Source organism: Triticum aestivum, chromosome 2D, assembly GCF_018294505.1.
Source record: "Triticum aestivum cultivar Chinese Spring chromosome 2D, IWGSC CS RefSeq v2.1, whole genome shotgun sequence".
NCBI classification, from domain to species: domain Eukaryota; kingdom Viridiplantae; phylum Streptophyta; class Magnoliopsida; order Poales; family Poaceae; genus Triticum; species Triticum aestivum.
This window is the reverse complement of record NC_057799.1, coordinates 241,742,680-241,811,075: the sequence shown is the minus strand read 5'-3', so window position 1 is coordinate 241,811,075 and position 68,396 is coordinate 241,742,680. Positions and strand designations below refer to the sequence as shown.

The 68,396-nt window shown below is 46.4% G+C and overlaps 1 protein-coding gene across 3 annotated transcripts; it reads right to left on the bottom strand.

Moving 5' to 3' along the window:
- Nucleotides 1–7,809: 7,809 nt before the first annotated feature.
- LOC123052664 (ATP-dependent DNA helicase SRS2-like protein At4g25120) lies at nucleotides 7,810–38,196 on the bottom strand. 3 transcript variants are annotated; one of them, XR_006424897.1, is made up of 32 exons: nucleotides 37,688–38,196; nucleotides 37,264–37,440; nucleotides 36,761–36,958; nucleotides 36,363–36,599; nucleotides 35,445–35,486; nucleotides 35,186–35,349; nucleotides 30,472–30,658; nucleotides 27,066–27,122; nucleotides 26,876–26,981; nucleotides 26,668–26,801; nucleotides 26,472–26,546; nucleotides 26,249–26,374; nucleotides 26,040–26,168; nucleotides 25,881–25,964; nucleotides 25,250–25,363; nucleotides 25,051–25,151; nucleotides 24,666–24,732; nucleotides 23,899–23,949; nucleotides 22,804–22,881; nucleotides 14,394–14,597; nucleotides 14,255–14,293; nucleotides 13,615–13,686; nucleotides 13,459–13,545; nucleotides 13,329–13,385; nucleotides 12,936–13,099; nucleotides 12,632–12,725; nucleotides 12,032–12,082; nucleotides 11,791–11,853; nucleotides 11,649–11,708; nucleotides 11,470–11,532; nucleotides 11,203–11,382; nucleotides 7,810–8,671 (listed from the first exon to the last, which is right to left on the bottom strand). XR_006424897.1 is itself a non-coding variant. In XM_044475968.1 (31 exons), the coding sequence occupies exons 1-31, from the start codon at nucleotides 38,096–38,098 to the stop codon at nucleotides 11,293–11,295; spliced, it is 3,582 nt and encodes a 1,193-aa protein (XP_044331903.1). In that variant the 5' UTR covers nucleotides 38,099–38,196; the 3' UTR covers nucleotides 10,936–11,292. The 3 variants fall into 3 exon arrangements, 1 of the variants encoding a protein (XP_044331903.1); XR_006424898.1 differs by lacking the exon at nucleotides 7,810–8,671 and adding an exon at nucleotides 10,936–11,080; XM_044475968.1 differs by lacking the exon at nucleotides 7,810–8,671 and having other exon boundaries at nucleotides 10,936–11,382.
- Between the last annotated feature and the right edge of the window lie 30,200 nt (nucleotides 38,197–68,396).

Below are 68,396 nucleotides of genomic sequence, written 5' to 3'. Positions count from 1 at the left end.
ATGTAGAGGTAGCGTGCCGACAGCGATCACATCGACCTTGGAACCATTCCCGACGCGCATCGTCACCTCGTCCTTAGCCAATCTTCGTTTAATCCGTAGCCCCTGTTTCGAGTTGCAAATATGAGCAATAGAACCAGTATCAAATACCTAGGTGCTACTACGAGCATTAGTAAGGTACACATCAATAACATGTATATCGAATATACCTTTGTTCACTTTGCCATCCTTCTTATCCGCCAAATACTTGGGGCAGTTCCGTTTCCAGTGACCAGTCCCTTTGCAGTAGAAGCACTCAGTTTCAGGCTTGGGTCCAGACTTGGGCTTCTTCCCGGGAGTGACAACTTGCTTGCCATTCTTCTTGAAGTTCCCCTTCTTTCCCTTGCCCTTTTTCTTGAAACTAGTGGTCTTGTTAACCATCAACACTTGATGCTCTTTCTTGATTTCTACCTCCGCAGCTTTGAGCATAGCGAAGAGCTCGGGAATTGTCTTATCCATCCCTTGCATATTATAGTTGATCACGAAGCCTTTTTAACTTGGTGGCAGTGATTGAAGAACTCTGTCAATAACACTATCACCCGGAAGATTAACTCCCAGCTGAGTTAAGTGGTTATGGTACCCAGACATTCTAAGTATGTGTTCACTGACAGAACTGTTCTCCTCCATCTTGCAGCTATAGAACTTGTTGGAGACTTCATATCACTCAACTTGGGCATTTGCTTGAAATATTAACTTCAACTCCTGGAACATCTCATATGGTCCATGACGTTCAAAACGTCTTTGAAGTCCCGATTCTAAGCCGTAAAGCATGGCACACTGAACTATAGAGTAGTCATCAGACCGCGTCTGCCAGACGTTCAAAGCGTCTACATTAGCAGGAGGGGGCTTTTCACCTAGCGGTGCATCAAGGACATAATTCTTCTGTGCATCAATGATGATACTCCTCAAGTTACGGACCCAGTCCGTGTAGTTGCTACCATCATATTTCAACTTAGATTTCTCTAGGAATGCATTAAAATTCAAGGGAACGGTAGCACGGGCCATTGATCTACAACATAGATATGCAAAAACTATCAGGACTAAGTTCATGATAAATTAAGTTCAATTAATCATATTACTTAAGAACTCCAACTTAGATAGACATCCCTCGAGTCATCTAAATGTTCACGTGATCCATATCAACTAAACCATGTTCGATCATCACATGAGATGGAGTAGTTTTCAATGGTGAAACATCTCTATGTTGATCATATCTACTATATGATTCACGTTCGACCTTTCGGTCTCCAGTGTTCCGAGGCCATGTCTGTACATGCTAGGCTCGCCAAGTTTAACCCGAGTATTCCGCACGTGCAAAACTGTCTTACACCCGTTGTATGTGAACGTAGAGCTTATCACACCCCATCATCACGTGGTGTCTCGGCACGACGAACTGTCGCAATGGTGCATACTCAGGGAGAACACTTATACCTTGAAATTTTAGTGAGGGATCATCTTATAATGCTACCGTCATAGTAAGCAAAATAAGATGCATAAAAGATAAATATCACATGCAATCAAAATATGTGACATGATATGGCCATCATCATCTTGTGCCTTTGATCTCCATCAAAGCACCGTCACGATTTCCATCGTCACCGGCTTGACACCTTGATCTCCATCGCGGCATCGTTGTCATCTCGCCAACTATTGCTTCTACAACTATCGCTAACGCATAGTGATAAAGTAAAGCAATTACATGGCGATTGCATTTCATACCATAAAGCGACAACCATAAGGCTCCTTATAGTTGCCGATAACTTTTACAAAACATGATCATCTCATACAACGTATATCACATCATGTCTTGACCATATCACTTCACAACATGCCCTACCAAAACAAGTTAGACGTCCTCTACTTTGTTGTTGCAAGTTTTACCTGGCTGCTACGGGCTTCTAGTAAGAACCGTTCTTACCTACGCATCAAAACCACAACGATGCTTCGTCAAGTTTGTTGTTTTAAACTTCAACAAGGACCGGCCATAGTCAAATTCGATTCAACTAAAGTTGGAGAAACAGACATCCGCCAGCCAGCTTTATGCAAAACAAGTTGCATGTCAGTCGGTGGAACCGATCTCATGAACGTGATCATGTAAGGTTGGTCCGGGCCGCTTCATCCAATAATACCACCGAATCAAAATAAGACGTTGGTGGTAAGCAGTATGACTATCATCGCCCACAACTCTTTGTGTTCTACTCGTGCACATCTACGCATAAACCTGGCTCTGATACCACCGTTGGGGAACGTAGCATGCAATTTCAAAAAAAATCCTACGCTCACGCAAGATCTATCTAGGAGATGCATAGCAACGAGAGGGGGAGAGTGCGTCCGCGTACCCTCGTAGACCGAAAGCATAAGCATTAACTTAACGCATTTGATGTAGTCGAACGTCTTCTCGATTCAACCGATCAAGCACCGAACACACGACACCTCCGAGTTCTGCACACGTTCAGCTCGATGACGTCCCTTGAACTCTTGATCCAGCAAAGTGTCGAGGGAGAGTTCCGTCAGCACGATGACGTGGTGACAGTGATGGTGATGTGATCCGTACAGGGCTTCGCCTAAGCATTACGTGAATATGACTGGAGGCGTAAACTGTGGAGGGGGCGCCGCACACGGCTTGGAACAATTGATGTGTGTTAGAGGCGCCCCCATCCCCGTATATAAAGGAGGGAGAGGGGAGGAGGCCGGCCCTAGGCGCGCCCCAAGTAGGAGGAGTCCTACTTGGGCTCCTAGTAGGATTCGCCCCCCCCCCTCCTCTTACCGAAGGGGGAAAGGGCGAAGGAGAGAGAGGGAGAAGGAAAGGGGGGCGCCGCCCCCCTCGCCTAGTCCAATTCGTACTCCTCCCTTGTGGGGGGCGCGCCACCCCTAAGTGGGCTGGTGTGCCTCCCTCCTATGGCCCATATCTTCCCCCGGGGGTGCCGATAACCCCCCCCCCCCCCCCCCCGGTACTCCGATATGTACCCGATACAATCCGAAACACTTTCGGTGTCCGAATACTATCATCCAATATATCAATCTTTACCTCTCAACCATTTCGAGACTCCTCGTCATGTCCGTAATCTCATCCGGGACTCCGAACAACATTCGGTCACCAAATCACATAACTCATATAATACATATCGTCATCGAACGTTAAGCGTGTGGACCCTACGGGTTCGAGAACTATGTAGACATGACCGAGACACCTCTCCGGTCAATAACCAACAGCGGATCCTGGATGCTCATATTGGTTCCTACATATTCTACGAAGATCTTTATCGGTCAAACCGTAATGACAACATATGTAATTCCCTTTGTCACCGGTATGTTACTTGCCCGAGATTCGATCGTCGGTATCTTCATACCTAGTTCAATCTCGTTACCAGTACTCGTTCCGTAATGCATCATCCCACAACTAACTCATTAGTCACATTGCTTGCAAGGCTTATCATGATGTGCATTACCGAGATGCCCAGAGATACCTCTCCGATACTCGGAGTGACAAATCCTAATCTTGATATATGCCAACCCAACAAACACTTTCGGAGATACCTGTAGAGCATCTTTATAATCACCCAGTTACGTTGTGACGTTTGATAGCACATAAGGTATTCCTCCGGTATCCGGGAGTTGCATGATCTCATAGTCAAAGGAATATGTATAAGTCATGAAGAAAGCAATAGCAATAAAACTTAACGATCATTATGCTAAGCTAACGGATGGGTCTTGTCCATCACATCATTCTCCTAATGATGTGATCCCATTCATCAAATGACAACACATGTCTATGGTTAGGAAACTTAACCATCTTTGGTTAACGAGCTAGTCTAGTAGAGGCATACTAGGGACACTGTGTTTTGTCTATGTATCCACACATGTATCAAGTTTCTGGTTAATACAATTCTAGCATGAATAATAAACATTTATCATGATATAAGGAAATATAAATAACAACTTTTTTATTGTCTCTAGGGAATATTTCCTTCACTAATGGCCTTAGGTACACATCAATGTCGTTGTCGGGTTGCTTAGGGCCTTGGATGAGCACTTGCATCATAATGAACTTCCGCTTCATGCACAACCAAGGAGGAAGGTTATACATACATAGAGTCACAGGCCAGGTGCTATGATTGCTGCTCTGCTCCCCAAAAGGATTAATGCCATCTGCACTTAGACCAAGCCATACATTCCTTGCGTCATCTGCAAAGTCCTCCCACTTTCTCTCGATTCTTCTCCACTGCGACCCGTCAACAAGTACTCTCAACTTCCCGTCTTTCTTACGGTCTTCTTTGTGCCATCGCATCAATTTGGCATGCTCTTTGTTTTGGAACAAATGTTTCAACCGTGCTATTATAGGAGCATACCACATCACCTTGGCAGGAATCTTCTTCCTGGGGCGCTCGCCCTCAACATCACCAGGGTCATCACGGCTGATCTTATAGCGCATTGCACCGCATACCAGGCATTCATTCAAATCCTACTCACCGCGGTAGAGGATGCAGTCGTTAGGGCATGCATGTATCTTCTGCACCTCTAATCATAGAGGGCAGACAGCATTCTTTGCTTCGTACGTACTGTCGGGCAATTCGTTGTCCTTTGGAAGCATCTTCTTTAACATTAGCAGCAACTTTTCAAATCCCTTGTGAGATACACCATTCTCTGCCTTCCATTGCAGCAATTCCAGTATGGTGCCCAGCTTTTTCTTGTCAGCTTCGCAATTTGGGTACAACAATTTCTTGTGATCTTCTAGCATGCACTGCAACTTCAGCCTCTCCTTTTCACTTGCGCACTTTTTCTTTGCATCGGCAATGGCCCGACCAAGATCATCAGCGGGCTCATCTGATGCCTCTTCTTCAGCTTCTTCCCGCATTGCCGGCTCAGCTTCTTCCCCCATCGCTGTACCATCGTATTCAGGGAACCCATGGCCAGGATAGTTGTCGTCGTCCTCTTCTTCTTCATTGTCTTCCATCATAACCCCTCTTTCTCCGTGCTTGGTCCAAACATTATAGTGGGGCAGAAACCAGACTCAAACAGGTGGACGTGAATGGTTCTTGACTTAGAGTAATTATGATCATTCTTACAGACAGCACATGGACAACACATAAAACTATCCGCCTGCTTGTTTGCCTCAGCCGCAAGCAGAAAAGTATGCACGCCATTAATGAACTGGGGAGAGCATCGGTCATCGTACATCCATTGCTGGCTCATCTTCATTACACAACACAGAAAAGACCAAATTAATACAAGTTCATACACACTTTTTCTCATAAAAACAACATACACACTCTCTAGATAAAGCATTTAAATGCAACAACAAATGCGATCAAGATCACAACTAAGGTAAGAATTGATCCAACGGCATAATGATACCAAGCCTCACTATCAATGGCATATTTTCTAATCTTTCTAATCTTCAAGCGCATTTTCTCCATCTTGATCTTGTGATCATCGACGACATCAGCAACATACAACTCCAGTTTCACCTTCTCTTCTTCAATTCTTTTCAATTTTTCTTTCAAATACTCGTTTTCTTTTTCAACTAAATTTAACCTCTCGACAAGAGGGTCGGTTGGAATTTCCGGTTCACATACCTCCTAGATAAAAATATCTATGTCAACTTGATGGGCATAATTTATCATAAACACGAAATGCAACAAATAGTTATAAAAGAGAATATACCACATCCGAATCATAAACCGGACGAGGGCTGACAGGGATGGATATCAAAACCATGCCACTATGTATAACAAACAACATACGGGTAAGAAAATTATACAAATAACTATGTATCTAAATCACACAAACATGATTTTTTATTAAAAAAAGATAAGACAAGAGGCTCACCAAGGTGGTGCCGGCGACAGGACGGTGCGGGCGATCGACGGTGGTTAGGACGGGGACGGGAAGGCACTAAGTAAACCACACCTACATATGCAAACTAAGAGTTAATTTGAGCTCAAATTGCATATAAATCAAATAAACTACCACATATAATTACTCCCAAACTAAAACCCACAAATCACTATACTTATAGAGCATTGCAAGAGCTAATCTAGCAATGAGAGATGAAAGGACAAAGTTGCTAACCTTTGTGATCACTTGGATGGATGGGGGGCCTTCAAATCTTGACAAATTTTGGGCAAAATGAAGGATGAGATTGAGCTTTAGGGAAGAACAGAAAGGAGAGGAAAGGGGAAGAACAGAGAGCTCGATCGCGGGCTGGACGAAGGGTTTATATAGGAACATCTTTAGTCCCAGTTCATGACACAAACCGGGACTAAAGGTGAGCTTCTAGTACTGGTTCATGCCACGAACCGGGACTAAAGGGACTGGTGGGGCCCCAGCCTGTCACCACCTCTTTAGTCTCGGTTCGTAGCGCGAACCGGTACTAGAGGTTCAACATGAACCGGGACTAATGATGCCCGCCCGCCTAGCCATCGGAACCGGCACTAATGGTCACATTAGTGTCGGTCCGTTTACAAACCGGGACTAATGTATCTCACGTAAAGTAGTTTTTCTACTAGTGTCACCGAGATGGCCTTGCCAACTCTCTGTTACTCGTTGCAGTTATTGGTCTCACCGAGGATTGCAATCGGTCTCACCGAGATGGCTTGCCAACTCTTTGTTGCCTTATTGCTTCACTTCGGCCCCACTGAGTTGATGCAATCGATGCCACCGAGACGAGGTTTGCCCTAAGCCCTAGCACATCGGTCCCACCGAGTTGTTCCAGTCGGTCCCACCGAGATTCCAATGTTCATATTTTTGAATAGATCGGTGCCACCGAGTTTAACTAATTGGTGCCACCGAGATGATTCAAATGTGTATAACGGTTGGATTTTATGTGGAGGCTATATATACCCCTCCACTCCCTTCTCCATTTGTGAGAGAGCCATCAGAACGTGTTTACACTTCCACCATTCATTTTCTGAGAGAGAACCACCTACTCATGTGTTGAGATCAAGAGATTCCACTCCTACCATTTGAACCTTGATTTCTAGCCTTCCCCAAGTTGCTTTCCACTCAAATCCCTCTTCCACCATAGCCAAATCTATGAGAGAGAGTTGAGTGTTGGGAAGACTATCATTTGAAGCACAAGAGCAAGGAGTTCATCACCAACACACCGTCTATTACGTTTTGGAGAGTGGTGTCTCCTAGATTGGTTAGGTGTCGCTTGGGAGCCTCCGTCGTAATGTGGAGTTGAACCAAGAAGTTTGTAAGGGCAAGGAGATCGCCTACTCCGTGAAGATCTACCCGAGTGAGGCAAGTCCTTCATGGACGATGGCTATGGTGGGATAGACAAGGTTGCTTCTTCGTGGACCCTTCGTGGATGGTGCCCTCCGTGGACTCACGCAACCGTTACCCTTCGTGGGTTGAAGTTTTCATCAACGTGGACGTACAATAGCACCACCTATCGGAACCACGCCAAAAATCTCCATGTCTCCATTGTGTTTGCCTTCTCCAGACCCTTCCCTTTACCTTCATATGCAATGTTTGCTGCTATACTCTTAGAATTGCATGTGTAGGTTGATTGCTTGACTTGTTCTAATTGCTAAAATCTGCCCACAACTAAAATTGGGAAAAGGAAAGATTTTATTTGGTCAAGTAGTCTAATCACCCCCCCTCCCCCTCTAGACATACTTCCGATCCTACAAAAACCCTAATCGGTGAGAGTTTTCCCGATGTTCATGAATTGGAGGTGAATTCAAGGAGGAACACGAAGAACATGAGGGGAAAACGTGGAGAAAAGAGAGAGGAAAACACTCTATTGGACAAGATTCCGCCAAGTACTCCTCAAATCACAAGCAATACATGGGATGCATCAAGATCCAAGAACAACAAGGAAAATAAAGATACAAGGGTAGTTCACCCAAATCTCTAGGAACATGGCTCTTGAATTCCATGGAGGAATCTTCCCATTAGGGGCCTTGGCAACCATAGATGGTTCTTCTCACTAGGAGGCCTTGAATCCACTTGTGGATCTTCTCCTAAGAGGAATCGCACACGAGGAGATAGATGAGCTAAGCTCTATGATATGAGATATATTCTTAGCTATCCTACAAATGAGCTGGAGAAGGTCTATATATACTGCTAAGAGAAAAGGGGTAAGTTAGATGGGGATACAAGGCCAAGTGGCCCGTCATGCACACAGGCAAGGCCGGATGATCCCGACATCTTCCGGATGATCCGGCTTCAGGGCAAGCCTTCGAGTGCCTTTGGTCGCCATAGTCGGATGATCCGGGAGGTAACCCGAACGTCCGGTTGATGCCCGGATGATCCGGCTGGTCATCCGGATGTCCGGCTCCATGCCAGGCAACAGCTCCGTCTTCGTCTCCTTTCTTCCAACGCCGTTCACACGCTTCCTTCGCGGATGGTGTAGGCGTACACTTGTGCTTGCACTCCTCGTCATTGTCGATGAAGCTCCAGTAATACATATGCATGCACACGAGAGGAGTGTCAAGTAATATACCATCCTCGAAAGGGTCAAGTGAACACGTGTAAAGGAGATGATTCACCTTTATGTATGTGAAGTAGATGTCGCACGTGTCACTTGCCGAAGGGACTCTTGACATGGTGATGTCTGTAGGATGCTCCGCATCACACAGTCTGAGTACCAAACAGAGTCTTAGCTCATGTCTCAGCACATACACCGCTGCCAAATAACATCAGTTGCTATGTACTCAGTATGTCTCAGAGGGGAACAACCATACTAGAGTGGGGATGCTACCAAATACACTCTTAAACACTGTAGAGGAGCTCTCCGTCTTTTCAGTGTCGAAAACAAAAATTGAAGGAAAATGTATGTGTTTTCCTATCCGAAAAGATAAGAAATGCGCGTAGGTTTGCCTTTGTGTTACGTATGGGTGTACAAGTGCGTGTGTTGATGCTACGTATCTGTATCTCTCTACCGCTACAATCGTTCTCCCTCGATCTCCAAGAGCAAAGCCCTAGTCTTCACGTGAGAAGCAAACCTAGCTCAGAGCTCCTCGATCCAATGAGGGAAATATCGAGTCTTACATATTTTTGGGTATTTGTGAAGCATTTTGAGATGCAATTCATGTGTTCGTCGGAGTGCTAGTCGAATCGAAGTCCAGTGTTCTCGTCTAGGTCTTATATTTAGTCTCCCTTGGCTAAGGTTCAAGGATTATGACTATTTTGTTAGTTAGCTATTCATTAATATGGTGAGTCCGTGCTTAAAGTTTTTTCAAGATTAATAAAGAGCTATGTTTTCTAAGACCGTCAAGGTTTACAAGTTCAATAATGAGTGTATGTTTCATAAGACCATCGCTTGTATGGTTCAGCTTATTTTCTGTAATCTTCGAAATATGAAGATCACTGACATGCATGAACGATTTTGCAGCAATATTAGTAATATTGTTTTGGGTCAAAATCGGCGTGAGCATTTCGCTATATTCTGTTGTAAGGCTTTAGATTTTTTTCCTCTTTTTTTACTGTCGCATTTTGTGTTCACAACATAATAACCCTTGCTAACAGTCATGCTAAGGCTTCCTGCCAATGCCCCACATGTGATATGGGTGTCGAGGATGTCAAAGATCTGCTATTCTTATGTCCAAAGGTGAGAGAAGTATGGACTGAACTGGGAATCATCGACATTATAGAAAAAGCTTATGAGACTACTAGAGCGGGGGAATATCTGCTTGCGTTCCGGCTTCTCCTTCCGGCTAATGAACATATGATACTGGGACTGGGAGACTTCCCAGAAGCTATTGCCATCACAAGTTGGTATTCGTGGTGGGAGCATAGGAAAGAAGTGCATGATGAAACGATGTGTATCGGGTTTAACCGAATTGAGGTTAACTCTGATAATATAGAGATAAATGAAACCATGGGGAATGGTGGACGATCTTTATGTGTGGCTGCTGCAGAGTTCAACGACTGCTATCATTTGGCATGGGAATTCCCACATGTTCTGTTTGAGCATAGTCCGAGAGAAGAAGCAAATGTTGTTGCTCATGAGCATGCAGGTATGGCTACAAGTGTTGAATCTGCTGGTCTGATGCTTGATCCTCCAAATCAGATTGTAACCTCTCTTGTAAACAATGTAATAATGTAACCTCCACACTAGCTTATAACCAATTCACTCAACTACAGCAGCTGGTTCAGCTCCACCACAATGAGCAGATGAAAGATTCTTGATCTTCTAAGGGCCAAAAAAGCAAATATTCTTCTATCACCATCGTTGCCCTCAGCAACAAGAACAGCAGAGTTATAAATGGCTGTGGAAGAGCTCCTGTAGGCTAAGGCACAAATTTTTCTTCTGGCTGGCGCTGCTGCATGATCGAGTTAATACTAGAAACTTACTCAAAAGAAAATCTTTCGCTCTGGAAAGTTTCAATTGTGTGTTTTGCCATGAAGATACTGAAGAAACTGCAAGACACCTCTTTTAGGATTGTGGATTTGTGCAAGATTGCTGGCTCAGTATCATCCCTCAAAAGAGACTTGGCATCTCATGTGTTGATGAGATTTTGTTGCTAAAGGGATTGCTTCCAAAACACATTGCCATGGAGATAATTATCCAAGGTTGTTGGGCCTTCTGGGGCCAAACGAATGGTAAAATCTTCAGAAGAGAAGCCCCTAGCATCAACTGTTGGAAGTTCAAGCTAAAAGAAGATCTAAAACAGCTAGCGCACAGGATTAAAGCAAAGTATCTAACTAGTCTGCAAAGTTGGATCAGTGAGCATCTGGAATGAACACTGTCAGTAACTCCTTCCAATAGGTCAACCATGTTAGAGAAAACAGGAATTGCATAGCTCTTCTCCGCCTGTACTTTCTTTTCTTTTCTTCTCTTTTATAGTTTACTTGTACATATTTCTCTTTACTATTTATTAATATATAGAAAATACCGTAGAACAATTATTCTACCGTTTGGGCTTCAAAAAAAATCTTACCATGGAATAAAGAGGAGAGGTTTTCTTTATGTAAGAAAGAAAGGCATGTATAATCCACAACCAAATGCTTGGGCAGGAAACAGTTAGAGATTATATACACTAGTTCCGACCACTTGCATACCCTGATGTGCACAATCGATTCACAACATTTCCTGCACTTCACATATGTACATGAGCTACCAAGTACTGTATCATCTAGTTTATCCGATCATCTATTATTGATATTTTTCATTATTTTACCCTGATGTGCCGGCTGCACGAATGCTTAACTTACCTTAGCCAATCACAGCTCAGTAACCTGGAAATGCTGAGCCTGCTAGTTTATCCATTGGCTTCCTCTGCGACTTCAACTCGTCAGAACGGGTCACAGCGATTTATACTTCTCAATAAGATTGGACGCGTGGAGACGAGACGTGGGTGTTATGGTGCACCCCAGGCTCCGGAGGTAGGATATCTGCACAGAGGATGTCGCTCCTTAAGATCAACATGGTACACCAACTAGACAATAGCCAAAGGCAGGTAGTGTATGTATCTGACTGACCTGCTTAGGTGTAGGCTCCGAGGAACCCATGGAGTTCTCTATCCTCTGCTTCTGGAAATGTTCCTGAAAGAGAACCATCAAAGTAAGGATCTTCTCAATGTGAAAGTTAACATAACAAGCCTTGCTTGTATAAAAAGAAAATCCCACTTGTTTGCAACAGAGAATGATTTAGGACTTGCCTGTCTCTCTCTCATCAAATGGCTTCGCTTGTCAATAGGAATTTGTTCCCACTTGATAACCTAAGTCGCAGCATTTAGTTAAGAATTTACCAAAGAAAACAAAGAGCTTGCTGCTAATAAACCAAACAGTGACTTAACTCACATATTCTGCATAACCAAGCGCTTCATCGTCGCTTAACAATGACTTCAGCTTGCACAAGACATCCTGGAGAGGAACTTGCAGGTCAACTTCTCAGGGTAAAAGCTCTCGTTAAAAAGAGCATGTAAAAAGCAAATATCATTGATTAATTATGTAGCACAACTATAGGTGATGATCCAACCAACATGAAAATAATGACCGGATGATGGAGCTGCGAGATGGAAGGAGAGAAGGGTGAAGTCACCTTGCGCTTATATCCTTTACCGCGCAGGCGTTCATCAATCACAAATTTGATCTGAAAGGATAAAGATAGTGCCAATGATAAGGTTCAGAATGAGCATGTCACCATTCTCAAATACTCCCTCCATTCCAGAATATAAGGTGTATTGGTTTCCGTACAAGTCAACCATTTGAATGTTTGACCAAGATTATAGAATAAAATAACAACATCTGCAATACCTAATAGATAAAATATGTAACTACTTTTTATGATGGATCAAATGATATAAATTCCGTATTGTGAATGTTGACATATTTTTCTATAAACTCGGTCAAACTTGCACTCGTTTGGCTTTTGGAAAGACGAATACACCTCATAAAGGAACGGAGGGAGTAGCAAAACTGTCATATGAAAAGATATAACATCAATTCGGCCTGCTGACAACACTAACTTCATTCAGTTCCCCCAGAACACCAGCGTATTAACTGTGTGCGTTATATTTTCCTTCTAAAAAAATAAACAAAATGATATATGCAGATGCCGTCACTGCTTCTAGGAAATATAACTTTCCCGACAATTGGCATGTGATGTGACACCTTTCTTATGTACTTAAGAACTCAGTACCTTATCAAGCAGTCTCTTTGGAATTTGAAATGCCTGCCTCTTCGCCCAATGATGAAATATATGTGAGACTACTGCTCTATCATCAATTTCGAACCTGTACAAACAATGAATTCAAAGAAGGAAACAAAATTAAGCAAATATGCAGTAGCATAGCAAAGTATGTTGCAGATATATTAGTATGTTTGCTAATAGAAAATACTACAGAAACTGTGCAGAAAAAATAACATAGCATTCACTATTATTATTAGAAACAAAAAAGAAAATAAACTAAACAGGAAACGGAGAATCGAAATACAAGTTTTACCTCTTCAAGAAATCATTAGCAAGGCATGACTGCATCAGTTCAGGGTAAGGTGAAGTTTCGTTCTGATTTACAATAGGCTTTTCAGTTGATGTCTCTCCTTCAGCGTGATCAAATGAAATGTCTCCAGAAGGCTGCTCGTGATATTTCGTTGCAGCCCCCTCACCCTACAAGTTATCAAAACAAGAGAAACAATAATGCTAAAATTCCACTCACATAATGAATGGGGTATATAATATGACTGCCTATGAAATAACTGAGCAGGACTAATAATAATGATTTTATGTGGCTCTAGCAGATTATATGATTGAACACAGATCAATAGGGGATGGAGCTAATATTTTAGCTTCAGGCAGAGATAAAATAGGTCAAAAATGGTCTGACACTACTGCTCACCTGTATGTCGAGAAGGTGACCTGGAATCTCTCTAAGGAAACGTGAAGGTGGTAGCAGCTAGAAACCAATAGTTTGTCAGAGAAAGCTAGATGGAGTATGAAGATAAGGATAAAAGATAAACATCAGCTACCTGGCGATGAGAGTCAACTGTGACATGCAAGATGTACAATTTCTTCCGAGCTCGTGTCATTGCAACATAGAATAGTCTCCTCTCCTCCTGTAATTATAGCCAAGTTGATGGACACAAAGGAACATATGAGGAACAAATAATAGGTATTGAACAAACCTCCAATGTGCATCCAGCTTCTTTCACAGTGCCATTGTACTCATGCAGTAAGGGGATCTCTGAATCATTTGCCTGAACAAATGCAAGGATTAGCACGAAAATGTCGACTTGAAAAACTTAATAGAATTACTGATTAGCATATATTAAACAGAAACAAGAAAAAGACTATCGAAGCGCGGTATTAAGATTCATCAGTGGTCTACAGAAAAGAGAAACATGTAAGGAGGGAAGTTTCACAAGAAAAAAAAACTTTCTGTGTTATGCCGAAGCTGATATCTTAGGGCATTGCCAATATCCTTTCGACAAAATTGCTCTTGTTCGCCATAAAACCAGCAAAAGTTTCAACAAATAATGATTGATGACATTGGCATATCTCATGACAATACAGTAACGACAAGCACTCAATTATTGGATAGGATTTGGCATGCGTTGAGAGCACTCAACTTAGCAGAAAGGTTGGAAATTATGATCAAGAAATCAAATGTTGGGTTACAGCCTAAACTTCCTACAAAAATACTAACATCATTTCAGTTAGCACTTGCATGATATTTGCCATATACACATGAGTATGTGACTTACATGCCATGAAAGATGTATTTGTGGTTTTATGTAACCGCTTTCTAAAGATTGCAGAAAATACCTGCACGATGAACACAACATCCCACTCTAAACCTTTTGACTGCAAACGAAAGGGGAAATCATCACATTAATTGTATCACACAACTACCAAATGCCACAATAGACGACATTATTTGTGATTTGGATAGAAAAGACAGAACCTGATGAATAGTTGTTAATGTGATGGAGTTCTTATTTTCCTCCTTTCGGGATCGAAAATTTTCTGTTTCCCTCAAAGAAATGTAATCAATGAAGGCTTTAAGTGTAGCAGTGCAGCCTTTCTCCTCAGTCTGGTTTGCATCCCCTGAACTAGAAAAGTGTGTTGACAAGAAGTCAGACACATCATCCATTAAAAACTGAAGTACCTGCAAATTGATACAATGTCAATGTCACCTTTGTATATGAGGAATGAGAGTTAAGACAAATCATTAGCAATAATATAATATGTCTATCGAACAATCAATATACTAAATAAGGAATTAAGTACAGATACAAAGAGATAAAACGGGCCAACCTACGCTGATGGACCTATATGCATATCTACACTTGGTATAGCGCAGCTGGGTATGGGACTCTGGGTGCAGCGTTTAGGCAACGGGTTACCTACACCCTTATAAAACTACAAAAGTGTGTTTGCAATTGAACAAAACACATATACTCCCTCCTTTCAGTTTATAAGGCATATCTATTTTATCTTAAGTCAAACCCTTTATGTTTGACCAAGTTAATAAAAAATAGTGTCAACACTCAACATATATAATACCAAATAATACACGACGGAAACACATTTCATGATGAATCTACTACTATTGATTCAGTATTGTAAATGTTGCTATTTTTCTATAAACTTGATCAAACTTACTAGGGTTTGACTTAAGACAAACTAGATATGCCTTATAAACTGAAAAGGAGGGAGTACATGTTTAGTGCCAAGTGCACTTCCAAATGTTTGTGCAGGAAGACAAGGATCAAGGGAGAAAATAGCAGCTTTATTTGCACATTTTTTCTTTTGCACAGATTTGCTATTAATCGTAGACTGTAGTTCTCTAACATGTCTTTCTGTGAATTTACTCAAAAGAAACTGAAACGCTTTACCCCGCTAATATTATATGAGCTCAGGCTCACTTTTTAGTTTTTTATGTGTCTGGGCTTACAAGATAGAGTACATGAAAAGAAAACACTATAAGAGCTGTCCTGTTTCTAAAAGGCCAAAACTTGCTCCAACAGCAGTTCTAACACCCTGTCACTGCCTAAATGAGGGTTAGCTTTAGGAGGAGGAGACCACAGACAGGGAGGATCACCACCTCTATGGGCCCTAGCGGACTGCATTTCCACTTACCTAATAATCAAACAGTGCGAAGATGGCTCCGCTCCGCTCCCTTCTCGCCACTAGCCTAGCCTGAGCCCGCCCCCCACCAGCCTCGCCGCCGTCGACTCCCTGCCGGTGGCCCTACTCCCAAGCCCCTCCCCACCCCTCATGGCCGCCTCCGACGCCCGCTCCCACTCCGGCGACCGCGTCTCCTCAGGTGATGGACGCTGGTTCGACTCAGAGGGGGAGTCTTCCGCGCACTCCTACAGTGAGGTGGCCCGCACGCCGCCGGCGCCCCGGACCGCCCCCCCCCCCCCCCCCCTGCGCCGCCTGGCCCTGCTGCCGTGCCCGCGCGCGCGGCTACCTGCCTCGGCCCACGCTCCGAGGTGCACCGCATCTCGGGCGGTGCCGTGGTCGATGCCGACGGGTACCAGCAGCCACGCCGCAGGAACCGCCTCTGCTCCCGGGCGCCTAGCCCCGCTATGTCGCGGCAGCGCAGCCCGTCGCCGGAGGAGGTGGCTGGACTCTGCTTCCGCTGTCTTGACCACCGTCACCGGGTTCGCGACTGCACCAACGACATCCGTTGCAGGCGCTGCCTCATCTCCGGCCACGACTCCCGCGGCTGCGCTGATTTCCATCGGCGGGCCGGCCCCCACCAGCCCCCCCAGCAGCCACGCCGCAGGAACCGCCTCTGCTCCGGGGCGCCTAGCCCTGCTATGTCGCGGCAGCGCAGCCCGTCGCCGGAGGAGGTGGCTGGACTCTGCTTCCGCTGTCTTGACCACCGTCACCGGGTTCGCGACTGCACCAACGACATCCGTTGCAGGCGCTGCCTCATCTCCGGCCACGACTCCCGCTGCTGAGCCAGCGCGGGTCACTCTTGCACGCTCCGTCGAGATGGACGAGGCCAAGGCGGTGCTCTCACGCGCGATGGTTGCCACCATCACTGGCAACAGGCCTCAGGTGACGGCCGGCAACGTCTCTGAGCTGCTCTGCTGCACCTTCAAGTTCGAGGAAGGCGACTTCACCGTCCACACGCACCGTCCTGAGGACTTCCTCATCATTTTCGGCTCCAGAACGTCCATGGATCGCATGCGTGGTGACCACTTCATCAGCTGCCCACATTTTGCCCTGTCGCTCCGCCTGTGGTGCAAGCTAGCTCATGCCGGCTGCGGTGGGTTCGAATACTGTGTTGAGCTGGAGCTCCGCGGCATCCCTGCCCAAGCCTAGCACTTGTCGACTGCGAAGCACATATTGGGGCGGAGCGTCTGGGTCGAGCGCCTTCATCCGCAGACACGCTCCCGCGCCGACCTCGGCACGTTTCGGCTCGCTGGACGCACCCACGACGCCGCCGGCATCCGGCGCGCCGCCATGCTCGAAATAGTCGAGCAAATCCCGGCCTGCTCCAATTCCGCCGCTCCGACAGTGCGCACACTCACATACCCCATCTCCATCGCCGTCGTGTGTACTGAGGTTGACCGCGCTCAGGCCCCGGATGCTCATGGCGCAACCCACGACGAAGACGGCTACGACGGCGCGGACCCTAGCCATGCTCCCGGCCCTGGGCCCGGTCCAGACCCTGGCCGCCAGCGACGCCGTGACCGCAAGCGCCGCCGCTACGACGCTCATGCCTCGGGACGCGCAGATGGCATGGCAGTGGACTGCCTTGGCTGGCATGCTGAACGCCACCCTGCCCGGGCCGACGGGGTTTCCATGGCCTCCTCCTGGGTGGGAGCGCCACCGCCCGTACGCCGCCAGGAAAAGGAGATGCTGCCCTAGCCTGGCATGCGTGGGGCGCGCCGACCTCATCATCGGGCCAGAAAAGGAAAAGCGTTAAGGAGAGAAAGCATGCCTTTGGAGGGGGGGCCCTGCCGCCAAAGCTGCATCCGCTGCAGACGTGGGGCCGGATGGGTCTCCTCCTCTGTTGGTTGCGCGCGCTGGCGACACCGCATTGGCGGACATGGCGACAGAACCACCCCGTGGCTTGGGCTCCGCGTCGCCTGGCGCGCGTGAGACCGCTTCTGTGGGACGCAGCCCTGGCATGGCCAACCACAACCCTCCTCGGGATCTGGACGCTTTTGCCTCTGTTAGCGAAGTGCCAGACTCCCAGCCGCCTGGGCCCCCTCCCCCAGACAAGGACGATATCCTGTCGGGACAAAGGGGCGATACCCAACCGTCAGCGCCTGGCATGGGTTTGGAGGCTTCTGCTGACCGGTCCTCCGCGGCTGCGACCACTACGGTTGCCATCGACGCGCAAACTTCAAATCTGCCCCACCCCGAGACCACAACCACCAGCCCCCAGCTGATCTCCGAAGATGGGCCACGACCGCTACCCTCGCAGCCCATCCTGATCCTGCAGCGGCCCACGACACCCATGTCCACCCCGGACCGTACTGCGCCATCGCCAAGGCCCACCCCTCCCATGGCTGAGCCTAGCAGGGACGCACTGGCGACGACGCCCAACCGCGCCTCCCTACTTGCAACTGCTGGCAGGTTTGCCTCCCCGCCAGCAACCCTTCGCCGCTCCACGTCCCGTACCACTGACAGAGCATGGACATTGGGCGACTTCCTTGCTGCTGCAACGAAGCAAATCAGAGCCACGCTGCCTGCATCCGGGAAAAGGCCACGACGAACTCTGAACTTCAACCCTCGCCGAGGACGCTCAGCCACCGCAGCCTGTTCGCCCACGACGGTGCCACTGACTGCTGAACGGCGGGCACATGTTCAGATCCTGCGTACCCTGGGGATCGTGGGCACCAACCAGCGGATTACTGTATCGGAGATGAGGACGTACGATGGCATCTTTGCCGCGCCCATCCCGCTTGCCGTTATCTCGGCCATCGCTGCACTTGTTGACCGCGAGCTCCCCGTCGATGTGACCAAGGTCGTCTCCGCGCGCACTGTCGCTGCTGGCGAGACTTAGCCTTGTCATTTTGCAATCTTTCTACCGTCGATCATGTTGCTTATGGATCACGGCCTTAAGATTGTTATTTGGAATGTACACGGCCTGAACTCCCGCGCCCGGAGATTCGCTGTTCGTTCCCTGCTGGCATCCACTTATGCGGCCATTGTCTGTCTCCAGGAGACAAAAATGGCCCTGATTTGCTCCTCGGTGATCCTGGACACGCTAGGTTCAGAGTTTGACGACTACGTCTACCTACCAGCGATCGGCACGCGAGGCGGCATCCTCCTCGCCTGGAAGAGCAGGGCCGTGAATATCACGGACCCGGAGTTCTCCGTGAACGCGATCACCGCCAATGTTTCCACAACCTCTGCTACCCCATGGTGAATGACGATGGTTTATGGACCGCAAGAAGACACGGAAAAAATCGCCTTCCTCCAAGAGTTGCGTGACATCCGGGACGTTGCCAGGGACCTTGGATGATTTGCGGAGATTTTAATCTAATCTACCGCGACGAAGACAAAAACAATGGCAACCTGCATAGACGCATGATGGGCAGATTTAGGCGGCTGATCAGCGATCTCGCGTTGAAGGAGGTCTATCTCAATGGTCGCCGGTATACCTGGTCGAACGAGCAGTCCCCCACCCTCGTGCACCTTGACAGGGTGCTCTGCACTTCTGACTGGGAGGAAGCCCATGCTGCCTGCAGCCTCCGATGCCTCGCATCGGTCATCTCAGTCCACAGCCCATTGTTCCTGGACTACGCCCCGGTCCGATTGCACATCGACGGTTCCACTTCGAGGACATGTGGCTGCGCATGGACGGCTTCCACGCCACGGTGGACATGGGTTGGAGATCTGTGCACGACGCCGACCCCTCCGTCGGCTGATGCTCCGTTTTCAAGCTATGGCACAACAACTAACTAGTTGGAGCTGCCGATCTGTCAGGCACATTAAGTAGAAGATGGCAATCTCGCGCCAACTGATATCGCGTTTCGACAAAGCTCAGGAAGACCGACAGTTGACACCACATGAAGACTGGCTCCGCAAACAGCTCAAGATCGCCTATCTTGGCTTTGCCTCTATGGAACGCACATTTGCTCGGCAGCGTGCGCGGATTGCCAGCCTGAAAGACGGTGACGCCAGTACGGCTTTCTACCATCAGCAATGCTCTTATCGACGACAGAAGAACGGAATCTTTGGCCTGACCGTGAATGGCCAAATGATCACCGATCATGAGCGCATGGCGGAAGCAGCTTTTGCCCATTATGATGCACTGCTTGGCACTGCCGTCGACCGCGAGTGCACGCTGGACTTGTCGGAGCTGATCACGCCCACTGACCTAATAGACCTTGATGCTCCATTTAGCGCCGATGAGATTTGGGAAGCGATCAAACGGCTACCTGCGCGCAAGGCGCCCGGGCCGCACGGCTTCACCGCAGAATTCTTGCGAGCCTGCTGGAGCATAGTACGCCAAGACTTTGTTGATGCCTTCCAGCAGCTATACGAGATGAGGGGCCGTGGCTTTTGCAATCTTAACCAGGCACTGATCACCATGCTGCCGAAGCGCGCGGACGCAAGCACAACGAACGACTACCGGCCAATAAGCCTTTTTCATTTGGTGGCAAAGATCTTCCCCAAAGTACTATCTCTGCGGCTCACGCCCAAGCTGGATGGCCTTATTTACCGGAGCCAAAATGCGTTCATCGCCGGCAGATGCCTTCACAACAACTTCATTCTAGTCAAGCAATCGGCCCGGCTTCTTCACCAGCTAGGTGACCCACGAGTCTTGCTCAAGCTAGACCTCACGCGTGCCTTCGACTCCCTGGCTTGGCCCTTCCTCCTGGAGACCCTACGCCAATACGGCTTTGGGAACAGGTTCATGGAGTGGATCTCTATCCTCCTATCTTCGGCGAGCACACGCGTACTGATGAACGGAGAGCCGGGCCCACCTATTTGGCACCGCAAGGGACTCCGGCAAGGTGATCCTGTGTCGCCGCAGCTTTTTGTGCTCGCCGTCGACACCTTGGCCAGGCTCATCAAACGCGTCGTTGACATGGGCATCATGGCACAGCTGCACCCGACGCGCTCGATCCCCGCGGTATCCTTGTATGCGAACGACGCCGTGCTTTTCTGCCACTGCTCGCCCAGCGACATCATCGCCGTGCGCGAAGTGCTGGCACTCTTTGGCCGCACCTCCGGCCTGATGGTTAACTACGCCAAGAGCTCGGCCTCGCTGTTGCACTGCGACACGGACGAGGCAACGACAGCTCTGGCACACTTGGGATGCCCCATCGTCGACCTGTCGATCACATACCTTGGGATCCCCCTCATAATAGGACAACGGACTGCCGCCCAGTTGCAACCTCTAGTCGATGGGATTGCCGGCCGACTCCCCACTTGGAAGGCCCACCTGATGAACAAAACTGGGCGGTTTGCAATGGTCAAATCCGTACTGAGCGCCATCCCCGTGCATCAACTTCTCGCCTACGCGCCGCCGAAGAAGACACTTCGTCAAATTGAGAAGATCGAGCGCGGCTTCCTGTGGGCTGGCCGCGGCGCCGCCAACGGTGGCCACTGCCACGTCAACTGGCGCCGCGTTTGCCGCCCCATATCACATGGTGGATTGGGAGTTCAGGATCTGGAGCGCGCTAGGCTCGCTCTACGACTAAGATGGCTATGGTTCTCGCGCACTGACCAGGAGCGCGCATGGAGTGGCCTGGACTTACAATTCTCTGCCGAGGAGAAAGCGCTATTCTTTGCATCCACCGCGACGACCCTCAGAAACGGATCAACGGCACACTTCTGGGAAGACCGCTGGATCAATGGGCAGTCAATTTGTGAAATTGCACCAGCCCTCTACAACTGCATCCCCAAGCGCCGACGCAGAATTCGTACCGTCGCTGAAGGACTGCAGGGACATAGCTGGGCCAGAGATATACACGGGGTCCTGGGCATACATGAGATTGGGCAATACCTTCAAGTCTGGCTGGCGATCGGGCACATCACGCTCTCGGACGCTCCTGACCAGCTAGTTTGGAGATGGACGGCCTCGGGTACTTACACTGCTAGCTCCTGCTACCTAGCCACCTTCCCGGGATCCACAACTTCCTTCTCTTGGAAGCTCATCTGGAAGAATTGGGCGCCACCGCGGGTGAAGTTCTTCCATTGGTTGGCAGACCAGGACAGATGTTGGACGGCTGATCGCTTGGCTAGGCGTGGCCTCCAGCACCAACCTCGATGCCCATTATGCGACCAAGCCCCCCAGACAACGCACCACCTCCTCCTGGAATGCCCCTTCTCCAGGCAGACTTGGCACGAAATCCTCTCCTGGCTACGGATGACCACCACAGGACCAAGCCACGAAGATTCGCTCATGGACTGGTGGCTGCACGCCAGGCAAAACACGCCGACACCGATGCGCAAAGGCCTAGACTCCATTGCCCTCCTGACGCCGTGGATGATCTGGAAGCAACGCAATGAGTGCATCTTCGATGGCGCCCAGCCCATGGTTCACGTCCTAGTCTCCAGGATCAAGGATGAAGCCCAGCAGTGGGCATGAGCTGGTGCCCGCGGCCTTCGCGTCGTCCTGCCGTCCACCTGGGATGTGCACTAGTTTCACTGAGCATCATTTGTACTTGACCTCCTAGGAGGATTGTATCCAAACTCTACCTTTTCAATGCAATGAAAAGCAAAGGTCCTTTGCGTTTTCTCGAAAAATAATCAAACAGTGCCAGATTGCAAATTCTTTAGAAGTAACCAAAGTAACAGGTTTGGTAATAGTCGAGGCATTGTGACAAGGGGTCGTGGTATGGTGAATTAGCCCAGAAATTAAGAACAAAATGAAAGGAATCCTAATGAATTTCCTGGAATATTGTAGTTACACAAAATAGTGATGAGAAACCCATTGAGAGAGAGAGAGAGAGACTCTATTAGACTGAGTATTCATAACTTTGAGTAAGATGCTATCTAGTTTCAAGTAATCAAATTGTTTGGCTTTTGGAAAACTTGGCTAGATTACAGATTTCCTAGTTTTGGTAACAGCGGTTTTGGTAGCAGCGACTCATTACCACTGAGATCATGGACCCTTTATCCAACCATGATGCTTGACAAGCTATTTTAAATAAGCTTGTTTCCAGAAAATTAGTTACAAGTCTACCAATAGCTGCTTTTGACTTAAATAAAAGCAGCACGTCACTTGATTTGGGCATTTTCAATGAGGAACAAAATGCATATCTTGCTCAATCTCCATTTGTGCATGCTCTTATATATGCTAGAGCTAGGATGATTCAGAATGATCTTCATCTCGGTGCACAACATCAAAATTTAAGTCTCAGGACAATCAACACATAGTATGAACTTACAGATCTGATGTCATTGTCTTCATTTAACAATTTACCACCATCGTTATCAATAACTGCACGCTTTTCGAGGAGATATTGCTGCCAAAGAAATGAAAATTATTAAATTAACCATCATGAAAAGAATGAAATATACACAAAGCATTGATTTAGATATTATAGGATCAGTAGGGACTAGAGACACACCAAATCAGCCTCGGTTTGGTAATAAGCATATGTGCGATAAGGTAATGTGTGCCCAAACCATATATCAATTTCACAGCTTTCTACTGTAGATTTAATTTACAACAGGAAATTAGCATGATCTGATCGTAGAACACGTGGCAAACAATGATGTCAGATCCTACGTTATAGTTATATGTTTACAATGAAAGCACATGACACTGTTCCAGCTGGCTGTTTCCCCCTATGAATAAGCTTGGATTAGGAGGGGGGTTTTTTGCGAATCAGGATTAGGAGGTTACAATTGTGCCTAATTTAACCCCCCACCCCCACTCCCAGTTATTGCATACCATGAATTCTGCAGTAAACTAGAAGAATTCAAGATGATCAACAGGTGCGAGCACAGAGTTCACGATTCCATTAGATGATAGGATCACATAAAGTCATGTACCAACTGCATGTACAAATTCACACCGATATGGAGTAACACTGTTGCTTCAAAAGCACTTTTTCTATTCACAGTGCTCCCAGATCATATTTAAAAACAAGGTTTAAATTGCAGTTTTCGCAGGAGGTCGCAAAAAAAACTAGTGAAAACAATCATCGATTTTAACACTAGAATATACTCCCTTCGTTCCTAAATATAAGTCTTTCTAGACATTCCACTAAGAACTACATACGGATGCATATAGACATGTTTTAGAGTGTAGATTCGCTCATTTTACTCCGTATGTAGTCCGTAGTGGAATCTCTAAAAAGACTTATATTTAGGAACGGAGGGAGTAAAAAATAATGAATATGCCTGGCAGATAGCATCTAGGGTTCAAAAAGCTATAGCACGGTTATAGCTAGCTATTTAAAACCTTGTAAAAAGGTGATAAAACACCAAAACAGAGAGTAAATCTTTTTGGATGCAATTGTAACAAGTAACTGAACCTGAGGTAGCATATTTCCTGCAGAAGAAATGACAGCTGAAACTGATTGTTCCTGAGACACAAAAATGAAGACAACCAATTATCAGTAAGGCTTTGCTGCAGGTTTAGTGAGTTATGCTTTCGTCTATGTTAACATGTATCTATGAAAAGAATCAGACCATTATCAGAGCACACCACATACAAAGATATCCTTCATGAAATAGTACATTCAGATACATAGACTTGTGTTTTTTCCCAAAAAAAGTGGTTGCTACCTCTTATGAACTTACGATGAGGGTTAATATTTGTAATTAAGAAGATGGCTACTATTTTAGAGGTGACCTTGATTAGTGTGGTGCTGCATTAGCAGTCAGTTAAAAAAGGATGTAGCTCTTGAAAAACTAACCACAAGATCAGTTGAAGTGTACCACTGCTGTGCAGAAGTTATAATTGTCCACTCTACATGGGGTAGTTATAAATAATGTTGTGCAGAAGTTTGTTCACTGCTGACTATCAACAGAGAACGCGATGCAAGTTTACTAAGTTATGGGTGATGTGCAGAAGTTATAACCCTCCTTACCTGTAAATACTAAATAAACAGGCAAAAGAACTAAGTTCTTGAAATTGATGGCACATGTTCATTCCATAGATGTTTACGTTTTTATAGGTCAGCTATTTCTTTACAGAAAATTTTGAAGATGTGGAACATTGCAGATATATCGTAAACTGAGATGTATCCTATGTTATGAAGAAATGTACAGTACTGGGGAGTAAAATTTTGTTCAGTACCCTCTCAACAAATTTTGATAGGCTATACAAGGTCGATAAAACCTTACGCCCTTGAGTAATCTGGGTCCTGCAGCCAACAAAATGAGACACTCTGAATAAAGCAACATTTAGTAGATTCATGAGCATGGCATGACGATAAGGAAACTTACTGACAAAACAAAGTTTCCAAACTAAGAACAAAATGGAAATTCTGTTATAAATAAGCGGCAGTTGTATAGCTCAAAGCACAAGCAACATCGGTCCTACAAACATTTAATGTACATATGCAATAATGGTGCCCATGTAAAAGATGGTATAAACAGTCTTCAATTAGCTTGAAATAACAATACTTGCGGTGAATTTATAGTGTCTAAGAACAGCAAGTTAACAGGGAGAATCAAACAACCTTTTGAAGGTCCCGGAGACCTTTGCACTGAAGATGTCAGTAGCAGCTGATATGAAGCTACACTTTCTAGCCAATGAAATCTTTTCCACATGATCTATAATCTGCAAATAAAATTGCAACAAATTATCAAATATATGGAAATTTTAAAAATGAAAAAAAGGTATAACACGCAAAAGAAAGAGTCTGGTAACACTTGAACCTTCTTCTTTTCTTCCTTGTCACCAGGCAAAAGGGTCTTTAAGGCCTGACGCCATGGGCCATCATCACAACCAGGTAATGTGGTCCTAAGTATTGCCATAATAGCTTTGATAGCCTGGAATAATAGCATGGTAAAGCACTTAAGCCATGAGGCAATTGAGAGCACTTACAGGGTTGTTTACTTATTATTCCCAAGTAAATTATGAGTGCACTAAAGTATGGTCATTCGTTTATTATTAAGTGGAACAAAGTTATGCAAAATTTGGTGATGCACAAAAAAAGATTTCACATGATTGATTTCTTGAACAGTCTAGGTATGGCTGACGTTGACCAAACTCACATGTCTACAAAAAAATAAGTAAACAAAAACAAATAATGTTGTTAGCTTCATAGCATCAAGATCGAACAATAGCTTATGATTATAACATATATTTTCAGAAGGGTGCTTCCCTACTGGTTCCTTCCAAAGGCATTGAAAAATTAGCAATAGCTCGTTTGCAACCCATAAGAAATTTCCAAGATCCCAAATGTTACGCAACTAATGACTGTAGAATTAACCGCACAGAAGAAAAGAGAAAAAACGAGAAATTGCTACTTTGCAATGAGTCTCAAGATTAAACTAATTGAACTACCTTTTTCCTGTAGAAAGCCACACCATGAACATTAAAGGGTATTTTCCTGTTGCGGAATGACACTTGGAATGCTTTGCCAGTTATCTGTGTATAAGAAAGTTAGACTGCAAGCATGACCAAATGTGCTTTTCTACAATGCAGGGTTCAAAAGTTCTCAACCTGTCTTCGATATAGGACAGCAATTTTACCAAAGTCGCGGCCTTCAGCTGAACTAGATGTAGTTTCAATGATTTTGTCAATGACAAATGCACATTGTGAATCTTCGCTATGGCACTCCTTAACAGTGATCTAAGTAATATTAAATCAATAAGCAACTGACAGGATGGAAGAACAAACGAAGCAGTTCAGTTGGGCTTCTATGAGTATACCTTACTTCCAGAAGGGTTGTCTGTCTCAGCAAGTTTATGATTACACCGTTTAGTGTTGTTGTGAATAAGAGCTGTTGCTGCTTCGACAATTGCCCGTGTAGAGCGGTAGTTCTTGTTCAACCTAATCTGCAGTCATCGGCAAGGCAAGCTACTTAACAGATATCATGAAGAAAATGTAACACCTAAGACAGTTAGAAAGTGCCCCCAGAGACGTCACAGTTACCTCTTTATGATTTGGAAAGTCTCTACGGAATGAATCAAAGCCAGAAACATCCGCACCATTGAAACTGAAGATGGACTGATACAAGAGAAAAAGAAGTTGAAAATAGTATATGTATGGCAGCTGAAAGCACCAATGGGCATCTAGAAACCATAAGTTCTAAAATTCTTGGATGATAAAGTGGACCAAATTTGCATACCTGATCATCATCACCAACTATGGTTATATGATTGTGAGAAGCTAGAAGCTTCAGAAGAAAATATTGCATAGCACTGGTATCCTGAAACTCATCAACTACTATTGCCTGCCATGTGTTCTGGCACTCTTTGTATACTGCATAGGCAAGACAGATATCTTATCAACAGCTCATCAAAGCAGGTATATTGTGAGATAAGAAATGAAACTACCTTCAGGAAACTTCGTGAGAAGAGTTATGGATGAGTTGATAAAATCATGATAATCAAGAGCATTACAAGACACTAGTATTTCATTATAGTGCCGAAGAATCGAAGCCTACTCAAAATGTCACGAAGTAAAGGTCAATGTGATTATAGAACAAAGTGGATAACAATGATTTATACACAGAAGAGAGCTTACTCCTGTCAAATCGCCCTTCTTTTCATATTCTTCAGGAGCTTGTCCTGAAGATTTCGCCTGTAAATGAAGATGCAACATTTGGTAAATGGTAACAATAAAACCCAACTACACAAGAAGATCTGCTTAGTAACACAACCTCCTACACTATGGATACATGATTATTTTCCAGAAAGACTTCTTCATATTACTGACTCGCTCACAGTTTGGATCTAGTACAAATGTGATAGACTCTAGTAGTAAGCTCAAGAATTGTGTGAACCAAAATGCTTTGGACAAACAAAATCCGTAGCGCCCATGACTACCCGTGAAGTGAGACATACCCATAGTTCAAAAAGCGCTATGGATACATGATTATTTTCCAGAAAGACTTCTTCATATTACTGACTCGCTCACAGTTTGGATCTAGTACAAATGTGATAGAGACTCTAGTAGTAAGCTCAAGAATTGTGTGAACCAAAATGCTTTGGACAAACAAAATCCGTAGTCATGAGCCCGTGACTACCCGTGACGTGAGACATACCCATAGTTCAAAAAGCGCTAGGCGTTTTGCTATCACCTAGAGCCTAGGCGCACTTAAGACAGTTAGAAAGTGCATGCTTATGCTTATGCTTATGGCCACTGCCTTGCACTTTTCTGACCAAGGCGCATGCTTATGCGCAGATTAAGCGCTAGGCGTTTTGCTATCACCTAGAGCCTACGCGCACTTAAGCGCCTGCCTAGGTGTGCCTTTTTTAACTATGGACATATCCATTCACAACTAGGCTAAATGTGATCCAGATTTAGCATGTGGTCACACCTATGGTTTTGTGAGGCACCTTCAAGGCTTCAAGCAGTATTATAGTTACCTAGAGTTTTCACATCATTTTTGGGATCTCATAATTGTCAAAATTATTAATAAGACGTTTGTTGTTGTGTCCTAATTGATCAGCCGCAATCAAAATGCATTCATCCTCAGACGGAGCCTACACGACAACTTCGTGCTTGTCCGGCAATCGCTGAAGCTATTGAGCCAGCTTGGGGCCCCAAGGGTGATGCTCAAGCTCGACCTCACGCGCGCCTTCGACTCCATCTCCTGGCCGTTCCTCTTTGAGGTCCTACGCCAATTTGGGTTCGGCCATCGCTTCCTCAAATGGATTGCCATCCTCCTGTCCTCTGCGAGCACCCGGGTCCTGCTGAACGGCGTGCCAGGCCCACCGATATGGCACAAGGAAGGGTTGCGGCAGGGCGACTCTCTGTCCCCGCAATTGTTCGTGCTCGCGGTCGACACACTCGGCCGGCTGTTTCGACGCGCGCACGACACGGGCATTCTTCAGCCGCTACATCCGCGGAGACCAATATCGGCTATATCCTTGTATGCCGACGACGTCATGCTCTTCTACCATGCCACGACGAGTGACATTGCTGCTGTCAAGGAAATACTCAACCTGTTTGGCAGAGCGTCCGGCCTCAAAGTGAACTACGCCAAGAGCTCGGCCACGGTCCTGCATGGGGAACAGGGCGCCCCCGAGATGATCACCGGCTTGGGCTGTTCGACCGCCGCGCTCCCAGTCACTTACCTTGGCATCCCCCTGACGACGCGCCGTCCTTCAGCTGGCCAGCTGCAGCCCCTCGTCGACAAGGTCGCCAGACGCTTACCCACCTGGAAAGCCTGGCTCATGAACAGAGCCGGCAGGCTTGCTCTCGTCAAGTCTGTTCTCAGTGCCATTCCGGTGCACCAGCTGCTCGCTTTTGCTCCTCCGAAGAAAACCTTGCGGCAGCTCGAGAAGATTCAACGAGGATTCCTATGGGCTGGGCGTGCCGACGCCAACGGCGGGCACTGCCATGTCAATTGGCGCCTTGTCTCCCGCCCCCTCGCGCTTGGTGGCCTCGGGGTTCACGACCTCGAACGAACCGGGCTTGCACTGAGACTATGGTGGCTATGGCTCTCACGCACAGAAGACGGTCGCGCCTGGCAGGGGCTGGATCTTCAATTCTCCTGCCACGAGCGCACCCTGTTCTTTGCCTCCACCTACATGGTCATTGGGAACGGCACGGAAGCCCTGTTCTGGGAGGATTGATGGCTCAACGGCCGCTCGGCCGGCGAGCTCATGCCCATGCTCTACAACTGCATCCCCAAGCGGCGGCGCAAGACTAGAACGGTGGCCGAAGGACTGAACGGCAATGCTTGGGCCCGAGATATACAGGGTGTCCTCGGCCTACACGAGATTGGCCAGTATTTGCAGCTTTGGCAACTCGTGCAGCAGGTCACACTCACCGACGCCCCTGACCAGCTGATTTCGAAGTGGACAACGAGCGGCATCTATTCGGCGCAGTCTTGCTACTTGGCTACCTTCCAAGGCTCATCCCAATCCTACTCCTGGAAGCTGATTTGGAAGGCTTGGGCTCCACCTCGGGTCAAGTTTTTCCATTGGCTTGCTAACCTGGATCGCTGCTGGACGGCCGACCGTCTGGCTCGCCACGGTCTGCAGCACCATCCACGCTGCCTCCTGTGCGATCAGGCGCCAGAAACGATCAGGCACCTCATGCTTGACTGCCCCTTCTCCAGGCAGGCATGGCACGAGACCCTCGCCTGGCTTCGCATACCAGCGCCGATCCCCAACCAGGAGCCCACCCTCATGGATTGGTGGCAACACGCCAAGGACGACACGCCGCAAGCACAACGCAAGGCCCTGCAATCCATAGCGCTCCTAGTTCCATGGCTACTATGGAAACATAGAAACAGCTGCGTCTTCGACAATGCGACGCCCTCCCTCGACACGTTCGTCAACCGGATCAAGGAGGAAGCCGACTCCTGGGCTAAGGCCGGAGCTCCAGGCCTTAGAGTAGTCCTCCCCCCTTCATGGGATGTGCACTGAGCTCTGTACCTGTTCACCGTCTATTCGTCCTAGGACGACTGTAACTGACACCCTACCTTTTCAATGAAAAGAAACGCAAGGTCCCTTTGCGTTTTCCCGAAAAATTGGTTCTAAAGTGATTGTTCAGAGTTAGTTTTTGTATGTCAAGTGTATTGTACAAAACCTTTGTATTTCTGTTTTCTACTATAATCAGAACTTTGTATACTTTATCTTGAATTAATTCAGGCGTCTCAACAAGACTAGGAATAATCCACTATATGCAGTAAGCCTTTAGAACAATGTCTGCACAGCATGCTGAAGCAGTTCCTTCAATATTATGCGCTGTGGATTGTGCAGAAGGTGGCAAGTAACAAACATATATACATATATAAGGAGAATCTGAACGACACTTTGGGTAGATGCAAAGTTATTGTGAGGCTTTACAATAATTTTGCAGGAGCAAAATGCTGTAGAGACTGCCCAATCCCTTCATAGAGCTGCAGGTGCACCAAAACAAAAAGGAAATAGAAACTATAAAATGATAGTGATGAATCTTCAGAAATAGAAGGCACCTGTGTAACAAACTTCAACCACTTCTTAGCTTTGTCTTTAAAAGAATGTTTAATGTCTCCATCATACTGCTTAACTGCATCTCCTAAACCATCACTTTTGCCATGCTCCAACAGGCGTTCTGCCTCAATAATGGCCCTCCTCTGTTGCCCATGGCCATATATTATGAATTCAGATGTGCGGCCTAGCCTTCAAAAGAATGTTGCAGAAATATTAGTTTTTAAAATAAGGGACAAAATAAGCCAAGAACAAGTATCTAAAAGTTCACAACAACTTGTAGGCTTAATAAACTGCAAGAAAGAGAAAGTGTATTGAAATGAGAACATAAAACACAAACAAGAAAATTATCAGATCAGCAAATTGATATAGCATTGCACATACTTTTCCATTAACAACTTTGTGAGACATTAAATTACAGTTAGAGATGATTGTAAGAGGTTCGCTTGGAAGAGCAAGGCCGTGACTATCACGGACCCAGCGTTCTCCGCGAACACGATCACTGGCAAGGTTTCCACAGGCTCAGATGCCCCTTGGTCCGGCTTGGGTGGTCTACAGACCGTAGGATGATGCAGATAAAATTGTGTTTCTTCAGGAATTACACGACGCCGCAACGATTGCCAGGGACCTTGGATGTAAACCTGATCATTCCGCGGGCTGGGTTTGGGCCGGGCTTGGCAAAGCCCGATAAAAAAATCCCAAGCCCGAGCCCTGCCCGGCCCGGCACAAAACACATGAACAATGGCGTTTTCTAATTAAATTAATCATATCCGGGATATTATATTAGTTTATTATACCTATATTTCAAATAAAAATAATATATATATATCCATTTTGGGCTTATTTCAGGCTTTCGGGCCGGGCTTCGGGTGAGAAACTGGAGCCCGAGCTCGGCCCGAATGTCGGGCTTCGGGTTCGGGCCTCCGGGCCGGGCTGTCCATGAATAGGTTTACTTGGATGCTTTGCGGGGATTTTAACCTAATTTACCACGACAAAGACAAGAATAATGACAATCTGAATAGGAGCATGATGGGCAGATTCTGAAGGCTGATCAACGACCTCACGTTGAAGGAAATATATCTCAATGGTCGCCGGTACACATGGTCGAACGAGCAATCCCCTCCCCCACCCACCCACCGTCGTGCACCTTGACAGGTGCTTTGCACTGCTGACTGGGAAGACGCCCATGCCGCTTGCCACCTTCGATGCCTCGCATCTGTGGTTTCTGACCACAGCCCATTGCTCTTGGCTGTACCCCCGTACGGCCGTACCGGCTGCACATCAACGATTTCACTTTGAGGATCTGTGGTTGCGCCTTGATAGTTTCCACGAGACGGTGGCTGCGGCCTAGAGCTCCATCGATGACGTCAACCCCTACCGCCATCTGATGATTCGATTGCAAGCCACGGCACGGAAGTTGACGAATTGGAGTTCCCAATCTGTCGGGAACAATAGGAACAAGATGGCCATCTCACACGAGCTCATCTCGCGCTTTGACAAGGCTCGGGAAGACCGGATGTTGACGCTGCAAGAGGATCGGTTCCATAAGCAGCTTAAGATTTCCTATCTTGGCTTGGCTTCTATGGAGCGCACATTCGCTCGACAACACGCTCGAATCACCAATCTGAAGGACGGCGACGTCAATACCGCCTTCTTCCACCCGCAATGCTCTTTCCGCCGGCTGAAGAACAGGATTTTTGGCCTCACCGTGGACGACTAGGTGATCACCGAGCACGAGAGCATGGCGGAAGCTGCCTTCGCGCAGTATGATGCGCTCCTGGGCACCGCCATCGACTGCAATTGCACAGTGGACTTGTTGGAGCTAATTGTGCCCAGTGACCTTGACGACCTCAACACTCCCTTCAACACCGAGGAGATTTGGGAGGCGATCAAGCGTCTGCCCGCGCTCAAGGCGATCGGGCCGACGGCTTCACCGCAGAGTTCCTGTGGGCCTGTTGGAGTATGGTGCGACAAGACTTTGTCGACGTCTTCCAACAGTTATATGAGATGAGAGGCCATGGCTGCCTCAACCAGGCGTTGATCACCCTGCTACCAAAGCGCGCAGATGCGAGCACACTAAAGACTAAACGACTACCGGCCAATAAGTCTTATCCACCTAGTGGCCAAGATCTTTGCTAGAGTCCTCTGACTACGCCTCGCCCCAAAGCTGGATAGCCTTGTCAGCCGAAGCCAAAACACGTCCATCGTCGGTCGAAGTCTGCATGACAACTTCATTCTAGTCAAGCAATCGGCCCGGGTCCTTCACCAACCGGGTGCCCCACGAGTCTTGCTCCAATTAGACCTCCCGCCCGCCTTCGACTCCCTGGCTTGGCCCTTCCTCTTCAAGGTCCTTCACCAATATGGCTTTGGGAACAGACTTCTGGAGTGGATCCTATCCTCCTGTTGTCGGCGAGCACACGCGTCCTGATGAATGGCGAGCCGGGTGCCCCTATCTGGCACCGCCGGGGGCTCTGCCAGGGTGATCGCCGTCGCGGGCACTCAATGTTGACACATTAGAATGGCTCATCAAGCACGCGATCGACCTGGGAATCATGGCTCAGCTGCACCCTAGACGTTCGATCCCCATGGTGTCTCTGTACGCTGATGACGTGGTACTTTTCTGCCATTCTTCGTCCAGCGACATCATTGCCAAATTTTGAAGTTCTTCGGCCGCGCCTCTGGCCTTATGGTGAATTACGCCAAGAGCTTCGCTGCATTGCGACACGGATGAGGCGACGGCTGCAATCGCGCAACTAGGCTGTCCTATTGTCGAGCTACTGATCACCTACCACGGGATCCCCTCGCAATACGACGACCTACCGCAGCCCAATTACATGCCTTTGTTGATGGGATCGTCGGGCGACTCCCTGCTTGGAAGGCCGGACTGATGAACAAAACATGGGCGCCTCGCGTAGGTGAAATCTGTCCTGGGTACCATTCCTGAGCACCAGCTCCTCGCCTTCGCGCCGCCAAAGAAGACGCTTCTTCAAATCGAGAAGATTCAACCCAGCTTCTTGTGGGTTGGCCCCGTAGCTGCCAATGGTGGCCTCTGCCACGTCAATTGGCGCCGCATCTGCTGCCCCATTTCGCACGGAGGGTTCAGCATCCACGCCCTAGAGTGTGTTGGCCTCGCCCTGAGGCTCCGCTGGCTTTGGTTCTCGCGCACCGGTCATGAGCGCGCCTGGAGTGGCTTGGATCTGCAATTGTCTGCCAAGGAACGGGTGCTCTTCTTCGCCTCCACCACGATGACCATCGGAAACAGCTTAACTGCGTTTTTCTGAGAGGACCACTGGATCAACTGGCAGTCGATAAGCGAGATCGCCCCAGCCCTCTACAGCTGCATCCCCAAGCGCCGCCGCAAAGATTCGGACCATCACTGAAGGTTTACAGGGCCATAACTGGGCACGAGACATCCACAGGGCCCTCGGCATACACGAGATTGACCAGTATCTGCAAGTCCGGTTGGCGATCAAGCACTTCTTGCTCTCGGACGCCCCCGACCAGCTTGTTTGGTAGTGGACGGCCACCGGCACCTACTCTGCTACCTCCTACTACCTCGCCACCTTCCAGGGATCCACGACTTGCTTCTCGTGGAAGCTCATTTGAAAAATTGGTCGCCGCTGCGTGTGAAGTTTTTCCACTGGTTAGCCAACCAAGATAGGTTGTGGACTGCTAATCGCCTCGCTCGGCGTGGACTCCAGTACCAGCCCGGATGCCCACTCTGCGACTAGGCCACCAAGACGATGCGTCACCTCCTCCTGGAGTGCCCCTTCGCCAGGCAGACTTGGCATGAGATCCTCGCCTAGCTCAGGATGACCACCGCAGGCCCAAATCAGGAAGAATCCCTCATGGACTGGTGGCTCCACGCCAAGCAGAACACGCCTACGCAGCCGCGCAAGGGTCTCACATCCATTGCCCTCCTGACACCGTGGATGATTTGGAAGCAGCACAACGAGTGCGTCTTCGATGGTGCCCAGCCTCTGGTTCATGACCTGGTCTCCAAGATCAAGGACGAAGTAGAGCAGTGGGCACGAGCTGGTGCCCATGGCCTTCGCGTCATCCTGCCGCCTGTTGAAGTGTATATGTGGATTGCCTAGCCTTTTCCATTTGTTCGGACTTTTGGTTGCGTTGGCTAGTGCATGAAGCATAACATGGTATCGGAGCTAAGGTCTTGAGTTCAAGTCCTGGCTTTCGCAGTTTATCCAAAAAAAATGTTGTTGCCCCCCTTTGTCCACGTATAGGCCTCTTGAGCCATACCTCTGAGTCTATCCACGTGTTGACTTTCCGCGTCACACGTGAGAGGGGGTGTTGAAGTGCATATGTGGATTGCCTGGCCCTTTCCATCAGTTCGGACTTTTGGTTGCGTTGGCTAGTGCATGAAGCTTAACACCGCCCACCTGGGATGTACACTAGTTTCCCTGTATTTTGTTTGAACTTGGCCTCTTAGGAGGTTTGTAACCCAACTATCTTTTCAATGCAATGGAACACAAAGTTCCTTGGCGTTTTCTCGAAAAAAAATGATTGTAAGAGGTAGTTTAATGCATCTCTGACATCTAGTTCATGGTTACTACTTACTACAGGTGAAAAGAGTCATCATAAGTAAATATTGACTCATAAGTAAAATAGAGGATAATATTATTTTAGCTTCATTTTTATACAGTTCTATCCCATTCAGTTACTTCATAATTAAGTCAATATCTGACAACAGAAAATACATACTTTTCAGCATGGGTCCTGCAAAGCTGCAAGCAGAAGGAGTGAAATGTGCTTATTATGATCTCTTTGGCAACTGCCTTCCCGACCACTGCCCCTATCCGGTCCCTCATTTCTGAGGCAGCAGCAGTTGTGAATGTCATAGCAAGGATGTTTGATGGTGGAATTCCCTGGTCGTACAATAAATGGAGAAATGTGACTGTGTGACCTTCAAATATTACAACATGCTAATTTTGTAGTGAACATATGAAAGAGCGCACCCTACCTCTTTGAGCAATGTGAGAACCCTGCCGACCATTGTAGAAGTCTTGAGTCATGCCAATTACAAAGAAAGTCAATATAGACAAAAGTGTGGAAATGATCACAAGATAAGAGGTCTATGGAGCTCAGTTAAAGAGTGCCATCTTATTATATTTAAGTCACAGCATAATGAAACTGTGTGCAGGTAAGAGACAAAATTCAGACCGTTTTAAAAATGTAAATCCAAGGACTGCACTTGCATCATTTTCTTGAACACTACATTAGTGCGCCAGAAGTTTGCAAATACGATATAAAGTTACATAAACAGACAAACAAATAAGAGTGAAACATATGAGTAAATTGCTTTCGGTTCTTCTACAACTGTCCGGAAGGATATAGGCTACTGTCTTGGGAATAAATGGTGCAACCTTTGCGCAGAGTTTCTTCTACTACAACTGGTGCACATTTTTAGATGCGAGTTCAAGCCAAAATAATATTTATGGGATATATTTTACTTTGTAGGTAGGATTTCTGTCGTAATGGGACAGATGATGTTAGTTCTGATTTCATTTGGAATCAATAATTAATTGCATCAAAATATCAGCTATAACATCCAAGGGAAAATAATATCAGCTATAACATTCTTGGGAAAATAATATCAGTTATAAGAACAGAAGATATCAACTTATTAACTCATCTGATACTGATAATCTTATTCTTCTTAAATCATCTTAGTAAAAAAAGGTAAATCACGAAAACAATTGGTCTCGGTGGACACAAGCAACAGAAATTATTGGTCTTAGTTGACTTTTTGGATATCGAATTTGGGAAAACCAATTTTGTGGAAAGAGTTAATCACATTATAATTATACATATTCCCTGTAATGAGAACTAAGATATTGTATCCAGAAAAAATTTATCCAAATTAAGACAAAAATTGTACCTTTCCACTTCCTGGACCTGCAACGATCATTAACGGAACAGCAACATCACTGCATGCAGCCTCCCTCTGCTTGTCGTTTAGGGAGTGCAAATACTCATAGTACTTCCTTGGGGCACACCCTTCATTTTCCTCCATTTCTAGTCCCATCTCCCCAGGCTCCTCCTTGCCCTTGGCAGCAGACATGGCAACCTGCCCCTCATGGATGACATCGACCTCCCCCAAGAGTGCATCAACAACCTTAATATCTCCAAGAGAAGAGTAATCAAATAAACTGGTTTAGTTATGTGGTTCCAGACCAAACCTACTCAATTCCTTCCAAGATTCAGGAAGCAAGAATTCCATCATGCCCCAAAACTATAGAACTTTCCCTTGTCTAAAGTTAAGAAGCAAAGTTATACCTCTCCTCCCTCCTCCGCAATGGAAATTACTGGAGGGAAATCAACACATAATGCTACTGAGCCATCTTCTACATACACCTCGTCTATCTCATCCTGGTTGATCGCCAAAGATGCGACGTAGTGCTCCTGGTTCATCTCAGAAGATGTGACATGGTGCTCCTTGCTGATGGCATTGACTTCCCAGAAAGTGTCCTCCAACTGAATTTCTCTCAAAAGAAGACAACATGATAAGCTACTTTGCAATTTACCGGCTACCTAGTTCACTTCTAATTTCACAAAACTAACATAATTCTCTTAAGATTCTCAGTGTTAGGTAGGGGAAAACATGACTTAAAGGAAGTTACAAATGCTTTCCAATTTAAAGGAACCGGGTTCAAATTAGAACTAAAACCACGACAAGAATTATGGAAACGGAGGGAGTAGCACTTTGTAGAATTTTCCGAAGTTTCCTCACCAGATCAATGAAAGCAAAAGGCACACATGCCCCATGGATATTCACATACCTTAACACAGTCATCTGCGATGGATACAGCTGGCAGAAGCGAATCATCACCACAGGACAGCACCGAGCTTTCCTCTTCCACCATCTCCTTCAGCTCCTCATCCTGGCTCTTGGCAGCAGGCTGAGCATCACACTCCTCAAAAATGGCATACGCCTCCGTCCAGAATGCGTCCTCAAGCTAAATTCAATCCAAAAGAGAGAATAATGAAGTAAGCGCTTTATTGAAATTACCACCTAGGCAATCCTAATTAGTCAGAATAACACATCAAGAACAGATTATCCTCGGATTGAGTCAGCATTTCCTTTCGTCGATTCTTATCTCTCCCTAACAAGTCAACCTTTTGCATAAACGAATTTGGATATGCCTTGGCTCTCCCTATTCTATTTCCAATTTCAAAACAACTTAGAAGGGACCAAAGGTATACCGTTCCGCACACTGGTCCGGCGTGGGTTGCTGCTGCCACAACGACCGGCCCCCGCTCCACCGTCAAATCTTTCTCCCTGCCCTTATCCTTCCCGGCCATGGACCGCGAGTGCTCCTCGCAGATGGCGTCCACCTCAAGCAAGAACGCCTCGTCCATGTCGTCGTCCTCTAGAAGGAACCCGCAAGACTTGGGCACCTTGGGGAGGGGAGTGATGTACCCGTAATCGATGCCCTCCACGCCGCCTGCGGATCCGGGCTGCTGCAGGGCGTTGCCCGTGACATCGGCGAGCGGCCGGCGGGGCGGCGGGCATGGAGACTGCAGCGGCCGCTTGCAAGGGAGCAGTCGGGAGGGGTTGGAAGAGCTGCCGTAGTGGGGCGGAGCAGGATAAATGTTTTCCTTCGAGCGCGACATGGACGCCGTCGAGATCGCCGGCGGCGAGGGTTTAGGTATTTGGGGCGGCGGTGTGGGCGGGATGAGGTGGGGGGTTTTTCTTCATTTCGATTCGAAAGAGAGCGCGGTTTTTGTTTTTTATTTACTTACTTTTTTGAGAACGGAAAGAGAGCGCGTTAAATTTGGATAAATGGAATGAACAAAAAATTGAATGAGCGGAAACGGACCACAAAGGCTTGTGTCAACTTATCAACTTAGTAAAATGCACTACGGGTCATTAAACTTGTTCATCATTGCCTCAAAAAAAAAAACTTGTTCATCATGGTCATTTTGGTCATTGTATTCAAAGAATGGCATGTTACGACGTTTGTACTTGCTCACGTGGACTTATACCGTCACTGTCTACATTTTGACCTGTATTGTCACCGAGTCGCATCTATTTTTTTGCAAATAAGCCCTTGCATCGATTAATTTTATGTTTAGAGGCGCTTTGATCACATCTGTTGGTAAAGGGAGAGGAAGGGCCGCGACCGGCGACGTCACGCGAACCATTTGCTGTGGGCGAGGTTCAAAACCGAAGGCGAAGGTTGATAGGTCATGTGGCGGCCCTTGTCGCCGGTGAGGAGAAAGACGCCATGGGCACAATTCGTCGAGCGATGGCACGGACCCACCGGTATACGGTGAGTCGTCTTGCCTCACTTCTCTTTCCCATCTTTCGAACGAAAATGAGATGATTTTTACTCGGTTTTGATGATTTGATCCATGATCCTATCATATAGGAGACTGCGTTGTCGATCGAAACATGTTTTGATGGGCTGCTTTGTTGCAGCGACGGTAGTTGATTAGGACTTTGGGTGGGGTTTGTTAGGGTTCCTATTAGGGATTTTATTAGGGATAATTAATTTCTTGAATCAAGGTTGATGGACGTCTACCTTGCATAATGTAGGTTCCCGCAGTTTGAATTTCTCTATGGAGTTCAATGCATGTGGTTATTTTCTTGGTACTAGATGTAATAGAGGCAAAGGTGTCCCGTCTTTCGATGATATGATGGCTATCTTTTTTGTGGAGTAGACTTTGACGATCCGACTACGAACGTGCGAGGACGCCGCGCCTTAGTAATCGCTAAACCAACTCCGAAAGGTTATTGACCACGACGGAGTATGATCAACCTGACCACGAGGGTCTATTTTCTGCAAGCAAATGACGAACAAGCAAGAAATTGAGACTGCAATCTGGATATTGCGAATATAAGATGAAACCTCTATTGATCAAGGTGGGGTTCAGTGACGTCTTGGTCCGGTCGTTGAACACAAACGAAGTACGCGAAGTTGCAGCTATAGCGAACTTTAATCTAAACAAACCCAAAGTCTAAACGATGCCCTAAGGGTTGTATATATGAAGAAAGAGGGGAGGATTTCATGGCCCCTTAGGAGGGGTCTGAAACCAACCCTAACTTTGTTTTCACCACACATACGGACTCTAAAAACAGCTTACTTCAGTATTTCGAAAATACATGGGACTGGCCCAATAATAAGAGCACCTATAATAGCCTTTGGACAGAATTTATTAAGTGGCATCTTGTATATTTCATCCAAGGCTTCATGCACTTATTGTGGTGGCTTCAAAGTCCTGAAGTCATCACTTGTAACTCCGTTCCTGTTCCCCCCGCGCATGCCATCATCTTCATGCTTGATCTTGCTCCAATGTTCATCCTTCTTATCCAAGCTAGGCCCTTCATTTGTAAGCAAGACAAATGTATCCAATTTAGACAGCATCATATTCTCATGAACATTAGAATCATTACCAAGAAACCAAAGTACCTGGTAATTTAATTGGCGTGCGAAAGCTTTAGTAATTGGTCTAGTATGTATAGCAGCAGGGCCTGTGGGTGTAACAATGACATTGATGTCCTCATCATCCTCCCCTTCTTGAAATGAAGTCATCCTCGACGGAAGCTCATCTTCCTCACCCAAATAAGGCTTCTAATGTGCAATGTTAAAAGTGGGACTAACCCCAAAATCTGCGGGCAGCTCAAGTTTATGTGCATTATCATTTATTTTCTCTAACACCTTAAAAGGACCATCAGCACGTGGCATTAGCTTTGATTTGTGCAAACCAGGAAACCTATCCTTACACAAATGTAACCAAACAAGATCTCCACGTGCAAAGACAACATGTTTTCTACCTTTATCTCCAGCAAGTTTATATTTAGCATTCATACGCTCAATGTTTTCTTTAGTTAACTCGTGCATTTTTAAGATCAATTTAGCACTTTGTTTAGCATCAAAATTAAGCTTCTTCGAAGATGGAAGAGGTAACAGATCAATAGGTGCATGAGGTAGGAAATCATACACAATTTCAAAAAGGCACATCTTAGTAGTAGAATGCAGTGAACGATTATAAGCAAATTCAATATGAGGCAAGCATTCTTCCCACATTTTTTTGTTATTCTTCAAAACAGCCCTAAGCATAGTAGATAATGTTCTATTGACTACTTCAGTTTGTCCATCAGTTTGGGGGTGACAAGTAGTACTAAAAAGCAGTTTAGTCCCCAACTTAGCCCATATACATCTCCAAAAGTGGCTAAGAAATTTAGTATCACGATCTGAAACAATAGTATTTGGCACACGATGCAAGCGAATAATTTCACGAAAGAATAAATCAGCAACATTAGTAGCAGCATCGCTTTTATGACATGGTATGAAGTGTGCCATTTTCGAAAACCTATGCATGACAACAAATATGCTACCCCTCCCTTTCTTTGTTCGATGTAATCCTAAAACAAAATCCATAGATATATCCTCCCATGGTACACTAGGTACAGGTAAAGGCATATATATAAACCATGAAGACTGAGTCGTGACTTAGTTTTTTGACATGTAGTGCAGCGAGCAACAAAACGCTCAACATCCCGTCTCATCTTTGGCCAAAAGAAATGTGTAGCAAGTACGTCCTCCGTCTTCTTCACGCCAAAGTGTCCCATTAATCCTCCTTCATGTGCCTCCTGCAACAACAAAAGATGAACAGAGCTAGCTGGAATGCATAACTTATTAGCACGGAACACAAATCCATCATTAACGACGAACTTGTTCCATGTTCTTCCTTCTTTACAATTCTGCATTACATCTCTAAAATCAACATCATGCACATATTGATCTTTGATGGTTTCCAAACCAAATATTTTAAAATCAAGTTGTGAAAGCATAGTATAACGACGAGACAATGCATCAACAATAACATTTTCTTTACCCTTCTTGTGTTCAATACCACAAGGGAAAGTCTCAATGAATTCAACCCATTTAGCATGTCTACGATTCAGTTTGGCTCGACTTTTAATATGTTTCAAAGATTCATGATCACAATGTATAACAAATTCTTTGGGCCATAAATATTGTTGCCATGTTTCTAAAGTCCGAACAAGAGCATAAAATTCTTTATCATGAGTGGAATAGTTCAAACTAGGCCCACTCAATTTTTCAGAAAAGTATGCAACCGGTTTGCCATCTTGTAATAACACACCTCCTAGTCCAATTCCACTAGCATCACATTCAAGCTCAAAAGTCTTATTAAAATCAAGTCTTACTAAAATCAAGGTTATATACTCGATTGGTGCAAAAGGTGCACTTCCCAAGGTTACCAAACAAACGTGCAACACGTCGAGCAATAAAAATAGCACGTAAATGTTCCAAATGCTCCTTCAAAGATCTGCTATAAATCAATATATCATCAAAATAGACTACCATAAATCGTCCAATGAAAACACGTAAAATTTCGTTCACTAATATATCATAAAAGTACTAGGTGCATTAGTTAACCCAAAAGGCATGACTAACCACTCATATAATCCAAACTTAGTTTTAAATGTGGTTTTTCATTCATCTCCCAATTTCATACGAACTTGATGGTATCCACTACGCAAATCAGCTTTGGAGAATATTGTAGATCCACTCAATTCATCAAGCATATGATCTAGCCTACGAATAGGATGATGATAATGAATTGTAATATTATTAATGCCTCTACAATCAACACACATACGCGATGTACCATCCTTTTTGGCACTAGTATAATAGGAACAACACAAGGACTAAGAGATTTGCGTATATAACCTTTGTCGAGCAGCTCCTGTACTTGACGCATAATCTCTGATACGTCCATTTTGCATCATGTTTACCTATTGTTATTTACATTATTTTTATGCATAATAATGCCTTTTGGAGTGATTCTAATGCATTTTCTCTCATAATATGCACGGTTCACATAAAGAGGGAGAATACCGGCAGCTGGAATTCTGGACCTGAAAAAGCTACGTGAGGCTACCTATTCTGCACAACTCCAACGAGCTGAAACTTTACGGAGATTTTTTATGGAATATATAAGAAATAATGGAGCAAATAAGTACAAGAGGAGGCCCACCAGGTGGGCACAACCCACCTGGGCGCGCTAGGGTGCTCAGGCGCCCTGGTGGGTTGTGCCCTCCTCGACCCACCTCAGGTGCCCCTCTTATGGTATATAAGTCATTTTGACCTAGAAAAAATAAAGAGAGGACTTTCGGGACGAAGCGCCGCCGTCTCGAGGCAGAACTTGGGCAGGAGCACTTTTGCCCTCCGGCGGAGCGATTCCGCCGAGGGAACTTCCCTCCCGGAGGGGGAAATCATCGTCATCGTCATCACCAGCAACTCTCCCATCTTGGGGAGGGCAATCTTCAACAACACCATCTCCTCTCAAACCCTAGTTCATCTCTTGTGTTCAATCTTTGTACCAAAACTATAAATTGGTACTTGTGGGTGACTAGTAGTGTTGATTACATCTTGTAGTTGATTATTATATGGTTTATTCGGTGGAAGATTATATGTTCAGATCCATTATGCTATTTAATACCCCTCTGATCTTGAGCATGATTATCATTTGTGAGTAGTTACTTTTGTTCTTGAGATCACAGGAGAAATCTTGTTGCAAGTAATCATGTGAACTTGATATGTGTTCGATATTTTGATGGTATGTATGTTGTGATTCCCTTAGTGGTGTCATGTGAACGTCGACTACATGACACTTCACCATATTTGGGCCTAAGGGAATGCATTGTGGAGTAGTTATTAGATGATGGGTTGCGAGAGTGACAGAATCTTAAACCCTAGTTTATGCGCTATTCCGTAAGGGACTGATTTGGATCCAAAAGTTTAATGCTATGGTTAGATTTATTCTTAATACTTTTCTCATAGTTGCGGATGCTTGCGAGGGGGTTAACCATAAGTAGGAGGCTTGTTCAAGTAAGAACAACACCTAAGCACGGGTCCACCCACATATCAAATTATCAAAGTAGCGGACACAAATCAAACCGACATGATGAAAGTGACTAGATGACATTCCCATGTACCCTCAAGAACGCTTTGCTTATCATAAGAGACCGTTTTGGCCTGTCCTTTGCCTCAAAAGGATTGGGCTACCTTGCTACACTTTTGTTACCGTTACCATTACTTGCTTATTACAAATTATCTTGCTATCAAATTACTCGTTACTTATAATTTCAGTGCTTGCACACAATGCCTTGCCGAAAACTACTTGTCATTTCCTTCTGCTCCTCGCTGGGTTCGACACTCTTACTTATCTAAAGGACTATGATTGATCCCCTATACTTGTGGGTCATCAAGGCTCTTTTCTGGTGTCGTTGCCGAGGAGTGAAGCGCTCTTGGCAAGTGGAAATCGGTAAGGAAAAATTATTACTACGTGCTGAAATTTACTGTCACTTGTTACTATGGAAAACAATCCTTTGAGGGGTTTGTTCGGGGTATCTTCACCTTGACCGGAACCACAATTAGTTACCCCTCAACCTAATGCACCTATTGAAAAAATTGGTTATGAAATTCCTTCGGGTATGATAGAACAACTGCTAGCTAATCCTTATGCAGGAGATGGAACCGAACATCCTGATATGCACTTGATATATGTGGATGAAATTTGTCGATTATTTAAGCTTGCAGGTTTACCCAGAGATGAAGCTAAGAAGAAGGTTTTCCCTTTATCTTTGAAGGGAAAAGCATTGGCATGGTATAGGCTAGGCCATCCGCTAGCCTCCCATCCCGGGCGCCTCCCCCCAACCGGGTCGTGTCTACAGCCTCCCCCGCCTGCCTTGCTTCAACTGCGGTGTCAAGGGCCATTCTCAAGTCAACTACATCAACCCCCTGCTGCTACATCTGCAAGGACCTGGGCCACCCCGCTCTCCTCTGTCCGGATAGGCCGGTCCCCGACAAGCTGAGGATGTATGGGCATGGGATCGAGGGGTTGGGGTTCTTCCACATCGAGGTCCCTGACATCTCGCCTCCCACCCATCCCTCCAGGCGCTGGTCACGGTGGTAGATGGCATGGCCTCCCCCGAGATGATCGAGGCCGAACTCAGCCACCTGTACCGCCGTCAGTGGGATTGGATGGTCACCCCTATCTCCGACACAAAGTTCTCGGTGGTCTTCCCCGACGCTTTAAGTCACGGCTACGCCACCCGCGGCGATCAGATCACCCTCGCCCTCAACAAGCTCGTCATCGACATCACCGAGCCGATCCTTGACCCAAAGGCGGTGGCAGTCCTTGACACAGCATGGATCCTCATTGCCGGGCTCCCAGACATTGCGAGGTCTAAGCGAGTCATTCGTCAGATGTCTCGGATCCTCGGCAAGGTGGTGGTGGTCGATGAGCTCTCCCTTCGCAAGGAGGAGGTACGGGTCAAATTCAAGTGCCTTGACTCCTCCAAGCTTCGTGCCACCGTTCGGGTCTTCTTCAACGACCAGGGCTTAGACCTTCGCATTGCACCCGAGCCGCCCAATCATGTGGGTCGGCCCCGCTTCACCGACGACGCCCCCCCCCCCCCGGCCAGCCGGGACCTCAGGACGACTACCACGGCCGCCATCACCCCAGTTCCCACCGCTCACATGACGACGAGGGGTCGGATGATAGCCCTTCCCGCTCCCCCTCGCCGGCTCCTCTGCCCCTTCCTCGAGCCAGGGCGGGCGACAAGCCGGGCTGCCCCTCCCGCTCTGCTGGGGGGCCTTCTCCCTCCCTCACGCGCCTTCCACCGGGGAGTCTGAGGCGAGTGACACGTCCAGTGTCGGGTTGGTGGTTATCCCGGCTTCCTCTCCGTGCTCGCCGGCCAACCCGCTCGCAGACTTTCCTCCTATCCTGCCGGCCGCGTCGCCGCCTGGGGTTATTAGCGCCTCGGGTACTCCTCCGCCTCCCATGGCTATCTGCGCTCTGGAGTCTTCGCCACCGCCCATGACACCCTCGGCGCCCCCCGCCCATGTTCTATCTCTGCTGCCACCCGGCCTGCAGGCCTCCCCTTTGCCCCGACAGGAGCTGTTGGAGTGTGCCACTCTGGACGGAGTGCAGGTGGGCGCATCCCCTCCAACCTCGTGCCGCCTGCCCGCCACCCCACCCCCTGAGCCAGCTTTGGGGTGTGGGGGTGCCGCCGTCCTATCTATGCCATTGGCGGCTCCTCCCCACCCTCTGTGGTCTGCTGACTACTCCAGACGTGGACACTCGACCTCGACTCCGGTGACGTCCTCACGACGCAGCGCCCGGATCGATGCTGCTCAGGCGGCAGGCAGCCCTGCTCTGCCCATCTCCGAGTGGGCAGAGCTCAGGGCCGTGGCCCGCAACCTCGAGCCAGGTACCCCAGTCATCCCAGCAAGCTCTTCTACATGTTCATTCTCTACTTTGGAGTCGGTCCCGCTTGGTCATTTAGCTAAGGTCGCGGCCGACTCAGATATAGTTTTCAAGGGGGAAGTGGTTCCCCCCTTAGTCCAGATCGAGGCTATCCGGACCCGGGAAGTCCTGGATGGTCGGTTGGCAGAGGCCCGTGCTCGCCTGGCCATGCCCTCCTCTGAGGCCAACGGCCCCCACACGACCGCCCAGTCGGCTCGCCAGGCCACGCAGCCCCCCCGGAGATCCGTGGACGCACCCGTCCCGCACCGCCGCCCTTCGCGCCCAAAGCGTCTCCCGTGTCCTGGGGTTAAGCAGCCCCCCGATGGCGGCTTGATGCAGACCCTCTTCTGGAACATTCGCGGTTTCGGCCAGGATGGCCGGTGCCGCCAACTCATCGAGTACATGTGAGAGGAGCGGATCGACATAGTAGCAACCCAAGAGACCATGCGAACTGAATTCACCCTGTCTGAGCTTGAGCGGTTGAGCACTCACCTGTTTGCCTGGCATTGGCTCCCTTCTAGTGGGCTCGCCGGGCACTTAGGTGGCATCCTGTTAGGTGTTGCTACCTCTTGAGCATGCGTTGGTTTTCCCTTGAAGAGGAAAGGGTGATGCAGCAAAGTAGCGTAAGTATTTCCCTTGTTTTTTGAGAACCAAGGTATCAATCCAGTAGGAGGCCACAAGCAAGTCCCTCGTACCTACACAAACAAATAAGAACCTTGCAACCAACGCGATAAAGGGGTTGTCAATCCCTTCACGGCCACTTGCAAAAGTGAGATCTGATAGAGATGATAAGATAATATTTTTGGTATTTTTATGATATAGATTGAAAGTAAAGATTGCAAAGTAAAAATATTGGAAACTTATATGATGGAATATAGACCCGGGGGCCATAGGTTTCACTAGTGGCTTCTCTCAAGATAGCATAAGCATTACGGTGGGTGAACAAATTACTGTCGAGCAATTGATAGAAAAGTGCATAATTATGAGAATATCTAGGCATGATCATGTATATAGGCATCATGTCCGCGACAAGTAGACCGAAACGATTCTGCATCTACTACTATTACTCCACACATCGACCGCTATCCAACATGCATCTAGAGTATTAAGTTCATAAGAACAGAGTAACGCATTAGGCAAGATGACATGATGTAGAGGGATAAACTCAAGCAATATGATATAAACCCCGTCTTTTTATCCTCGATGGCAACAATACAATACGTGTCATTTCCCCTTCTGTCACTGGGATCGAGCAACGCAAGATTGAACCCAAAGCTAAGCACTTCTCCCATTGCAAAGAAAGATCAATCTAGTAGGCCAAACCAAACTGATAATTCGAAGAGACTTGCAAAGATAACACATCATACATAAAAGAATTCAGAGGAGATTCAAATATTGTTCATAGATAATCTTGATCATAAACCCACAATTCATCGGATCTCGACAAACACACCGCAAAAAGAGTTACATCGAATAGATCTCCAAGAATATCGAGGAGAACTTTGTATTGAGATCCAAAGACAGAGAAGAAGCCATCTAGCTAATAACTATGGACCCGAAGGTCTGTGGTAAACTACTCACACATCATTGGAGAGGCTATGGTGCTGATGTACAAGCCCTCCGTGATCGATTCCCCCTCCGGCGGAGCGCCGGAAAAGGCCCCAAGATGGGACCTCACGGGTACAGAAGGTTGCGGCGGTGGAAATAGGGTTTCGTGGTGCTCTTGGTTGGTTTCGGGGTATATGGGTATATATAGGAGGAAGAAGAAGGTCGGTGGAGCTGCGAGGGGCCCACGAGGGTGGGGGCGCGCCCAGGGGGGCACGCACGCCTCCCTGCCTCGTGGCCTTTGATTTCTTGACGTCCACTCCAAGTCCTCTGGATCACGTTTGTTCCAAAAATCACTCTCCCGAAGGTTTCATTCCGTTTGGACTCCGTTTGATATTCCTTTTCTGCGAAACACTGAAATAGGCAAAAAAACAACAATTTGCACTGGGCCTTGGGTTAGTAGGTTAGTCCCAAAAATAATATAAAAGTGTATAATAAAGCCCATTAAACATCCAAAACAGATAATATAATAGCATGGAACAATTAAAAATTATAGATACATTGGAGACGTATCAAGCATCCCCAAGCTTAATTCCTGCTCGTCCTCGAGTAGGTAAATGATAAAAACAGAATTTTTGATGTGGAATGCTACCTAGCATATTTCTCAATGTAATTTTCTTTATTGTGGCATGAATGTTTAGAAGCAAAAGATTCAAGATAAAAGTTTAATATTGACATAAAAATAATAATACTTCAAGCATACTAACTAAGCAATTATGTCTTCTCAAAATAACATGGCCAAAGAAAGTTCATCCCTACAAAATCATATAGTTTGGTCATGCTCCATTTTCGTCACACAAGAATGCTCTCATCATGCACAACCCCGATGACAAGCCAAGCAATTGTTTCATACTGTAGTAATCTCAAACTTTTTTCAACTTTCACGCAATACATGAGCGTGAGCCATGGATATAGCACTATGGGTGGAATAGAATATAATGATGGGGGTTATGTGGAGAAGACAAAAAAGGAGAAAGTCTCACATTGACGCGGCTAATCAACGGGCTAGGGATATGCCCATCAATTGATGTCAATGCAAGGAGTAGGGATTGCCATGCAACGGATGCACTAGAGCTATAAATGCATGAAAGCTCAACAAAAGAAACTAAGTGGGTGTGCATCCAACTTGCTTGCTCACGAAGACCTAGGGCATTTGAGGAAGCCCATTGTTGGAATATACAAGCCAAGTTCTATAGTGAAAAATTCCCACTAGTATATGAAAGTGACAAAACAAGAGACTCTCTATCATAAAGATCATGGTGCTACTTTGAAGCACAAGTGTGGAAAAAGGATAGTAGCATTGTCCCTTTTTATTTCTCTTTATTTCTTTTTTTGGGCCTTCCCCCCTTTTTTGGCCTTTCTCTTTTTTTTATTTGGGACAATGCTCTATTAATGATGATCATCACACTTCTATTTATTTACAACTCAATGATTATAACTCGATACTAGAACAAAATATGACTCTATATGAATGCCTCCGGCGGTGTACCGGGATGGGCAATGAATCAAGAGTGACATGTATGAAATAATATGCATGGTGGCTTTGCCACAAATACGATGTCAACTACATGATCATGCAAGGAAATATGACAATGATGAAGCGCGTCATAATAAATGGAACGGTGGAAAGTTGCATGGCAATATATCTCGGAATGGCTATGGAAATGCCATAATAGGTAGGTATGGTGGCTGTTTTGAGGAAGATATAAGGAGGTTTATATGTGATAGAGCGTATCATATCACGGGGTTTGGATGCACCGGCGAAGTTTGCACCAACTCTCAAGGTGAGAAAGGGCAATGCACGGTACCGAAGAGGCTAGCAATGATGGAAGGTTGAGAGTGCGTATAATCCATGGACTCAACATTAGTCATAAAGAACTCACATACTTTTTGCAAAAATCTACAAGTTATCAAAAACCAAGCACTATGCGCATGCCCCTAGGGGGGTAGATTGGTAGGAAAAGACCATCGCTTGTCCCCGACCGCCACTCATAAGGATGACAATCAAAGAACACCTCATGTTTCAAATTTGTTACACAACGTTTACCATACGTGCATGCTACGGGACTTGCAAACTTCAACACAAGTATTTCTCAAATTCACAACTACTCAACTAGCACAACTTTAATATCACTATCTCCATATCTCAAAACAATCATCAACTATCAAACTTCTCTTAGTATTCAACGCACTTATATGAAAGTTTTTATTATATCCATCTTGGATGCCTATCATATTAGGACTAATTTTATAGCCAAAGAAAATTACCATGCTGTTCTAAAGGACTCTCAAAATAATATAAGTGAAGCATGAGAGATCAATATTTTCTATAAAATAAAACCACCACCATGCTCTAAAAGATATAAGTGAAGCACTAGAGCAAAATTATCTAGCTCAAAAGATATAAGTGAAGCACATAGAGTATTCTAATAAATTCCGATTAATGTGTGTCTCTCCCAAAAGGTGTGTACAGCAAGGATGATTGTGGTGAACTAAAAAGCAAAGACTCAGATCATACAAGACGCTCCAAGCAGAACACATATCATGTGGTGAATAAAAATATAGCTCCAAGTAAAGTTACCGATGGACGAAGACAAAAGAGGGGGTGCCTTCCGGGGCATCCCCAAGCTTAGGATTTTTGGTTGTCCCTGGATTTTACCTTGGGGTGCCTTGGGCATACCCAAGCTTAGGCTCTTGCCACTCCTTGTTCCATAACCCATCAAATCTTTACCCAAAACTTGAAAACTTCACAACACAAAACTTAACAGAAAATCTCATGAGCTCCGTTAGAGAAAGAAAACAAAACACCACTTCAAGGTACTGTAATGAACTCATTATTTATTTAAATTGGTGTTAAACCTACTGTATTCCAACTTCTATATGGTTCATAACCTCCTATACTAGCCATAGATCAATCAAAATAAGCAAAGAACACACGAAAAACAGAATCTGTCAAAAACAGAACAGTCTGTAGTAATCTGTATCAAACGCATACTTCTGGAACTCCAAAAATTCTAAAATAAATTGCTGGACGTGAGGAATTTATCTATTAATCATCTTCAAAAATAATCAACTAAATATCACTCTCCAGTAAAAAGTTGTAGCTAATCTCGTGAGCGCTAAAGTTTCTGTTTTTTACAGCAAGATAAAAAAGACTTCACCCAAGTCTTCCCAAAGGTTCTACTTGGCACAAACACTAATTAAAACATGGAAACACATCTAACCAGAGGCTAGATGAAAATTTATTACTAAACAGAACCAAAAATCAAGAAACAAAAATAAAATTGGGTTGCCTCCCAACAAGCACTATCGTTTAACGCCCCTAGCTAGGCATAAAGGCAAGGATAGATCTAGGTATTGTCATCTTTGGCGTGCAATCCATAAGTAGCTATCATAATAGATTCATAAGGTAATTTAATTTTCTTTCTAGGAAAGTGTTCCATACCTTTCCTTAACGGAAATTGGAATCTAATATTCCCTTCTTTCATATCAATAATTGCACCAATCGTTCTAAGGAAAGGTCTACCAAGAATAATAGGACATGAAGGATTGCAATCTATATCAAGGACAATGAAATCTACGGGCGCATAATTGTTATTTGCAACAATAAGAACATCATTAATTCTTCCCATTGGTTTCTTAATGGTGGAATCTGCAAGGTGCAAGTTTAAAGAACAATAATCAAATTCACGGAAACCTAACGTACCACACAAAGTTTTTGGGATCGTGGAAACACTAGCACCCAAATCACACAAAGTATAGAATTCATGATCTTTAATTTTAATTTTAATAGTAGGTTCCCACTCATCATAAAGTTTTCTAGGGATAGAAACTTCCAATTCAAGCTTTTCTTCATAAGATTGCATTAAAGCATCAACGATATGTTTGGTAAAAGCTTTATTTTGACTATAAGCATGCAGAGAATTTAGCACGGATTGCAACAAGGAAATACAATCTATTAAAGAACAATTATCATAATTAAATTCCTTGAAATCCAAAATAGTGGGTTCATTGCTATGTAAAGTTTTGACCTCTTCAATCCCACTTTTACCAATTTTTGCATTAAGATCTGAAAACTCCGAATCATTGGGACGCCTTTTAACTAAAGTTGACTCATCTCCAGTCCCATCATTATCAAGATTCATATTGCAAAACAAAGATTTAATAGAAGACACATCAATCACTTTTAGATCTTCATCCTTATTATCATGAAAACTAGAAGAACACGCTTTCACAAAGTAATCTTTTTTAGCACGCATCCTAGCGGTTCTTTCTTTGCACTCATCAATGGAAATTCTCATAGCTTTGAGAGACTCATTGATATCATGCTTAGGTGGAATAGATCTAATTTTCAAAGAATCAACATCAAGAGAAATTCTATCCACGTTCCTAGCCAACTCATCAATCTTAGGCAATTTTTCTTCAAGCAAGGCATTGAAATTCTTTTGAGAAATCATAAATTCGTTAACACTAGTCTCAAAATCAGAGGGCATCTTATTAAAATTTCCATAAGATTTGTTGTAGGAATTACCATGATTATTAGAGGAATTACTAGGATATGGCCTAGGATTAAAGTTTCCTCTATAAGCGTTGTTACCAAAATTGTTCCTACCAACAAAATTCACATCCATAGATACATTATTATTCTCAATCAAAGTAGACAATGGCATATCATTAGGATCAGAAGAAACACTCTTATTAGCAAGCAATTTCATAAGTTCATCCATCTTTCCACTCAAAACATTAATCTCTTCAATTGCATGCACCTTTTTACTAGTAGATCTTTCAGTGTGCCATTGAGAATAATTAACCATAATATTATCTAGGAGTTTAGTAGCATCTCCTAAAGTGATTTCCGTAAAACTGCCTCCCGCGGCGGAATCTAAAATATTTCTAGAAGCAAAATTCAATCCCGCATAAATTTTTTGTATAATCATCCATAAATTCAAACCATGTGTAGGGCAATTACGTATCATTAATTTCATTTTCTCCCAAGCTTGTGCAACATGTTCATGATCAAGTTGCTTAAAATTCATAATATCGTTTCTAAGAGAGATGATCTTAGCGGGAGGAAAATACTTAGAGATAAAAGCATCTTTGCACTTATTCCAAGAATCAATACTATTTTTAGGCAAAGACGAAAACCAAGTTTTAGCATGATCTCTAAGCGAAAAAGGAAATAGCTTCAATTTAACAATATCATTGTCCACATCTTTCTTCTTTTGCATATCAAACAAATCAACACAGCTTTTAGATGGGTAGCGGCATCTTCACTAGGAAGGCCGGCGAATTGATCTTTCATGACAAGATTCAGCAAAGCAGCATTAATTTCACAAGATTCAGCATCGGTAAGAGGAGCAATCGGAGTGCTAAGAAAATCATTGTTGTTGGTATTGGCAAAGTCACACAATTTAGTATTATCTTGAGCCATCGTGACAAGCAAGCAATCCAACACACAAGCAAACAAGAAGCAAGCGAAAAAGAGGCGAACGAAAAGAGAGGGCGAATAAAACGACAAGGGTGAAGTGGGGGAGAGGAAAACGAGAGGCAAAATGGGTACTTGGTATGTCTTGACTTGTGCGTAGACTCCCCGACAACGGCGCCAGAAATCCTTCTTGCTACCTCTTGAGCATGCGTTGGTTTTCCCTTGAAGAGGAAAGGGTGATGCAGCAATGTAGCGTAAGTATTTCCCTCAGTTTTTGAGAACCAAGGTATCAATCCAGTAGGAGGCCACACGCAAGTCCCTCGTACCTACATAAACAAATAAGAACCTTGCAACCAACGCGATAAAGGGGTTGTCAATCCCTTCACGGCCACTTGCAAAAGTGAGATCTGATAGAGATGATAAGATAATATTTTTGGTATTTTTATGATATAGATTGAAAGTAAAGATTGCAAAGTAAAAATAGATTGGAAACTTATATGATGGAAAATAGACCCGGGGGGCATAGGTTTCACTAGTGGCTTCTCTCAAGATAGCATAAGTATTACGGTGGGTGAACAAATTATTTTCGAGCAATTGATAGAAAAGTGCATAATTATGAGAATATCTAGGCATGATCATGTATATAGGCATCACGTCCGCGACAAGTAGACCGAAACGATTCTGCATCTACTACTATTACTCCACACATCGACCGCTATCCATCATGCATCTAGAGTATTAAGTTCATAAGAATAGAGTAACGCATTAGGCGGGATGACATGATGTAGAGGGATAAACTCAAGCAATATGATATAAACCCCATCTTTTTATCCTCGATGGCAACAATACAATACATGTCGTTTCCCCTTCTGTCACTGGGATCGAGCAATGCACGATTGAACCCAAAGCTAAGCACTTCTCCCATTGCAAGAAAGATCAATCTAGTAGGCCAAACCAAACTGATAATTCGAAGAGACTTGCAAAGATAACACATCATACATAAAAGAATTCAGAGGAGATTCAAATATTGTTCATAGATAATCTTGATCATAAACCCACAATTCATCGGATCTCGACAAACACACCGCAAAAAGAGTTACATCGAATAGATCTCCAAGAAGATCGAGGAGAACTTTGTATTGAGATCCAAAGAGAGAGAAGAAGCCATCTAGCTAATAACTATGGACCCGAAGGTCTGTGGTAAACTACTCACACATCATCGGAGAGGCTATGGTGTTGATGTAGAAGCCCTCCGTGATCGATTCCCCCTCCGGCGGAGCGCCGGAAAAGGCCCCAAGATGGGTTCTCACAGGTACAGAAGGTTGCGGCGGTGGAAATAGGGTTTCATGGTGCTCCTGGTTGGTTTCGGGGTATATGGGTATATATAGGAGGAAGAAGTAGGTCAGTGGAGCTACGAGGGGCCCATGAGGGTGGGGGCGCGCCCAGGGGGCAGGTGCGCCTCCCTGCCTCGTGGCCTCCTTGTTGATTTCTTGATGTCCACTCCAAGTCCTCTGGATCATGTTTGTTCCAAAAATCACTCTCCCGAAGGTTTCATTCCGTTTGGACTCCGTTTGATATTCCTTTTCTGCGAAACACTGAAATAGGCAAAAAAACAGCAATTTGCACTGGGCCTTGGGTTAGTAGGTTAGTCCCAAAAATAATATAAAAGTGTATAATAAAGCCCATTAAACATCCAAAACAGATAATATAATAGCATGGAACAATAAAAAATTATAGATACGTTGGAGACGTATCAGGTGTCAAGGATGCCACCTTTGAGGTAGGTGGTATGGATAGGGGTGAGTTCTTTGTAAGCATGGAATTGTTCGAGCGGGCCCTCAACTTAAAATGGGAGATGATCATTATGTATGGCCCCACTGACCACCGGCGCTCGGCGTCCTTCCTTGAGGAGCTCAAGAGGAAGGTGTCGGAGGTCCGCCTTCCGGTCGTAGTGGGTGGTGACTTCAACCTTCTCCGTTTTGCGGAGGATAAGAACAACGATCTAGTTAACTTTCCGCGAATGCAGATGTTCAATGATTGCATTGCCGAGCTCGGTCTGCGGGAATTAGATAGGATTAGTGCTAGGTTCACCTGGACCAATCGCCAGGCTGACCCGACCTGCTCCGTGCTGGATCACGTCTTGGTCTCGCCTGAGTGGGAGTTTTGCTGCCCCCTTGCCTCCCTCCGTGCCATCACTCGCATTGGCTCGGACGACGTTCCCCTGCTCCTGTCTTCTTAGGATGACCATCCTCCCACTGCCCCTAGGTTTCGCTTCGAGACGTTCTGGCTTAACCAGAATGGTTTCGCCGAGTCCATTCGTGCCCGCTGGCTGGAGGCCCGGCTCGCCCCTCACAGGTCCATCTCTGCGGTGGACGACTAGCACTTCTATGCCAAACGCTCCCGCTAGTTCATGAAGGGCTAGGGCGCGAACCTAGGTCAGGACCTTGGGACCGAAATAAGGCCCTCCTTGACTCCATCCAGGCGCTGGACCTCCAGGCTGATTCGGTGGGCTTATCCCCCGATGAGTGGATGCTTCGATACGACCTTGAGGACCAGCTCATGGTCATCTACACCAAAGAGGAGGCCTATTGGTGCCTACGGGGTACCCAAAAATGGGTCCTCAAGGGGGACGCCAATACCGCCTACTTCCAGGCGATCGCCAATGGCCGTTGGCGGCGTATTACCATCCCCTTTCTATGGGATGGGGATACCCTCCTGCAGCGTCCGGACGACATCCGTACCCATGTAGATGGCTTCTATAAAGCCCTTTTATCTGCCCCCCTAGGGGGGACTCGCACTTGCACCCCACTTTTGGGCGGGCTCGCAGTGCATCTCGTCCACAGATAATGTTGCCCTCAAGGCCCCATTCACCGAGGAGGAAGTATGGCTCGTGATTAAAGGAATGAATCCTTCGTCGGCCCCAGGTCCCGACGGTTTGCCAGTGAAGTTCTTCCAGACCTTCTGGTCCGCCATAAAACAGGAGGTCATGGCCCTCTTTGAGGAGTTCTATGTGGGTTCCATCGACCTCCATCGCCTTAACTATGGGATCATCACTTTAAGTCCCAAGGTGCTTGGCGCCTCGGACATTTGCCAGTTCCGTCCTATCATGGTGATCAATGTGATCTTCCGCATTCTCGCAAAGGGGTACGCCAATAGGGTGGCCCCTTTGTCTGACCGCATCACCCACCCGGGTCGATCCGCCTTCATACAGGGCCGGTATATCTTGGATGGGGTCCTTGTCTTTCACGAAGTCCTGCACGAGGTCCGGTCCAAAAACCTCAAAGCAGTCTTCCTGAAAATTGACTTCCACAAGGCCTACGACACGGTTAGCTGGTCCTTCCTTCGGGAAGTGTTGCTCAGGAAAGGGTTTGATGATCGATGGGTCACCCGGGTCATGCAGATGATGACTTCTGGGTGCACCGTGATGAACATTAATGGGGAGATCGGGCCCTATTTCCCCACCTTATGTGGGGTTAGGAAGGGGGACCCTGTGGGGACCCCAACTCATAAGTCGTGATCACTGAATGCATGTGTACAATGATCCCAGAGATCAATGCTCACTGAACACACAGAAACTGAATAACAAGAGTCTTACATCCATACATACCGTCTTACACAAGTAGGACCATTATGGTCAAGTCTTGAGCATATCATCGCAGCAGAAATCTTCAACGATAGCGTGAACCCATGCCATCTGCCTTAACCCTACAGGCATTCTGACTGGGAAGCGTCCTAGCTCGCATGTTCGTCACCAAGGTACTCTTCAATATATCATGTTCTTTCATGCCTGGCCAATAAAATAACCAGTGGCAAGCCAATGAGTACTTTGAATGTACTCGCAAGCAACCCAAGAGTGATAACAGAATAATTACGCAAGGCTCAACTCCTAAATTGGCATTTTTGCGGAAAGCTTGTTTTGCTCATGCAAATATGATCAACAAATATCAATGACATGAATGCATCTGCAACAAGTATCAGGAGGTTACAGACATTAAGGTCGAAAAAGAGTTGTGAACAGCTCATGCTCAAGCTCATCGTGACTTCCTCACGAATCACATCAACAATATACTCAACCCGTGTTGTTTTCCAGAAACATATGGAGATAGTCTAAGCAGCAGCACCCAACTGTCCTTGACCGCGGACATGGCTATTCGAATAGTTTGACACTCTGCAGAGGTCGCACACTTTACCCACAAGATCCGGGAAGCTTTCGTGTCATCCACGATCCCGCAGTACCTCAAGTACTCCGGGAAGCACCCGATCACTATCTTTCCCTAGGCGACACTAACATAGGCTCCACTCGTTGGTACACGGCCTTTGTGTATAAACATCAAGATCTCGGGACTCTGCCCTTTTTATTATCACACATACACGTAGGGACCAACAGTGTGTCCGGTGCCCTGTGAAAACAGTCATGGGCGCCTATCCAAGCACGACCCCATCCCGAGAGTGACCTCATCTTACGCCCGTCACTAGTAATGTGGGCACCATGCTAGTATCAGCCTAGCTAATCAATAATGCCCCGTACCATAAGGGGTAGAGTGGTTGTACATGTTTGGTTGGGACGGTCGACAAATCTTAAATCTAATCCGTCTCTCTAAACAACACTTTCATCAAGCCTCGGTACACTACTTCTTCATCAAGCAGTGACCTAGTTCTTCATCATCTCCCAAGGGCATTAGTGGCACCCACTTCGGCTATTTGCAAGTATGTCAAACCACACTTGTTTCTTTCCATGCATAACCCTGACCCATTTTGCGTAGCCAACTACTATGGCATATTTCTACAACCCATCAACACAACTCTAAACAAGGATAGAGTCATGAACAATGCAAGCATCAATGGGGTATGCATCGGAGGCAAGCCAAGCAAGGTTGCCATTCAAGATATATCATGCACTCGATGAAACAATGAAAGTGCTATTATGATGAGAAATGGTTCATCATGGTCAAAGGGCTGCTTACCTGGTTCATCAGAGTCTTCAAGTCTTCTCGTCTTTCTCCTCCGTCTACTTCGTCAACTAACACCGGAAACAATCACAATAAGAAACACAACAGGGCAAAAATAAAAGTGCTCTAAAAATATGAATTTGACTTTTCTAGGACATCTCTGGTTATATGAAAAATAACCAGAGTGGTTTCATTGGAATTGGATAAGTGGATATTTCTGAGCATTTCAATCTGATGGAATCAAGGTATTAATGGATTTGCAAGAAGTGTACAGAAACATTATTTTTAAAAATGAGCAAAGGCACCCATTTAACAAGGAATGATTTTAGAAGCATTTAGGAGTTGGTTTCACTGGATTTGGAGTTGAAATGATTTCCCTAGGGATTTGCAAAGTTGACAAACATGAAGAAATGGCTCATTATTTTGTGTGGCACAGAAAGTATTATGAAAAATGTTCAAAACCTAAGTTATGAACTTAGAAGCATCTAAAAATTTGAATCATGGCATTTGGATTAAAGATGATCTCTCTTTGATTTTCCAAAGTCCGTCACAGAAATAGGGAAATGGGGTTTTGTGAAATATGTGTGAAGGAAACTTTTCTGGAAAAATGAGCATGTATCACGACCGGTTTTTCAATAAAATAATTATTGAGAGACCAATCCCTTTTACGGACCAGCGAGGAAGAATTCCTTCTCACTGGTAGACAATATCTTGGTCACAGAAGAAAAATACCAGGAGTACTGAATATAATACAAAGTTGAGCGGAGACTGCCCAACAATTTATTACATGCACGCCGATAAAACAAGACGGCGGATAGGGTGGCAAACTACTAACTCACGATAATAACGGTGGTGGAAATATCACCGCGAAGCGAGTGATATGATTCCAGAAGACTACAGCTCTTCGAGCATCGGAGTGAAGCTCGAGGAGACTTATTGCGGGTGGCGGAAGCGTATGTAATACAAGTGACCAAAATCCGGGATCGCGCAGGACTGACTGGGACTCCTCTAGGCATCGGACGCGCTATCAAACTCTTCACCCAAGAGATCGCCTTCGTCAACATCTGGCCAAATCAACAAGCCAGGTGAGTACTATGAAAGTACTCGCAAGATAGTTCGGACATAAGATATAACAAATGCAAACATGAAGCATATGAACAAGTTAACCAGTGCGATCAGACATAGAGATAATAAATACTGGGTGCCAAGCGAGGGTCTGAATGACGCCTCGAGCGGAAACTGCAGAATAGTAATACTGGTACCAAACGAGTGTCTGAAAGACTCCTCGAGCGGAAAATGCAGAATAGTAATACTGGTGCCAAACGAGTGTCTGAAAGACTCCTCGAGAGGAAAATGCAGAATAATAATACTGGTGCCAAACGAGTGTCTGAAAGACTCCTCGAGAGGAAAATGCAGAATAATAATACTGGTGCCAAACGAGTGTCTGAAAGACTCCTCGAGAGGAAAATACAGAATAGTAATACTGGTGCCAAACGAGTGTCTGAAAGACTCCTCGAGAGGAAAATGCAGAATAGTAATGCCACAGTCAGGCGTCGGGGCGACACCGCATAAAGGGCTTATAACAGAAAATAAAGGCAGTGCATGCCACAGTCGGACGTCTGAGCGACATCACATAAAGGGCTTATATTACAGCTCAATAATACAATAGTTCGGGAACAAAATTTATCACAAGCACGAGACAAATATAAAGTTAGTCCATCCACAGGAATAACAATAAATCTGGATTTACCACTTGAGCTTGTTCACCGGGGACAAGTTTTCACGCGGATAGATATGGATGTAATGATTACACTACTTAGATCATGGATACGATGATTTTGAAGGAATTGACTCTGCAGAGTTTGTACTTGACCACAGCCAACGGATTTCAGTAGTCACGGGGACTAGTTCCGTCTACGGTGTTTTGGAAGAAACACGTCTAACCAGTACACACCCAATTCAACCTTCCGAAGCCAGGGATCACCCTCGGCAACGTTCAAGAAAAACCTTGAGACGGGGAGGCTACAACCTCGCGTAGCATGGGATCAAATTTCTATACGCGCGCTCTAAGGGGGTGCCCCCCCTCTCGGTCCCAACCGGAAACACCCATGCCCCCTGACCGGATGACTGGCTTTAATCCTGGGCCAAGGTACCATCATCCCGGCCTCTCTATTTGGTGTGTACACGGAAAGAGGTTACCAACTTACTAAACCGCATCCTGGCAAATGAAACATGTGGTAGCACAGAAGGGGGAAAGAACGATAACGTGACTCCGTCCATGTTAACGTCAGAAATAGTCGGATGACGCAAGGCTGGTATGCTACAACAGTACCACCTTGCTGCCCTTCATGTCACCACATGATTAGGCCATCTCTCATCAGAGATCATCGCAACTATGGAACATGCGGGGAAAAGAACGATAACGTGACTCCGTCCACGTTAACGTCGGAGAAAGTCGGATGACGCAAGGCTGGTATGCTACAATAGTACCACCTTGCTGCCCTTCATGTCACCACATGATTAGGCCATCTCTCATCAGAGATCATCGCGACTTTGGAACATGCGGGTGGTTGCCTTACAAGCAACGGGGTATTTACCGACACTCACATGCCACGCACAAACTTTCACATGAACATGCAAAACATCTGCCATATCAAATGTTCAAACATGCTTGCCTGGTTCGGAGAAGTCGGAGTCTAGCTCGGCGAAGTTCGCGGCTCCGTCACCTCTTCCGGAACCTACGGCAATCACGAAAACGGGTACTAACGTGAAAACCAATGGGTGCACAGAAACTTTTCCAAATATTTTTCAAATAAATCCCATAAAAAACTAGACAAAATTTGAAGATTGTCAGAAAAAGAATCACTCAAAAATTCCTTTTTATTAAAAAGTTATAAAGGTTTCTGTCCAGGGACTTATCTGTAATGAAACAGAAAAGTTCCAGGGTTTTAACTGAGAAAACAGAAAACGCTTCGGTTGGAAATGCGCAAGCTCAAGAGGGAAAGCGTATTTGCCCGAAGGCGCCAACAGAAAACGGTTCGAGGGGGAATAAAACAGAGGCTGACACGCGGGGTCCACATGTCAGGTTTGAAAAGCTCGCCGGCGCCCGAAGACTGCGGTGGACGCCGGCGTCGAACCACGGCGAGTTAGGAGGATCGGAGGGTACCAAGAGCTTCAGCGTCTTCTTCCGCGTCGGTGGGTGGTGGACTCGACCAACGGGGAGCACCACGTCGACGGCGACACTTTCTCCGGCGGACGGCGGCTCGGGTGAGGATGGAGAACTCCGGTGGAGGGCTGCAAACTTCGAATTGAAGCGCGGGTCAGAAAGAGGGACGCATGGTGAAGCTACTGGCAAGAGAAGGGAGGCGGAGGTGCACACACGGGGGCGAATCGAGCTGGATCCCGTGGCGGGTCGCGGCGGCCGGAGTCGAGGAAGGAGACCTCCTCGGGGCTCTTCCAGTGGCTAGGCGTGCTCTAGGGGGAGTGCAGGGATGGTGGGTGCTCGAGTTGAAGCTCGGGGCCTCTATTTATAGGCGGATCGACGGGGTGGCCGTGAACGGAGAATCTCCGGCGAGCGATTACGGCGGAGCAGTGGATTGGCAGGAGGTTTGAGTGGCCAGGCAGCATCAGTGGAGGTTACTGGAGTCATTCCACAGCTAAACGGAGTTGGTCTTGGCGTAATGGCGTCGGTCCACGGTGAGGTGACCGCACGGGCTCGACGGCGGCAGAGAGCGCGCTCCGCGCCCTGCGGTTCACGACGAGAGTGGCAGCGCGTTCGGGGGAGTGGAAGTCCACGCGGCGAGCTCCGGTGGTTTGGGCGGCGCTGGGTGGCGTCGTCGGCGCCGTGTCTCCCGCTGGCGTCCGCAAAGCCGCCGCCGGCGTCGGTCACGGGGCGGCGCACCTTCTGCTGCTCGTCGCCGACGCCGCAAGGTGCCAGGCGTTCGTGCGGTGTAGGAACAAGAGGGAGGGGACGAGGAGCAAGGCGACATCGGGGCACTGTCGAGATCGACAACCCTCTCTGAAGAAAACGACAGTAAGCCACTGACTGAATTTCTGAAACTCTGAACTTGACAATGACCATGCACTGCAGGTGTTCGACAGAAGGATTTGGCTATGAGATAAATTTTTCTGGGGCTGTAACTTGGTGAGGTGACCACTCAATGCACCCAGAGGCTGCCTGATTTTACTTGGAATTTTTGGAGAAGGTTTTGAATGAATTTCACCAAATTTGACAAATCTGGTCCAAACTTGCAGCAGGTGTAGTTTGAAAAATTTGAACTGAAGACCAGTGGATCTTCATGGATCTTGGTTGAGGGTTCAAAGGACTAGGAGGGGAAAAAGGTTTGGGGGCAAAAATCAAAACAGAAAATGGAGTTCCTTTGTAAATCTCCAAGTGCTAGAATAGAAGACAGAAATTTATTTGAATAAGATTTAAATGGAAATAATCACATGGGGAGGTTCAACTTGCTGGATTTGATGCAAATCATGATCCAAAGGTGAGGGAAGGGTTAGGAGAGAGGTATTTGCACTAAGGCCATGGCAAGAGAGAAAGTTGAAAGTGACAAAGGATTATTCCAAAAGCCATAGTGCAAATTCAAAAAGGTTTTTAAAAGGCATTTCCCAAGTGAAAAAATATTTTGTCTAAAGTTCAAATAAAAGCAAGGACCTCCAAGACCAAAGACAGATCTTGGGTGAATCCAAATAAAACTTTTTCCATAAAAAAATATTTGAAAGGGCGAGTTCTCTTGAAGAAAATTTTTAAATCACTCCCCTCAAGTCAAATAAAATCTTTTGAAAAATCCAAATAAAAACTTGGGTGTCACAGCATGATGCATCATGAGGTAGATCAAGAATTTAGAAGCTACTAGAACTTTGAATTACTAGATTTGGAGTTCATAAGATTTATTTGTGGATTTTACAAGTTTATAGAAAAAGAAAAAGAAAAGGGAAAGGGTTTTACCCTTATCCTACGCACTAGGCGGGAGATAGCAGTGGGCCGGCCCAGCGGCTCAGCTGCGCGGGTGGCAGGGGTGACGTCGAAGGCGCCCCTGACGGACTACGCCTTCGCTGCGGGGGAAGCAGGTTTACTCCCGGTCCGTCTCCACTTAAACGGGCGGGGCCAGCCCACCGGGTCGCTGACGAGCGGGGCCCGGTGCTCAGGCCGTCTCCTACCTCCCGCTTGAATAGATCAGAGGCAGGGGAGGCAAGGCCGAGCGGGCGCCGGCGTTCTCCCCGGCGGTATCGGCCACTTCCGGCGATGCCCGGCGTACCGGCATGCTCAAGAGAGCGTGCTACATCCTCCGAGGTGCGCCACGATCGCAGGGGTGGCCAGACGCGAGCGCGTCATCGGTCACGGCGGGCGAGGCCGGCGGTGGTGATGGAACTCAACGGAACACCCCCGGGGAGGAGAGGGAGAAGCACGGGAGGGGCTCGCGGTGATGGTGGAGGTGCTCTAGTGTGGTCTAGAGGGGAGGAGGAGTAGTGGTGGGTGCGAATTTGGGCGGAGGCCGACGGCAAGGCTCCGACCATGGTGTCGGATGGATAGCACGAGGAGGGGAGTGGGTTGGTCCAGGGGGTGCACGGGAGGGAGAGAGAGCCAAAGGAGTAGAGAGGGGGCTCAGGGGTGTCCTTAAGTAGCCGACCCGTGGCTCACCGTGGACGCGGCGCACGGGTGGCCGTGGCAACGGCTCGGGGGGCAAGGGGAGAGAGCGAGGGGTTGTCTTTGGTGCTCGTGGGGTCGAGTAGAGCGCCAGGAAGAGAGAGAGAGGGTGCGGGGCGAGCTCCGGGTGGAGCCATGAGCTCGCACGTGCATTGGCGGGCTCGGGCGGCTCTGGGCACGCGCGGCACGGGCAGGACAGAGAGGGAAAGGAGGGGGCCAGCACGGTGGCGTGTTGCGGATGTCTAGGCACCTCGACTAGTGTGAGGGGAAGGCTCGAGGTGGTCGGGGGACGCGGCGTCAATGGTCGAACGCCCTGCCAGGCACTCCAGAGCGCGACTTTGGCCGGCATGGCGTCCCTTTTTGCGGAATGGGCGCGGCCACTTGTGTCTGGCAGCTGCAGGGGGAAGTAAACAATGGGAAAGTGGCATTGGATGCCTTGGGGAGACACTGGAGGAGAGGTGGGGTCGAGAGAGAGAGAGAGAGGGAAAACTGCTGTCCAGGGAAGAAAAATGGGGTTGTTCCCACCTTCATCATTGCCCCTCGGGCAGGGAAGCACACCAGAGGTGGAGGGGGACTAGGAGAGGTTGTGGGAACAGTTTTAGCGCATGGAGACTAGTGGAAGGTGTTGGGGAACGTAGCAGAAATTCAAAATTTTCCTACGTGTCACCAAGATCAATCTAGGAGATGCTAGCAACGAGAGGGGAGGAGTGCATCTACATACCCTTGTAGATCGCGAGCGGAAGCGTTCAAGAGAACGGGGTTGATGGAGTCGTACTCGTCGTGATCCAAATCACCGATGATCCTAGCGCCGAACGGACGGCACCTCCGCGTTCAACACACATACGGAGCGGGGACGTCTCCGCCTTCTTGATCCAGCAAAGGGGGAGGAGAAGTTGATGGAGATCCAGCAGCACGACGGCGTGGTGGTGGAAGTAGCGGGATCCCGGCAGGGCTTCGCCAAGCGCAAGCGGGGAGGAAGAGGTGTCACGGGAGGGAGGGAGGCGCCAGGGCTTGGGGTGCTGCTCCCATGCGCCCCTCACTATATATAGGGGTGGAGGGGGCTGGTTTCTTGCCCTCCAAGTCCATTGGGGCATTGGCAAAGGTGGGGGAAAGAAATCCCATCATTTCCCTTCCCCACCGATTGTTATCCCCCTTTTTTAGGGATCTTGATCTTATCCCTTCGGGATATGATCTTATTCCTTCTAAGGTGGGATCTTGGTGCGCCTTGACCAGGGGTGTGGGGCCTTGCCCCCACTACCCACGTTCATGTGGGTCCCCCCATGCAGGTGGGCCCCACTTCGGAACCTTCTAGAACCTTCCCGATACAATACCGAAAAATCCCGAACATTTTCCTGTGGCCAAAATAGGACTTCCCATATATAAATCTTTACCTCCGGACCATTCCGGAACTCCTCGTGACGTCCGAGATCTCATCCGGGACTCCGAACGACTTTCAGATTTCCGCATACTAATATCTCTACAACCCTAGCGTCACCGAACCTTAAGTGTGTAGACCCTACGGGTTCGGGAGACATGCAGACATGACCGAGACGACTCTCCAGTCAATAACCAACAGCGGGATCTGGATACCCATGTTGGCTCCCACATGTTCCACAATGATCTCATCGGATGAACCACGATGTCGAGGATTCAATCAATCCCGTATACAATTCCCTTTGTCAATCGGTACGTTACTTGCCCGAGATTCGATCGTCGGTATCCCAATACCTTGTTCAATCTCGTTACCGGCAAGTCACTTTACTCGTACCGTAATGCATGATCCCATGACCAAACACTTGGTCACATTGAGCTCATTATGATGATGCATTACCGAGTGGGCCCATAGATAGCTCTCCGTCATACGGAGTGACAAATCCCAGTCTCGATTCGTGCCAACCCAACAGACACTTTCGGAGATACCTGTAGTGCACCTTTATAGCCACCAAGTTACGTTGTGACGTTTGGTACACCCAAAGCATTCCTACGGTATCCGGGAGTTGCACAATCTCATGGTCTAAGGAAATGATACTTGACATTAGAAAAGCTCTAGCAAACGAACTGCACGATCTTGTGCTATGCTTAGGATTGGGTCTTGTCCATCACATCATTCTCCTAATGATGTGATCCCGTTATCAATGCCATCCAATGTCCATGGTCAGGAAACCATAACCATCTATTGATCAACGAGCTAGTCAACTAGAGGCTTACTAGGGACATGTTGTGGTCTATGTATTCACACATGTATTACGGTTTCCAGTTAATACAATTATAGCATGAACAACAGACAATTATCATGAACAAGGAAATACAATAATAACCATTTTATTATTGCCTCTAGGGCATATTTCCAACAGTCTCCCACTTGCACTAGAGTCAATAATCTAGTTCACATCACCATGTGATTAACACTCAAAGTTCACATCGCCATGTGACTAATACCCAAGAGTTTACTAGAGTCAATAATCTAGTTCACATCACCATGTGATTAACACTCAATGAGTTCTAGGGTTTGATCATGTTATGCTTACGAGAGAGGTTTTAGTCAACGGGTCTGCAACATTCAGATCCGTGTGTGCTTTACAAATCTCTATGTCATCTTGTAGATGCAGCTACCACGCGCTACTTGGAGCTATTCCAAATAACTGCTCTACTATACGAATCCGGTTCACTACTCAGAGTCATCCAGATTAGTGTCAAAGTTTGCATCGACGTAACCCTTTACGACGAACCCCCTTTCGACCTCCATAATCGAGAAAATTCCTTAGTCCACTAGATACTAAGGATAAGTTCGACCGCTGTCATGTGATCCCTTCCTGGATCACTATTGTACCCCTTGACTAACTCATGGCAAGGCACACTTCAGGTGCGGTACACAGCATAGCATATTGTAGAGCCTACGTCTAAAGCATAGGGGACGACCTTCGTCCTTTCTCTTTCTTCTGCCATGGTCAGGTCTTGAGTCTTACTCAATACTCACACCTTGTAACACAGCCAAGAACTCCTTCTTTGCTGATCTATTTTGAACTCCTTCAAAATCTTGTCATGGTATGTATTCATTTGAAAGTACTATTAAGCGTTTTTGATCTATCCTTATAGATCTTGATGCTCAATGTTCAAGTAGCTTAATCCAGGTTTTCCATTAAAAACACTTTTCAAATAACCCTGGATGCTTTCCAGAAATTCTACATCATTTCTGATCAACAATATGTTAACAACATATACTCATCAAAAATTCTATAGTGCTCCCACTCACTTCTTTGGAAATACAAGTTTCTCATGAACTTTGTATAAACCCAAAATCTTTGATCATCTCATCAAAGCGTTCATTCCAACTCCGAGATGCTTACTCCAATCCTTGGAAGGATTGCTGGAGCTTTGCATACTTGTTAGCATCTTTCAGGATTGACAAAACCTTCTGGTTGTATCACATACAACCTTTCCTCAAGAAAATCGTCGAGGAAACAATGTTTTGACATCCTATCTGCAAGATTTCATAAATAATGCAGTAACTGCTAATATAATTCTAACAGACTCTTAGCATCGCTACGAGTGAGAAAGTCTCATCGCAGTCAACTCCTTGAACTTGCCGGAAAACATCTTAACGACAAGTCGAGCTTTCTTAATGGTGACACTTACCATCATTGTCTGTCTTCCCTTTAAAATCCATCTGTACCCAACAGCCTTACGACCATCAAGTAGTTCTTTCAAAGTCTATACTTTGTTTTCATACATGGATCCTCTCGGATTTTATGGCCTCGAGCCATTCGTCGGAATCCGGGCCCACCATCGCTTCTCCATAGCTCGTAGGTTCATTGTTGTCTAGCAACATGACTTCCAAGACAAGATTACGTACCACTCTGAAGTAGTACGCATCCTTGTCGTCCTATGAGGTTTGGTAGTGACTTGATCTGAAGTTTCATGATCACTATCATAAGCTTCCACTTCAATTGGTGTAGGTGCCACAGGAACAACTTCCTGTGCCCTGCTACACATTAGTTGAAGTGACGGTTCAATGACCTCATCAAGTCTCCACCATCCTCCCAGTCAATTCTTTCGAGAGAAATTTTTCCTCGAGAAAGGACCCGTTTCTAGAAACAATCACTTTTTCTTCCAGATCTTAAATAGGAGGTATACCCAACTGTTTTGGGTATTCTATGAAGATGCATTTATCCGCTTTGGGTTCGAGCTTATCAGCCTGAAACTTTTTTCATATAAGCGTCGCAGCCCCAAACTTTTAAGAAACGAAAGCTTAGGTTTCTCTAAACCATAGTTCATACGGTGTCATCTCAACGGAATTGCGTGGTGCCCTATTTAAAGTGAATGCGGTTGTCTCTAATGCCTAACCCATAAACGATAGTTGTAATTCGATAAGAGACATCATGGTATGCACCATATCCATGTTGGGGAACGTAGTAATTTCAAAAAAATTCCTACGCACACGCAAGATCATGGTGATGCATAGCAACGAGAGGGGAGAGTGTTGTCCACGTACCCTCGTAGACCGACAGCGGAAGCGTTATCACAACGCGGTTGATGTAGTCGTACGTCTTCACGAGCCGACCGATCAAGTACCGAACGTACGGCACCTCCGAGTTCTACACACGTTCAGCTCGATGACGTCCCTCGAACTCCGATCCAGCCGAGTGTTGAGGGAGAGTTTCGTCAGCACGACGGCGTGGTGACGATGATGATGTTCCACCGACGCAGGGCTTCGCCTAAGCTCCGCGACGGTATTATCGAGGTGTAATCTGGTGGAGGGGGGCACCGCACACGGCTAAAATATCGTATATCAAGTGTGTCCATGGGGTGCCCCCTGCCCCCGTATATAAAGGAGCAAGGGAGGAGGAGGCCGGCCCTAGGAGGGGGCGCACCAAGTGTGGAGTCCTCTAGGACTCCCTAGTCCTAGTAGGATTCCACCTCCCATATGGAATAGGAAAAGAGGAAGGGAAAAAGAGAAGGAAGGAAGGGGGCGCCCCCTTCCCTAGTCCA

Excerpts from the sequence above, each read along its gene's own strand:
- LOC123052664 (XM_044475968.1), bottom strand. The coding sequence starts at position 38,098 with ATGTCGCGCTCGAAGGAAAACATTTATCCTGCTCCGCCCCACTACGGC. Across the intron at positions 26,169-26,248 it reads ACAACCCTTCTGGAAGTAAG|ATCACTGTTAAGGAGTGCCA; the intron begins GTATACTCATAG and ends AATATTACTTAG. Across the intron at positions 11,383-11,469 it reads CGGAGCCTACACCTAAGCAG|ATATCCTACCTCCGGAGCCT; the intron begins GTCAGTCAGATA and ends TCCTCTGTGCAG.